The sequence below is a fragment of the Galleria mellonella genome, unplaced genomic scaffold (assembly GCF_026898425.1).
Source record: "Galleria mellonella isolate WM207_F2 unplaced genomic scaffold, CSIRO_AGI_GalMel_v1 utg6482, whole genome shotgun sequence".
NCBI lineage: Eukaryota > Metazoa > Arthropoda > Insecta > Lepidoptera > Pyralidae > Galleria > Galleria mellonella.
This window is the reverse complement of record NW_026442137.1, coordinates 617673-684221: the sequence shown is the minus strand read 5'-3', so window position 1 is coordinate 684221 and position 66549 is coordinate 617673. Positions and strand designations below refer to the sequence as shown.

General features: G+C 42.3%; 2 protein-coding genes across 3 annotated transcripts in view; one reads left to right on the top strand and one right to left on the bottom strand.

Annotated features, from left to right (window-relative positions):
* Nucleotides 1-14754: 14754 nt before the first annotated feature.
* On the top strand, nt 14755-18953 carry LOC113518682 (mitochondrial intermembrane space import and assembly protein 40). Of its 2 annotated transcripts, none has more exons than XM_026903648.3 (3): nt 14755-14894; nt 16172-16409; nt 17907-18953. In XM_026903648.3, exons 2-3 carry the CDS (start codon nt 16177-16179, stop codon nt 18064-18066), a joined length of 393 nt encoding a protein of 130 aa, XP_026759449.2. In that variant the 5' UTR covers nt 14755-14894; nt 16172-16176; the 3' UTR covers nt 18067-18953. The 2 variants fall into 2 exon arrangements, with proteins under 2 accessions (XP_026759449.2, XP_052756323.1); XM_052900363.1 differs by lacking the exon at nt 14755-14894 and adding an exon at nt 15207-15340.
* A 45135-nt stretch (nt 18954-64088) lies between these two features.
* Nucleotides 64089-66549, bottom strand: part of LOC128201932 (uncharacterized) — a 6906-nt gene continuing 4445 nt past the window's right edge. The window contains exons 2-3 of the mRNA XM_052900361.1: nt 66247-66549; nt 64089-65601 (exon numbers count right to left, since the gene is read on the bottom strand). The exon at nt 66247-66549 is cut by the window's right edge and continues 24 nt beyond it. Coding sequence (XP_052756321.1) covers nt 65549-65601; nt 66247-66549 — 356 coding nt within the window. The 3' untranslated portion in view covers nt 64089-65548. The remainder of the gene's footprint in view (nt 65602-66246) is intronic.

Here is a 66549-nt window from a genome sequence, read left to right as displayed (position 1 = left end):
CCGTTTCTGACTGGGGAAGAGAACCCCGGTCGCCGACTCTAGGGGGGTCGGGCACATCTGACGCCATTGTTCCAGCCTCTGGCAAGGTTTGCGTGGAGACCGCAGACGCAGACGACACCTTCTCAGTGGAGGGGAGGGCAGAGATCATCTCTTTCACCTCCTTCATAAGCGTCCCTACCATTTGGCGGACGATTCCGCCGACGTCCCTCATTATTTGAGCGCGGAACGCGCTCGCCTCACTCCCTACGACAGGGACAACATCCGCCGAGATACCGGCATTGGCCGCTGGCTTGGCAGCTGGCTTGGCAGCACGAGCCTCGGCCAACTGCCGACGCAGGTACTCGACTTCCTGCTCAAGTCTCAGGTTCTTTGAGACCAGTGGAGAGACCGACGTCGGAAATAGATCCCCCCTCCAAGGTGTCCACAACCTGTGTGATCCCGGCCAAACCCTCTTTCAGGGTCCTTATGGTGGTCCCTTTGAGGTTCCCTGCCTTCTTCACAACATCGGTGAGAGCATCCGCTTGCCGGTGGACGAGACACTTCGCCCTGCGGATTACCTCCTCGGCCACTTTATTCTTATTCTCGGCGGCGGCAGTGGCAGTGGCGCCAGACGCCGTCGGCCTATCCGACTCCGACTGTATATCCGACGCTTCATCCCCAGAGGAGAAGAAGTCACTCTCATGATAATCCAGGGCCGTCGCTGGAGGCAATCCAGACTTGGTAGCACCCGCCCCAGGGATCGCTCCGGTTATATCGTCCTCAAAGAATCGATAGCCGAACTGCCGCCGACATTCCTCCTTCGTCCTTGTGCGAGAACTTGCTCTCGACCCCACTCTAGGGCTGCCGGACCTTTTGCGGGCGGACTGGACATCGCCCTCATCCTCAACTATAGAGTCTGTGTCAGACTCAGCAATGTGTCTTTTACGCCAGGAGCGGAGACCAGACGTAGACGGCAACGGTTCCATTTCCATCTCCTCAGTTGGGGTTGCACACGAGCTCGACCGCGTAGACCCGCAGTCGATCTCGCCCGCAACCGCTCTCAACAGACTATGGCGAGTACGACGACGACCTAAGAGACCAACATCTTCGCCCAGTACTACCGAACACTCTTTCAGGAGTTCTAGCCCCGATTTCTTACTTTCTACGCCCTTCTCAGGCACCAACTTCTCTCCGCCCTTCTCAGGCACTACTTTCTCACCGTCCTTCTCGGACACGACATCAATTTTGGGTTTTGTTTTTGATATATCCATACTTGTTCCCACGAGTATGGGGGAAAGGTTTCACACGCAGGGGAGCCCCCTGCTTCTGCGTGCGGCCTACATACAACGGGGTGCGGCAGATACCCCGAGGTTGGTGCCCTTGCGGCCGATGATACTCCACCGACCCGCCCGCGGCACAGAACACGCTAACCGAACTTATGATGTCCGGTAGCGTGCACCGCACAACGAACTATGCATCGCCAGGCACCGAAGCTTACACAAGAGGATTTTTATAGAGGTTTACTCCTCGCGGCCCAGGCGATTAAGCCAAGGCCCCCGTCCCCTCACTCCGGTGCGAAACATGACCACACCTTCGCGAGGGATTACGGTTTTTCGGCGGTGGCACTGAAACCAGCCCGATTGCGAAACGAAGCACTCACCGGGCCCGCCGACCACTCCCACTACGAGAAGTCGCGGAACAAAACCCGCCCCCAACGAAAACACGACAAACCCCATAACTTGGGCTCGCCGCTCACCACCTCTGTCGGAATATTAGCCGTCGGTAAGTGAGATCTCTAAATAGCGAGAAGTCACTTACCGCCGTTGCCCAGGATGCACCAGGCCCCAGCCATTGTCAGCCACCGTTCCCGCCGGACGTATCCGCACCAGGACAAGTGACCGTACAATGAGCCAGGGCACTCTTGGAGGTTTTCCGACCCAGCACCCCAACCCAACCCAACCCAACCCAACCCAACCCAACCCAACCCAACCCAACCCAACCCAACCCAACCCAACCCAACCCAACCCAACCTAACCTAACCTTTTTTTTTTTTTTTTTTTTTTTTTTTTTTTTTTTTACGGGGGGAAAATCTTCAGAAAGAGAACCACCGCCAGCGGGATGACGGTGGATACTGTGGGATTCTTACCCACTAAAAAACCCCCCGGTATTCCTCTTGGCGCTTTCGCACCGGTGGTCTGGGTACGCTTTCGCAATCATCCACACCACCAGCAGCGCCGCCCCCTTTACAGGGCTTCTCTGAGTGATGCGCCGGGAATACGCAGCGCATGACTCTCGGATCTCCTACCACACAATGGGCTTCGGACGTCTCCCGCCATCCTCCGCCCTGGAGATCACTATCGGAGCCGATGGACTCCCCACGGCGTGTAAATTGCACCGCTAGGTATCCATCGCCTCGCCGCCTACACGGCTATCTCGCGCCGGAGCTCGAGCCTTCCGTGGACGGCACTTTGCTGTGCTGCCTACTCTGTGGTCGGATTTTCGACCTTCCGCGGCGCAGAAACCGCAAGCTGGCGACTGCGCAGTACACTGAGCGGATTTATGGCCCTTTTCCGCAGCGGAAGCACAACACGCCCCCGCTGGTGTCCACACTGGCGGTGCACCACTGCGCTACGTGCCCAGAGAGCAAGCAGCGGTAGCACCGCATGGGCCTCGGTTCTAATGTCTGAACCCGAGCCATTACCCAGCCCACTTTTACCCGGCCGGCTTTGGACAGGGCCTTGGCAGCACTTACTGGGCAGCGAACCCATATGGAGCCGACTCCCGAGGGAGCGCGACGGATCTCCCCCGTCTTGATGAGGGCCTCGTCGCAACCACCTTCCCGCGCAACCGCGGCAATGACCTCGGCAGGTGTAGCCGAGTCGTCAAGATTCCTTATTCGCAGTTCAGCCGACTTGATCGGCCTGGAAATCTTGACGGCCCCTCCGGCAGGATCTCTGCCAGCTTATTGGCCAGCAGGTCTGCTTTGACGCCTGAATCGGCGCCTGGCACCTCCAGTATACGCGACCCTGTGGCGCCTAATCTGAACCTGGCATCGGTGATTCCGAGTTCGGTCGGTGAGAGCTTGCTGTGGGCCTCTCGGAACACTGTCGCATAGGTTATACCCTTTTCTTCCGCGCCGGGCTGCAGAGTGATAACGACTGCCTGCGAGCGCGGAAGACGGAACCTCTTCCTCTTCTTCTTTGGCTTCGGCGCCGGTGCCGTGGCAGGCGCCGTCTTCCCGTGCCGCCTGACTGGCGGGGGCCTCTTCGCTGGGGTCTTCTTCCGACGCTTGCCGCGCCGAACACCGTCGTCCACTGCTCCGTTGTTGTACTAGCGGACGGCGGCGGGGCGCGACTCGTGCCCGGATCGCCAGCTGGAACCGGTTGAGATTGCCCGGTCCCTACTCTCCGGTTGGTGAACTCCGGTGCTCGCGGAGCGGTCGAGGCACTCCTCCGGCTTTCGCATCAGCGTGCCGGAACCTCTTGCCGGGTTGTGCGAGCCGTTCCTCAATTGCGGCAAGTCGGACATTAAACATGTCTCCGATCTGCCGTACAATTCTCTCGCCTCCAGGCTCTCATCTGGAGAAGCCGCGACCGGCTGTATAGGGGCCGGTGCAGCACATGTCTTGTCCTTGGTAGCCTCCAGGCGCACGCTGCGGCACTGACGAGGCTTGCAGCTCTTGTAGCTGGTTTTTAAGCTTTCGGAGCTCAACGCTCTGCTCCAGCAATCTCCTCTTCAGGTCTATGGTCTCGTCGACATATGACTGAACCTGACGCTCAAGGTTTTCCCTCTCGGCTCTAAGCTCGAGCACCTCTTTCGCGTTTGGGGCGTTAGCGACTCGCCTTGCAAGGGCCCTCATCTCGACGGCGCTTCTGACCGACTCCTCGCGGATGCCGGTCAACATAATTTGCCGCTCCTTCAATTCAGCCTCCAACCGGGCGTTGTCTTTGCGCAGATCAGCGCATTCGGCCGTTCGTCCGGTCAACGAACCACTCCGTGTTTCTGCGGATGGTCGTTATATTCTCTTTGATCGTCTTTATAATCGTACCCTTCAAGTGGCCAGATTTTTTGACGGCCTCCAAAACGTTTCTGGCACATTCATCCATTTCGGCTCCGACGACGTCTGCTCGCTTAATTTCCTCCACGGGGAATATGTTGTAATGGCGAGTCACTGGTTTCGAAGTGCCGGCAACGGCCTCTGCGGATCATCTTTCTCCATTTCTCTATCGACAATTCGGCAAGGTCCCCTCGCCTGCGACAGTCCTGCATATCGGCCCGTGGCCTTAGGTGAAATAGCGGGCGGAACGGTGTTTCCTCCTTCGTACAGAGCGACACGGAACTGCTCTGCGCTGCTGGGGGCTTTTGCCTTCCCAGCCTTTCCCTTCCTCTTAGCCGAGGTTTGTGAGTCGCTTTCGACAACTGACGACTCCTCACACTTCTCGAATGGCGCAGCGCCTGGAGAGGAGCTCCAAAAGTCCTCATCCTCACTGAATCACATCTCAGAAGTCGACCGCGAAAGTGAGCTGTCGATCTGGGGCAGGACAATTCATCGTCCATAATCGATCTCCATACTCCGGCGAGCTCTCCACCACTTTGGTCTCCAGTCCCACCTCCTTCACTATCTCTCCTCTCACAACAACATCTTCTCCTACTCCCCTCTGGCCTTCCGTTGCCCCCCCCAGATACACGGGGCTGACCACCCCCGGCTGAACCGGTGAACCCAACCCAACCCAACCCAACCCAACCCAACCCAACCCAACCCAACCCAACCCAACCCAACCCAACCCTTTTTTTTTTTTTTTTTTTTTTTTTTAACGAGGGGAAAATCTTCAGAAAGAGACCCATCCGCCAGCGGGATGACGATGTACTGTGGGATTCTTACCCACTAAAAACCCCCGGTATATCTCCGCGCCTTAGCACCGGTGGCCTGAGGAGCTTCCGCAATCATCCACACCACCAGCGGCGCTGCCCCATCGGGCCGTGTGGAGCGCCGGGAATCCAGCGCTTCCGGTCTCCTGTCCTTCTGGGCGCTGGATGATTCCCGCCATCCGCCGCCTGAGATCGTCCTCAGAACGAACTTTATGTGTCCATCGACTCACTGCCGCCGACCATCTCGTGCCGAAGCTCGAGCTTCCGCGGTTGGCTGCACTTGTCCACCCACCCTCTGGTCCGCCTGCCGGCCGCGGCGCATACGCCGCATCTGGACATGGCGCCTCACAATTTGCGGATCCTCACAGCGGATAGACGCCTCCGCCGTCGACTCAGCGGTGCACCGCTGTCTTTTACGCCAGGCAGCGGTAGCACCGCAAGGGGCGCGGATCCAGAGGTTGAACGGCGCCATCACCCAGCCAATTTTAATCCATCCCCTTGGCCAGTTTCTGGTTGCACCTACTGGGCTCGACCGCAGATAGACCCGAAGGACTGCGACGGATCTCCCCCGTACTGACAGAGGCCTCGCCACAACTATCCCGCGCAACCGTACGACCACATCCGCTGGAAGAGACGTCAAGATCTTCGATGCAGTTCCGCCGTCTTCATCGGCCTCGAGATCTTGACCCTCCTCCGGCAGACGGTTCTGTCAGCCCTTCTCGCCAACAGACTTCTCTCCGCCCTTCTCAAGATGCGCGCCTGTGTGACGCCCAGTCCTTCTCAGACCCGGAGATCCCATTTCTTGGGTTTTGTTTTGTGTTTTTGATACGTCCAGGTAAATCCTCTCTCCTCAGCCTCAGGCAGCAGGGTCAGGAATACTGCATGTGACTTAGGTTGACGGAATCGCCTCCGCCTTCCCTTCTTTTTCTTGCCGGCCAGTTGTTTGGCGGGCGCCGCATACAACGGGGTGCGGCAGATACCCCGAGGTCTGCTCCGCCCTTGCGGCCGCTTGCCCCGTCCACACCGTCGACCACCCCTCCGACACAGAACTTGTCGACGGTAAGGAGCAGCGTCTGCACCCGTCTCGGTGGCGTGCACCGCACAACGGGCTATGAATCCTCCTCGACACCCGATTTGTGGGTGGCTGTGAGAGAGATTTTTTTCCCAAGCGGCGGCTTGGGTCCTCGACCTGGCCCAGCCGTTCCTCGATGAGGCAAACCGGGCCCCTCACTCCGATGCGAAACATGACCACCCCTTCGCGAGGGATTACCGGGCTTAAAGGCCGGTGGCACTGAAACTCAGCCCGCGGCGCAACGCGCTGAGGGTCACTGGGCCCGCCGACAACTCCACTACGAGCCTCAGCGAACGAAGCTCGCCGGTCCCAACGAAAACTCCGCAAGCTCCGCATTTTCCTTGGGCTCGCCGCTCTAGTTCGCGCTGGAATATTAGGCCGAGGGTAAGTGAGATCGCTACCCGATGACGAAAGTCCATCCGCAACGTTCATCTCTTTGCGATCCACCACCTCCTCCAGCATGCCGTCCATTCTGACGCCGGACGCCATCTCCGTGGCCAGCCGAGCATTCTCCTTCCAAGTTCGACGTACTCGCTGAGGTGCCTCTCGAGCATCTTCTCGGTCACGATGCGGATCCCGGTCCGGAGGACTTGATCTCTTTAATTATGGTTCCTTTTTATGTTACCGCATTTCCGCACCGTTTCCGATATGTGGCTCGCCCCAGCCGTCCATCTCTGCCTCCAAGCCAACTGACCCCCTTGCTGAGGTTTCTTGAACCCAACCGAATGCACCGACATCCCAGGACCCAACGCCACTGCAGGGGCAACCTCACGTTCCAAATTCCATTTTTGGCGGCAGCGCCCACACCCAACCCTTCGCCAATCCGGTGCCACGACCTTTTCCACTGGACCCGAGAGAAGAGTCCTCCAGCTCGGACGTACGGGGGCACCAACCGCATAACCGCAGCATTGACCCCGATTTGCCTCTTAGCTGATTTTTTAGCCGCGCTCGCCTTTTGGCGGCCGACTGCGTGTCACATCCAGATCCTGTAGCCGACCCATCGTCGGTTTCGGCGTCTCTTGCGCCGCGCGCGCGCGCGCGCGCGCGCGCGCGCGCGCATCTCCACTGAAAAGACTTGCCATCGAGGTCGACCGCGATAACATGCTGTCGATCTCGCCGGCAAGACTGGCCAGTTCCTCATCCGTCGCCGGATCCACCTCAAGACTCCGACTGGCCCTGACTGCCACGACTGTGGTCGCCAGTCCCGCCTCCATTACTACCTCCTCCCATTATAACATCTCCTACCCCTCTGGCCTTCCGTTGCCCCCCAGATACACGGGCTGACCACCCCCGGCTGAACGGTGCGGTGGTGGCGGATTCTCCGTCTCCCGACGGTACCGCCCTGGGGAATTCAGTTTTGCGACTGGCCATTCTCATGTTTTCCTTTTTTTAACGGGGAAGGTCCCGTGAAAGGCGAAAGGAAATTGAAAATGAAAATGATAGAAAAAACAAAACGACAGAAAGAAAACAGAAGATAGAAAAGACGACAGTAAAGACTCAAAACAAAAATAAAACAAACAAAACAAAAACAAAAACGAAGAATAACAAAAGGAAGACGAAACAAAACGAAGAGCGAGTAAGTCCGCAACACAAATAGTATTCACGAACTCGTCCCTATTAAGATTAGCCGTCAGTAAGTGAGATCTCTAAATTAGCGAGAAGTCACTTACCGCCGTTGCCCAGGATGCACCAGGCCCCAGCCATTGTCAGCCACCGTTCCCGCCGGACGTTATCCGCACCAGGACAAGTGACCGTACAATGAGCCATTATTACTCTTGGAGGTTTTCCGACCCAGCACCCCAACCCAACCCAACCCAACCCAACCCAACCCAACCCAACCCAACCCAACCCAACCCAACCCAACCCAACCCAACCCAACCCAACCCAACCCAACCCAACCCAACCCAACCCAACCCAACCCAACCCAACCCAACCCAACCCAACCCAACCCAACCCAACCGAAGGTTTCGGAATGCAACGCGATTATTATATTTATTATCTCAGATTAAAACTTCATCGAATAGTAAATTTAAAGTAGCGACATCTAGTGTCCACGGTACTAAATGAACAATTATTAATTAGCTAGCTATCTAGGTAATTAATAATTGTTCATTTAGCATTTGCTTGCTTGCTTGCTTGCTGTCTTTCCTTCTTTCTTGCTTTCCTTCCTTCTTTCCTTCTTTCTTTCTTTCATTCCTTCTTTCGTTCCTTTCTTTCCTTCTTTCGTTCCTTTCTTTCCTTCTTTCGTTCCTTCTTTTTTTTTCTTACTTTCCTTCTTTCTTACTTTCTGTCCTTCTTTCTTTCTTTCTGTATTCGAACCGACTATCTATAGTGGTATCAGTGGACGCGAGCACGGAGGCACTAGGCGGCGTGGTGCTACAGGCAGAGCGGCTGGTCGAGTTCGCTTCTCTTACACTTACACAACGTCGTTATGCGCAAAAAAAAAAAAAAAAAAAAAAAAAAAAAAAAAAAAAAAAAAAAAAAAAAAAAAATATATATATATTTAAAGGTAATATATATATATATATATATATATATATTACCTTATATTAGTGGATTATTTTTCATATTATGTAGAAGTTAATAGATTAAATAAATTCAATTGAAGCTCATGTGTTATTTGTGCAATTGGATTGGTATGAATCAAGTGCACAAAATCGGAAGGAATCGAAAAAAAAAAAAAAAAAAAAAAAAAAAAAAAAAAAAAAACTTGCTAATTTAGTCAGTTTTTTATTTTCTAAGGACTTTCAGTTTGATCCTCGTATGTTGAATTAATTAATAAATTATTTATGCATCATTTATGTAAGTACGAATCTATATAATACATAATACAATTTTATCTTTGGCTGTTAAATTGATTACACAGGTTACACTCTAGGATTGTTGTACGCGTCCGTGTAGCCTAACTTCAGGCTGCAGCTGTGCTTTGCTGTTAAGTAAAATTATCACTGAGCTGTAACCTATTTGGGTCACTGCGACACACATGGCAAAGACATATTTTCGTATTTTATCGTTTTGTTTTATATTTAAAATATGTTTTAATAAATTAGTAAGTAAATAATTTGATTGTATAAACTCATTTGTTAATTTACGTGTGTCATAAATGGAGATACGTACATAGAGATAATATTGAGTATTAAGCAGACTGTAAGCGACGCGTTCTGTGCCTCAAAACTCACAAGCCACCACCTTCCCCCGTGAGTATCTCATTTTTCTTTCCCCTTGTCGCCTCACGACGCCCTCCGTCCCGTCTAGCCTTCCTTTTCCCCTAAATACCATCTACCCCGTCCATCTCCGCAGTCCACAACGCCACAACAATGTCCCAACGGGGCCGCCACCGCGGCGCCCCCGATAGACCTATCGTTAAGAGGGATCTATTAGATCCCTCTAAATCAGAGGTACTACCCGCGTCCGCCTTGGGGCTCGGTCCCCGCTCCGGCGGGCCAACCGCCGGGGGGTCGGCCGGGAGATCGGGCATCCCGCGGCGTGTGCCTGAGTGCACACCGCCGCGCGATACCCCCCTGTCCCCGTCCCCCTCCCCGGTGCCCGACTCGCCGAGCACGGACCGACCCCCCACGGCCGCCACCAAACGCGCTGCCCCTCTTTCCTCCTCTTATACGTCGTCGGAGTCATCAGTGGCTCACGACGACAAGAGAGCTTGCGTCGAGGACTCATCCCCCGCCTCCCTTCCCAGTCTTGCACCCAGTCCCGTTCCCGTTCCCGTCCCCGTTGCCGTGGGCACAGAGGAGCCCGAAATAATACCCACCCCCCGTTTCCGCGTGCTGGTGAGCGGCTCCCGACCTGCCACGGTGGGGCCGGCACCGGGAACGATAATAGACACCTCGCTAGACACCCACTCCACCTCCTCCCAATCCCAGCCGGAGCGTGCCGCGTCGCGGGGCCGACCCCCCGCGGCCGACACGTATCTAGGCTATTCCATCTGCCCACCCCCGCCTATTTTCGAGGACCGGATGGATTTCCACATGGATGACACGTCCTATGTGGGAATCCGTTCCGGCACCCCATCCCCCATCCCCCAAGCCCCCCTACACCCACCTCTTCCGCAGAGACCGGAGCAGCGCCGCACGTACGCCGGCGCGGCGGCGCGACCGGCGCCGTCTACGGCGCCTTCCGGCGCCGCGCCGCGCGTGGGAGCGACGCCCGCACCGGTCGAAGATGACAACCAAATGGGTAAATCCTACCCACCCATAGTGGCCGAGTGTCTGCCCAATTGGCAGAACCATTTCTGCCAATTGGAGCGGATACTGGGCCATATTCCTAACGCACGTCCGTACGGCACGGGAATCCGCTTCATTGCTAAAAGCGTGACGGAATTCCGTGCCGTGCAACGTTATTTAACTAATCTAGGTGACAGCGAGCCGGCCCTCAGCTGGTATTGCTACAGCCTGGCGGAGGAGCTGCCGGTGAAGGTGGCCATCAGAGGCCTACCCGCCGACACCCCGCCGGACGCTGTGGCCGCCAGCTTGAGGGCCCTAGGGTTCCAGGTGTCGCTGGTGAGGACCATACCGGCGCGTCGAGGGCGCCCAGGATGCTTGTTTCACGCGCAGTTGACGCGCATGAACAGGGACGACCTCGCCCGGCTCTACAGCACCAAGGTGCTGTTGAGAATGCCGGGCGTAACCATCGAGGCGTGGCGGTCCGCCAACAGGATGACTCAATGCCACCGCTGTCAGGCGTACGGCCACGCTTCCACTAATTGCCATCGTCCCATCAGGTGCGTACGCTGCGCGGGGGAGCACGCCGCGGGCGCCTGCGACCGCCCGAGGGACGCTCCGCCCACGTGCGCCAACTGCGCGAGGGCCCACACGGCCAACGACCGGCGCTGCCCGGTGTATAAAAGGGAGGCGCGCCGCCGAAACATCGCGCCGACTGCGCCGATGCCTCCCGCACCCGTGTTGGCGCCAGGAGAGTGGCAGACCGTCGGCAGGGGGCGCACGAGGGCGCCCCCCACCCATACGACCCGCCATACGGCGCCCGCAGTCGCACACAGTGCGACACAATTGCCCTCCGCCACCCAACCCGCGCCGGTGCGGCACGAGCCGGCCGGGCACGGAGGCGGAGCACCACCAGCGTCGGCGTCGGCAGGGGCGACACTCGCCACACCTGCCAACCCACCGACGGCCCGTGGCGCTCCAGTGGGCACCAAGAAGCGCCGCGGCCGCAGGCGACGCGGACGGCGCGCCGAGTCGACGCCTAACCAAAGCGTCGAAGCGGAACCCATAGAGATAAGAAATAATTTTATTAACCAAATAGTCAGTAGTAATAACCAGGACGTCGGATGTGTGCCCCCCTCGCTCCCCAGCCACGCAAGGCGTCCCCACGGATTCCTTCCGACGCCGGCCGCGAGCACGCCTGAGATGTCAGTTGCAGACCCATTACTTTTAGTATTGGGTTTGCTAACCGATTTCCTAAAGGCGCTCGCGACCGGGTCGGACATTAAGTCGGCCGCGCTCGGCGGATTGGCCTCGTTGGAAAGGCTACACGGGCGCGGTTGAACTTCGTATTGCCTATTGGAATCCCGGGGGAGTCGCCGACAAAGCAGGCGACCTCCGACTCTTCGCCCAGCAGCAGGACTTACATGTCATTCTGCTGGGTAAAACTAAGCTAGCCCCACATATCGATTTCAGTGTGCCTAATTATCACGTGTATAGGCGGGACGAGGTCTCTCCGGCGGGAGTGCGGTACCGTGGTACGGCGGTTCTTGTCCGGAGGGATGTCGTCCACACGGAGATTGGGCACACTGAATATCGTTCCCTGCGTTCCAACGGTGTAGCGTTGAACGCGGGGGGGGTAGAGGTCCGCCTGTTTGCAGGCTATCATCCGCCCGCCGCTCGCTTTTGCTCGAACGATATTCGAGCCATCATGGACAGCGACAAGCCGACCATTCTGGCGGCCGACCTCAACGCGAAACACACCGCGTGGGGGTCGTCCCGCGTAACGAGGGATGGTTTGTGGCTGTTTCATGATGCCGAGAGCGGCGGTTATGAAATCCTAGGCCCCTCCTCACCCACTCATGTCCCAACCAATCCCAGGTACACATCTGACGTCCTGGACATAGTGTTGGCTAAGAATGTCCCCTGTCCCATCAACCTGGAGGTGTTGTACGATTTGAATACGTCTCACCTCCCGGTATTGATCGCGCTTGACGTAGCAGCCACGTTCGTTCCAGCGTCGCGCCCCAGTAGGAGGATAGACTGGACGGCGTTACAACGCGAGGTCGACGGGTACTCCCTCAGCGGCGAGTTCGCCACTCCTGAGGCGATCGAGGACGCCTCCACGGCCATCACGGCCGCCATAGTGGCCGCCAAGGAGGCGGCAACGGTCGCCCATACCCCCTCGGGAGCGGCGGGCGCGTCTCGCCGCCGCGAGAAATTACCCGTCGACCTATACGAAATGCTCGCACAGAAGCGCCGTCTTCGTCGCCTATGGGCGCGCACGCGTTGTCCGCGCGTCAAGCGCGATCTCAACTACTTGGCTGCACAACTGTCGGAAGGGGTGCGGGTGTGGCGTGGGGCCGCCTGGGACAATTTGATCGAACAGGCGACCGATCACGACACCAACCTGCACCGGCTCTGCCGACAGTTGTCAACACGGCCACCACCCGTGTGTCCGTTGCTAGACGCGACGAGCACACGAAGGTACGCAGCCAAGGACAGGGCAGACATTCTAGCCAACCATCTACAGGGGCAATTCCAGCCCCATCCCCTTACCGTTCCCACAGATCCTATTGTCGTCGAGCACCACGAGCGAGTGACACGGCGCGTAGAGGAATTCCTATCGGGCGAGTCCCCGCCGCTCGCAGATGTCGAATTTATTTCACCTGCTGAGCTGCGGAGGACCGTGGAGCGCCTCCCCAGGAGGAAGGCGCCGGGCCCCGATGGAATTTCCAACGCCGAGTTAATGCAGCTGCCGCGAAGGTGCCTGGTGGCGCTCACCAGGCTCTTCAATGGAATCCTCCGCACAGGCCATTTTCCAGAGTCCTGGAAACTGGGTAGAGTGATCGTCCTCCCCAAACCAGGCAAGGATCGCCGTTTGCCAGGAAGCTACCGCCCCATCACGCTACTGGCGCACATAGCCAAACTGTTCGAGAGGTTGCTGCTCCGACGGATGGCCGAACATTTCACTCCTAGGAGCGAACAGTTCGGCTTTCGGTCGGGGCACTCGACCACTCTACAGCTGGCGCGCGTGCTGCACCACCTGGCCGCCGAGCGCAACCACGGTCGAGTGGTGGTCGGTGTCTTCTTAGACATCGAAAAGGCATTCGACCGTGTTTGGCACGACGGCCTAGTATATAAAGTATTACAATATACCAGCACGCCGCCCGCGTATGTGCGACTGGTGGCGTCGTTTCTCAGGGGCCGTAGCTTCTTCGTTTCGGTGGAGGACGCGCGCTCCGACACCCGCCCAGTGGCCGCCGGAATTCCACAAGGTAGCTGCATTTCCCCGGCGCTCTACGCGCTGTACACGAATGACATCCCTGTCCTGGACAGCCAGCCCTTTACACTGGCCCTGGAACGGGATGTCATGCTCGCTCTGTTTGCCGACGACACGGGATTTTTCACGTCGTCGTACTGGAAGACGAGAGCCGCCGCTCAAATGCAGCGGCAACTGGACCTGCTGCCGGAGTGGTTGGACAGGTGGCGCATGGCCGTCAATGTTGACAAAACGGTCGCGCTACTTGTCCGCCGCAGTCGCACAGCACCGCCGCCGCCCTTAAGGCTCCTTAATAAGGAAATCGCGTGGGAGAGCACCGTGCGATACCTAGGGGTCGACATCGACCGGTCGTTGAGAATGGTGCCGCAGGTGACGCGTGCCATAGCGCAGGCTCGCGCGGCGCGCGCCTTTCTCCGACCGGTGCTAACTTCCAGGTTGCCGTTACGGACGCGGGTCTCTATCTATAAGACCTACGTCCGTTCACGGTTAACATATGCCGCACCCGCTTGGTATGCACTGTGCTCTCCGACGCTTAGGCGCCGGCTGCAGGCCCAGCAGAACATCGCTCTCCGTTTGTGCACGGGAGCGGGCAGATACGTCCGTAACGACGTTATCGCCCGCGGCTTAGGGGTCCCAACGGTGGAGGAGATGCAGCCGGGGTAAAGGGGTTTACCCCGAGACCCCTACCTCACCCGCCTACACTACTAAAGGCGGGCAAGAAGACCCTGATTGATTGATTGAATTATTAATAAATTAGTTTGTCTATGTCATTGTCTCTGCGTGCGGTCGTTTTTAACTTATAATCGGCGCAACGGACGCCACGCCCTAGTCTGCACCTAGATGCGATCGACACCATACGTTTATTTATTAACTGTGATTAACGAAAATAAAATTTAATTGCAAAAGTCTTCGTTTTCTTGCCATCACCGTGACCTACCATATTCCATACCATACACAGACTATTGGATTAAATATTATAATTAATTATTAATGGTGGTTATTTTATTAATTATAATTATTAATAAAATAACCACCATTCTCAAGTACGATAAAAAAAAAACATGCTTGTATAAAGACAATGTTATACGATAGTATAACCCTACCAAATTTAGATACAATTTACTTGCATACTTTCTACGTTAACTGTGTTGAATATATAAATGTAATAGAAATGTAAAATTTGTCATTGGTAATAATTGACATATCAATCATTATAATTCTGTTCTTAGCTACGGGTTCAAAATTTTAAATAAATATTCGATAAAAATATATTTTAAGTATTACAACACTACGGTAAATGTCAAATTCATTTTAAATGTCAAAAAAGTATATATAACCTCAAAACTGAAACTAACCCGAATTCGGACTCGGTTGAAACTTGGAATAATATTTTTTATCGTTTAAGAGATATAAATTCAAAGTTACAAATAACATATTTACTGCTGTGGCATAATACAAGTTTAATAAATTGGCCTGCGTCGCCGATGAAATCCACTTATTTCTACCTGGACGTCGAGCTGTAAGTTGTATTTAATAATTCGTTCGATTTACTAGGAAAAAATATAGAAATAAGACTAGCCGCGGGCGAATAAACGAACCTGGAAACTTTCACCGGTTTCCGAAGTCTACATTCAGATTACGCGTCCACGGAGCGGAATACGGGCGGCGTACCTAATTATAAACGTGTAAGACTCACGGGTCGCCCCTGGCCCGCAGGGGCGAGGCGGGCGAGGCGGCCGAGAGCAGACTGAGCGCGCGGAGGTTGGTGGAGCGGAGCGCGCAGGCCGTGGCCGGGGAGCGCGGCGCGGCGGCGCCGGTGGACGTGCTGCGCGCCGGCGGCGGCCGCGCGCTGCTGCGCGTGCGCGGCGCCGAGCTGCGCGCCGTGCGCGCGGCGCTTCTGCCGGCGGCGCGCGTCGCTCGCCAGGCCTCGTCCCTGCAGGCGCTGCTGTAGGCTGACCGACCGCTGTGTGTACCGATCCTTTTATCGTTAAGTAGGCGCTCCCAGTGCAGTGTAAAAATTTAACATGTTAACTTGTCCTCCGAAGGTTATGGGCGCATGAGTACGAGTGAGCATTGTAATTTTCTGTTCTTCCACAATTTTGTTGTTGTAGATAAACAAACTCTATCATATATGGTACCGATGTCTATATCTTGAACAATAATTCATGTGCTTATTCGTTTCCAATGTATGCACATCAAAGGTGTTTAGAAATCAAGTAAATTTTTAACAATAAAAAAAAATATTATAATGTTGAGACATATATATATACATTGTACATATGTATTTGTGTGGTATTTGGTAATAAAAAAATAACATATACATTTTTAAAACCATTATATTCATTCTAGTGTATAATAAAGTACTCTACTAGTGTATAAATTATATTTTATGTAAATATGTTAAAATTGTTAATTATTTATTGTTAATTATTTATCTAAGAACTGTTTTGTAGCAAAATGATTAATAAGCACCTGACCCTTATAATTAATCCTATAAAGACATCTGGACAAAGGTCAAATATTATGTCACAGCAGTATTGTAGTACCACTGTATGTAGTAGAATATTCATTGAACAATGAGCAGACTGTGGACATGTGTGATATTGATTATACTCAAATTATTTTAAAGAAATGGCTGTTTTATTCTATATAGATCTGTGGAATCCCAAATTTAGTTTAAATATGTATGATTTATATAGGAATGAGTATACTTAATTTGCATTATACAATATAGATTTATTTTATGAATCTTTAGGTAAAGTTATATATACTTATGTGTTTTGTTTTCATTTCCAGCAAAAATGTCATCCCAGACGGTATTGAAGTCGGGCCCAGAAGGAAAAGACATAATCATTGTGGCAAACCGTGAGGAGCTGGCAACTCCCAGCAAGGTGGTGCTGCCGGAGCCGGAGCCGGCGCCCGGCCTCATCCTGGCCGACGGCTCCATCAACTGGGGCTGCCCGTGCCTCGGGGGCATGGCCACTGGACCCTGCGGGACACAGTTCCGAGACGCCTTCTCCTGTTTCCATTACAGGTGAATTGTTTTGTCTTCATCATACTTCATCATGTATTTTATTATTCATGTCAGTCTATTTGGAGTCATCTTTGAAAATAGATTTGATTACTGATAAGAGTTGTAATTAATTACATGGTCAGTATGACAAAATTATTATGGTATTTTGCCATTTGGATATGGAGCAGATCATTACAAAATGTAACATTCCTTTCATTCAGTGATTATGATTTACTGAACAATATAATTCATTTCAAGGAACTTTTGTGCCTCACATATTTTATTCACATTTGTATATAGCGAAACATTTTGATACATTACACTAGTGGATTATGGCTAACTGTTCATACATTTAGAGGTAACCACAGCATGCTTTGTGTTTAGAAAATATTAAAATAGAATTAAATTATTAAACAATTAAATGGCATTAAATTAATAAAAATAATAATTTACATTCACCAGATGACACCCAACAATTAAAATTGCTCAAATTAAATTAAAAATAAAAACACAACAACACAAAAACAAAACATAATTTTAATAATTATTATAGTTAATTATTATTACCAACATCATATCAACTGGTAACTGTTCACTGCTGCACTAACGGCCCTCCCCATACACTAGTTTTATATCATTTGAAACAGGAATGATCCTGAGCCACCTGCATCCACTGACTCCCTGCAATGCATTTGAGGTTAACACTATCATAGGGGGTCATCCTGCACTACGGTTGTCTGTATGTGGTCACCACTCAAGAACCTTTGTTCCTCATTATATTAATCCATATCATCTGTTTTTTTAGCTATGTGACCAGTACATTGCCACTTCAGCTTGCTGATTCTTTACGCTGTGTCGGTCACTTTTTTGATCACACAAACAAACTCCAAGCATAGTCCCCGCTATATTTTGTTAACTTATGGCCAACCATGTTTCGGTTCTATAGGTCATTATTGTAATACACACTGGTTATAGACCTTCGTCTTCAAACCAAGATATTTTGGATGAGATATATAGATGAGATAGTTTTCCCAATGTTGTCCAGCCAAATTGGATTCGTCATTTGACTTCTCAGTCGAAATTGTAATTATTATAGATGGTTACTTAAGACACCTAGGTGTTCCCATTTTCAGCAAACCGTAATTGATTTCTGTATATTATATATTCAGCCTTATAATCTTTTATTCATAAAAATTAAATTCTGTAAATTTAAACTTTATTTTTAAAACTTATGTTAATTTTTTTGTGTATATAGACATCTATTTTAACTATTGGAGTGTTTTATCATTCTCTTTGTAATTGGGCATGAGCAAAAAATAAGACAAAACAATATTTTAGATATTGTTTTGTTTTTTTTTTTTATGAAAGGTTTATGTGACATTTGGCGTTTTTATGAATAAGAGGGTTATTTTTTTTTAGGCGCAATGCAGATAATTGTGGAATGTGTATACAAAATGTCAAGTGATATGATCACTGTAACTATTGTGTGTATTTATTATCTATTTATTGTTATTGCAGCGAGGCGGACCCGAAAGGTAGCGACTGCTACGAGAAATTCAGTGTAATGCAAGATTGCATGGCGCAGTACCCGGAGCTGTACGGCAAGGACGACGACGACGAGCTCGCCTCCGCGCTCGAGTCCGCGCAGCCCGAGCCCGCGCCCGCCGCCCACAAGTAGCCGCCACGCTCGCCACGCTCATCACGCTCATCACGTTCGCCACACCTCACTATACTTTCCCATACTTTTCTTCATAGTCTGTTACATCCTACCATTATCTCATAAGTCTAGTGATAAATTTAACAAATATACTGATAATTATTTTTAAATATTCCTAAAATACATTAAATAGGCTTCATTTAATTACAATGTATGAGTATGAATTAGATGGGTATAGTAAGGTACCCTTGAAAGGTAGACATGTGCCATCGCGGTCTTTTTGTAGACCTGTAATAGAGAAACAATCCCACCATACATTGTTTTGTTATATCTCAAAAGGATTAGACAGTATTTTTGATGAAAGCTATTGATTTTTTCTGACATCTTAAACAATTATCGTCATATTTCAATTAATTTACACAAACCAATATCAAACTATATGTATAAACCTTTCTCTTGATTTACTTTGTCTATTGATTAATACTTTATTAAAATCCGTTGTGTAATACAAAAGAAGCGTACAGGCGGCGGGAAGCGATTTTGTTTTATACTATGTAGAGATATAATTATTGTTTTATATATAAACAATAAAATCGACAAACCTGTTTTAACTATTGCAAAATTTATCATTTTCTTTTAAATTTAGAACTTAATAAAAAGAAAAAAACGATACATTTAATATGCTTATTGTGTTTATGAAATAAGGCAGTTAGTGTATAAGTAAGTACCGAAGCGGTCACAAAGATACGGAGCGCTGGTCAGTCAGTCAGCAGCAGCACTGCGCGTGCAGCGTGCAACGTGCAACGCGTGCGATTACTAATAATATGTGGCAGTGGACTCCTGCAGGCAGTTTGTTTACAATAATATCTTTATATATTTAGTGTATAAATAAAAATTAGTTGAATTGATTGCAGTGTTATTTATATAACCGTGTTGTCTACCTTGTTTATAATAATACGAGTTTGCTAAACTAGTATCTGGTTACATTCTCTGTGACGTATTTGAGGGATAATTCATATTAATTTAATATGTTTACTCTCGATTTAGTCCGTATGACCTGCATAGGCCGGTACAAAATATCCCGGCCTATGTCTTTCTCCAGCGCCTGTAGTACGTGTATACCAAATTTCATAGTGATCGGTTAAGCCGTTTAGGTGCTTGAGATTCTATGAGGTAATAAATAAATAACATATATATTATATTAGTAAGGATACACAGTTAACTAAATATTTGTTATAAATACATTATTACACTGACAAGCTTTATTATTTTTACCACTTCTAATTTTGTGTCAAATACAGGAAATTATCATATCACCCTTTAACTATCGACTGCTGAACATAAGACTCCCCCGTGGGGGAATTTGCTGGTAATTGCCATGTTTGGCAAGCGAATTGGCAATCGTAGTTAGGCTTTGGAGATGTTTTAAGAGGTAAACTGCTGCCAGCCTTCGCCCTCCCTTAGTCGCCTCTTACGACACCCAAGGGAAAGGAAGGGATAACCTATTCTATGCCAGGAGCACACAGCTAATATAGAAAATAGGGGAGAAAGGGATTGTTAGTAATGGAGACTGAGAATCCCATTGCTAGCAATATACCCAACTAGGTCGACCTCCTCGCGGTTCTCCCTGGAAACTATCATGGTTAATTCCTGATGAATTCATTATGATGGGCTAACTGGCCTGTTTTCATTTTCACCTATCACCCTTCACTGGTGCTCCGCCAGCGTATCCCGTTAACGCAGGCGGGGTTACCATACCATTTTCACCCATAAAAAAAAAAAAAAAAATATATATATATATATAGAAAATATAATTACTTTATACCTTATAGATAAATGTTACGAAAAATAATGTAATACTGTACTGCGTCGTTCAAATGTCTTATAATTGTAATGAATTATTTATAATCAGTTACAACGCCATCTGCTGATTTCAATCTAAAAAATATATTGTGTTGAATCGCTCACCATCATTTATTAGCATAGCGGGACAAATAAATGTAATACTATATCAAGCTTATGCCACTAGATGGCACACCCAGTCCATTTGTCGGTAGGAAATTTATACAAAAAATACATACAAAATTATAATAAAAAGTTGTCAAGTGTGAGTTGAGTTCGTAGATCTCTGAGGTGACGCCCTGTGAAAAATATCTTCGAGTATTATCTCTCAAGTTAACTTTGCCTACTTTTGGATATTAATATGTATGTGGCTGTTAGAGATTATTTTAATTAATCATTGTGACAAATGGGTGGTTATTTAATCATTTTAAAGTATCTACTGATACCTGGGCATTGGGTCGTGTTAAGGCGAATCGCCGACTTTGACTCCCGGTTTTCATAAAATATATTAAAAAAAAAAGTTAAAAGTTAAACTGAAAAAAAAATAGGAAATTTTATGTAAAAAAAAATGGTAAATAAAATATAACACAGTAGAGGTATTTTATATGTATGTACGTATATGTAAATCAACACGTGACAAAGTATAATGCTGCGGTTTTTTTGCCGATAAACTTTATTATATATATATAACTAGTCTGCCCGTAAATACTGTTACATAAATACTTTTTTTTTCAACTATTTAATTATTTTGAATTTGGAACACATTTATTATTTTTAAAGCTTTCGATTTCGTCCCATTTCACTTATTATTGCTGTTCATTATCAAATCACAATATGGAATGAGGTATTAAAGAAAATAGGATTACAATGATCGTCTTGCACAAAGTGGGTATGGAGCCGTCGGTCTTATTCCAGACACTTTAAAAGCTTGGTATCAGCTGTATGTACGTATATTGTACTATCAACGGATACAACAACACTTCCTCTGTCGAAGACCAGAAAAGATCGGTCGGGGCGGCCGCGTACTGTTATGGCTGGACTGAGTATATATACGAGTATGGTATATATCGAGTATGCAACAGCAACGGAGGAATAGCAGGTCTGCGGCTTACGTTTAAAAAACAAAAGGAATATGCTCTCGTCTTGAAGGTATATATATATATATATATATATATATATATATATATATATATATATATATATATATATATCATGCAAAAAGTAAATTTATTTTAGTCGTGTGGTCCCGGCATAGAATGAGCCACCCCTTCCTTTCCTGTGGGTGTCGTAAGAGGAGGCTAAGGTAATTTAATAGTCGAGGAATGGGCAGTAGCGTCTCTCTTAAAACACCACCAAAGCCTAATTGCGGTTGCTAGCCCGCTTGTCAAACGTGGCAACTACTGCTCTCTAATAGGAGGCGGCCTATGTTCAGCAGTGAACGATTAACGGCTGATATGATGATGATGATGATAATAATTTAATAACATAGTTATATTAAAGTTAAAATAAATAATATTCGTGTGTTCATAGTTTTGTCTAGGGGGGAATCATATTCGGCGACAGGGAGCTAACAGAGGAAAGTCTATCAAATAAATTATTATAAAATTTACTAACTGAATTTTTTTTTCTTTTTTTTTATACAACTTAGAATGGCAAACAAGCTGACGGCCCACCTGATGGAAAGTGGTAATCGTCGCCTATAGACATGAGCAGTACCATGGACATAACAGAGCATACTGTTTCGCCCATGATACCCCCCATGCGTTGCCATTCCTGAGGACTCAGGTGTTATTCCTCTGTACCCAGTAAATTCACGCCATATCCCACCCTTCAAACCGAAACACAGCCATGCAAACACAACTGCTTCACGGTTGAAACACGAATGGGATAGACATACCTTGTGTTTATTAAGTTATGTTATTAAAATAAAGAAGTGCCAACAAAAACCTATAGAATCAACAATATGTTATTATTCATCAGCTGCAGGACGACAATGCTGGTAAGTGCCTAGTAATGAGCGACTGTCTTTTCGTCTTCTGGCATGTTACTCCGGTGGGTTTTTTTAATGCATGGTAATGGAATGTTAATCCCGCCCGCGCTATCGATATACGCTAGCGGGGCACGTGTGAGGGGTAATATGTGAGGATGAAAACGAGTCAGTCGGCCCATCGGCACGAATACATCAACAATCCTTGGTCGGATTTAAATTATTGAGGAAAAGTCCCTTTGTGCCCCTACCTTTCTCAAAACACAACCCGCCTCAACCAGAGAGAATATGATATTATACTAGTGGCACAACTAATAACACAGCGCCACCGACTCTGAGGTGCCATTTCTTTAAACGTATCTCTTAAACTTTAATTTGATAATGTTGTAAAATTACTATTTTACAGACCATCATAAAAAAAATTATCATAATTTTGACTTAAATCTATTAAAAAAAATCTCGTATTGAGCCTTACAGTAAAGATTCTGCTGTGGTGACAAATTGGAATTTTAATTTTACAGATAGGTTTAGGAAAATAGCGCTACAGAATTGAGCGCAGTATACATAATAATAATGATAGTATATTAAGCAAACATTGTTACACTTACAAAGAACGTTCATACAAAGTGACATAACATAGGTGATGCTTGTCAAAATGCTTACTGTTGTGTTGCTCCGCGTTTCGGGTAGAACTTAAAGTCCGGCCGCTCAGAGATTCCGTTTCTGACACCTGTCAATTCGTCATGACTAGTGATGTACCATAGATAATATTAACAATATAGTAATGTTATTTATTGCATTCATTATACATATTTATTCAATTTAATATATATTTTGTTATTTGTTTTTATAGGAATTATATTTCAAACAATAAAATTGTTGATGAATGAATTAAATTGAATCGTAATTTCTGAATGTAACGAAGGAAAAGAAAATAAAAATGCTGTTTTTATTGGAAAATGTACATATGGAATACATAGTTTTAAACGCTTAATAATGAAGACTACGTCGCATTAAATTTATTCCGACTCCAATTCGCTTGAGGACTCGCTGTCATCTTCACTAACATGTGTTATTATATGATTGTCAATCATAGTATCTATACGGGTATCGCGGTCAAAGTCATCAAATATAATCTTATTAGTTTTTTCAACCACCTTCATCCAGTCATCTCTTGTGACGTTTTCACATGCTTCTTTTAAAAGCGTCTTCACCTTTTTTACCTATATGTGCAAAGATTACACTAATATGTATCTTGCTAATGTAGGGTACGTCTCGCCACGTAGGCAAAGTTTGCCAAGTTGCAAATAACTTGAAACTTGCCTCGAGTCGAGCCGTGGCTCGGGTGACCTGAGAGAGGGCGGCGCGGCCCCGGGCTTCAGTGAACACCCGACGTTGCCGATGTGGTGCTTAGTTACACTAAAAATACTTTACCGTAGTTACAGATACGTGGACGCATTACTCCACGCTGCAGGCAAGCACTACCTACTAGTACTAGTATCACTGCGCCCTATATTTCTTATTCTACTAGGGATTTTTATTTCACTGCAATTTGGCAGTCATCTGAGATGTTTATTTTAGTAGGTGATATTAGAATGGTAACTCCACCTGCGCTATTGGTATACGCTGGCGGAGCACCAGTGAGGGATGATAGGTGACGATGAAAGCAGGCCAATTGCTCACCGTGACGAATTCCACTAGAATTAACCATGATGGTTTCCAGTGGAACCACGTGGAGGTCGACCTGGCAATGAGTCAATTAGACCCCACTACTAACAATCCCGTACCCTCCCCCAACTGGGATGTTATACATTTATAGGGTGTTCGGAAAAGAGAAGACGAGTGGTAAACGAATCAATCGATAGATATATTTTCGCTGCCGCGTGCATAAATGGAATGGGACAGACAGCAGCGTTTTGCGAGTTGAGCTTTTTCTTGCGTAAATGCATAAATCTCCTGACAGATTCATTTCAGCGATTGCTATTTGTTATATTACGTGTCGACGGTTGTTTATAAAGGTGTAGTCGTATACTATACATTCATCTAGGTAGTTATTGGATCGATATCTTGTAAATTAGATCATCGGTAAACAGGTAGACATTTAAGTATTTAATTTCAACTATGTGTGTAGTCTGTTACTGTCGCATACAATGTCATTAAACTTTACTCCTTAAAGGCCATTCGAATAATGTGAATGAAAGTCGACACGACGTGGAAGTAGCGTTGGTAATGCCATCAAAGGGCGTGGTACATTGGGGGGCACCGCGTCTACAGCATGGAGAGTAAAAACCGTAAGAAACAGCTCAGAATATAAATAATAGTTTCTAAACTAAATACAATGGTGCCATTACCCTTTTGTAGTTTTATTATTTTCAACGCGCCATTGTTTGCAATCGGACGCACTTTGGATTTCAGTGCGTGAAAAATTGCCTAGATAACATTACCGCCTATTGAATTATGACCGATGACGGGGGCGAAAATAAAGTAGGTTGTGTACAGTGTCTGCCACTAAGAACGTCTCATCACCGGTCGTGCTTGGAGACGACTGGTGTAGCGGGTCACGACTCTATTTCATAGCACAAGTGTTTTGCTTTCTTTTTCTATTCCATTACGACGGCATGACCTTAGGGCAGTGTAAACTCCGGACACCGGAACTGGACTCTATATGTACCTAACATATAGAGTTTAGTGCAGTAATTTAATTTAGCCATACCACAGCCATACAATTGTTACACATATAGGATATTCGCAGAAGTACCAAAGTGACCGACGTAGCCCGAAAAATAATTCAGCTGAAGTAGCAATGGGCTGGCTACATAGCGCTCATTTACTAACATAGGTTAAGTCAATTTGTAACTAACAAAATGGGCCTTATGTAGTCTAATTAAATAAATATTATTATTATTATTTTATTATAGCTTAAGAACTGACAAACGACGGGGAAGAAAGGTTCTTGAGGGATGACCACGTTCAGACCAACGCAGTGTAGGACGGACACCAACTAGATGGAGCGACGATCTTAAATGCATTGTAGGGAATCAATGGATGCAGGTGGCTCGGGAGCGATCCTTATGGCAGTCTATGGAGGAGGCCTAACATTGGATAGTCGACGGCTGAAGTGATAATGTAAGTAATGTGAGGTCGACTTCCATCCATACATAATAAAGCAGGCGAGATTTTCATTCGATTAAAAAAAAGAAAACATGCGAGGTTCAATCCGAGGTTCTTCGATTTTTCTGAGATATATTTATTTGTACAGGCAGGTACGTAATAGCATAATATTAGTCTGGTACAAGTTTATTACCTTAACAGCTCATTAACGTCTCACTGCTGTGAACGAGTTTCTCTCCATAAGAGGAAGATATGGGTATTATGGAGGCTGCTTGGTAAATATAGGGTTTCAAGATGTTCTTGTATTGCGCATAGTGAAAGGAATTTTCGCCTTTCTCTTTGATGGTAAATGAGAAATAAAAATATTAAGACACATAATAATAATGTTTAATAAATTACCTATTCTAGTTTTCAACAGAGCCATATGGATTCTCTACTTTTTAGATACAACATATTGGCTACAGCGTGATGACAGACGAGAGTGGATGCGGTGCGACGATGGTCGGCGTGAAGCGCGGGTCAGGTGTCAGGTCGCGTGGAGCTGGTTGACCTCAATCGTTTATAACTCACTCAAATGTCACCTGTGCTGGAATAAAAAGCTAATCACGGAATATCGCGCTGTCGAATACGTTCAATGTTAAATATTATATACGAGTATATCTTCTAATAGAAGGTGCTTGATAGCAGAAAAAGAAATATTTCTAAAATAAAAGATGTGTCCTGTACGGACCGAATTCTGAAATCACTTTCAATCTTTGTCATGTCGTAGTCACTTACTTGGGTGACAACATAATATTTCTAATTAGAATACATAGAAATTGAAACTATAATTCACAATAATTTTTTATAGTGATTTATTTAGATAGGTTATCAGTTAAACTTCTTGTGTACCTATTTTTGATCAAAATTGGCATTGACATCGCTCTAAATGTGTTTTATGTCGCAGAGCGCAGATACAACCAACCACGAGCTGCCATTAGAAATCTCATAACATGGATTCTTGTTATTGATAACGTTCCTCGGAGTCCGCAAGCAACGTCAGCCGGAACCGAACCTCGTCTGATCTATTGCCAAGTACAGTAAAGTGGGTTTGAGGCGGTGTGCACGGGTCGAGCCAATCTATAGCTTGTAACGTCGCCATTAGAGCGAGCCCGACCTCCTCGCCCGAGCTGCGGGGCACGTATGTGGCTACGAGGCGCGGTCCACACTGGTACAAAGTACGCCAATGTTGTGCAGCAGTAAATTGCATTCCTTGGCAGACGCATGGGAAAACTATCGCAACACGTCAAAGTGATAGCGCACTTATCGGCAAGTCGCATCGCATCCGCGGCCCAACTCGAGCTTCCACTACAACGCGTCGCCGGCGCAGCACGGTTCGTAACGTCGCGTTGCATTGGAACCGCCAACTTCTCTGACCGTTTTCAATCCTTTTATTTTCGTTGTGTTATTCTTAATCTTTGGATGCAAGGATTCGGTAAATTCTGCTAGAAAACTGTTTACCTGTCACATTTCTAGACACATTAGACATAAATGACCTATACTGATAAAATGATACTTCGATTGCCTAGTCGTCAAGCTAGGGTATCCGGTGTTATGAGAAATCAGGTAATGATTATCTAGGTATAGAATACGTAGACGTAATGAATGAAGCGACAATGCGGTAAAATCTATGTTTTGTAAAATAATATATATAAATATATACTGTACGAGAAACCTAAAGTTAGATTTTGGAGTACCTAATAGCTGTAGAAATGCCCATGTGGGTAATAAAATAACTGAATAATGAAAAATATCTGGGTGGGCGCATGGCTTTAGAGATAGCGTCGCTTTTATAGAGTTGGTTAGAAGAATGGTGTGGGCAAAGAAGGTCTAGTTGCATCGAATAATTGTAATAACATAAGAAAAGTCTTTGTTCTTATGTTAATAATACCCGATACAGTAAGTTGTAGGCATTTGTAAAAAAAAACGAGGTATACCTGTACCTGAATAACATGAAACATTTGTATGGCAACGTGGAAGAGAGGCAGGTTTCTAGACACGTGCCGTAGCTACATATATACGTGGGGTTGTGATGTTGGGCGTGCTACAATCCTACGCATATGGCACTAGCACGTACCTTTCAATTGAAATAGTTGGAAGAAGTTATATAAAAACAGTTATGTGTTATGGACTGTTTTTTGGGTAGCAAGTTGCAATTTTATAAAAGATTAATAACCATATTCATCATAATTGTCTGCATGTGGCGTGTGTAAGGCTTATAAAACTATTAATAGTTTAATTTCATAATCCACCACTCTTCAGAGTGTAACACGTGTCTCGTTCACTGGCGGGGGTGTGTAATGCCCTGTCGTGCTGTCGTGCTGTACCTACTGGTAGCTCTGGCTGTGGCTGTGTATTGTACTCGTATGTGCCACAATCACAGTGTATGCGTGCACTGTGCACGGCATTAATGAACTATTGAATACATTCAATGGCCGCGCTCGCGACTCATGTGGGATTCAATTGATGTATACAGGCTCGATCAACATATTTATGAAGTCGGCCTGTTGTTTGCCTGCCCTCTATTTCAGTGGTGATGTAAGTAAATCACTTATTGAATAATTCGACGAATATAAATTGTTATTGTGCACGCACAACGAGGCCGGCCCTCGTCTCACGCTACTGTTTTTGTTATATTTGTTGTTGAAAAAAAATTTAACACATGAAAATAGCTTGAAGGTGATATTTTTATTAGTATTCTATCAAGAAGTTCAGTCTAAATTAATAGTCCTTGTTAGTGAAAGTGGAATTAATTCTAGCAATTAATAATACCTTCTGTATAATATGGAAAATCGAAAAATGGCTACTACGGTGGATTCAAAATTGAATATGAGGAGTATATATAATATTGTTGTGCTTAACTATGATACTGGCAGGTTGGCTAGCTACTATTTTATAATACCATACTGTTTATGATACGCGTGTTATTATAAATCCTTGTTAACTCGATGCAGAGTGTCGTGACTACATGAAATCGTTACATTCTGCGTTGTCGCGTTTCCAGGCCGTACAGTCTTCGGTCATCCCCGTACATTACAGCAACCGACAAGGGGTGTCGTACGAGCATTTCCGACTCAAAAGAAACACTTCGCACCCTTTTTAGGAGTCTTTTGATGTTGTGATCATGACCAGTGTTCAGTATATTCAAGTAGGTAGTAACTATGCTAGAGACATAATAATTATTTTTACGTATTTAGTGTAGGTATGAGTACGTACACTTATATGCGTGGCGCGCCACTCCGCTCTGCTCCGCCCTAATCGCGTTCCGCTGTTTTTGCTGCGGAGCGCGGCGAGCACATGATGTATGAGACGGCAGGCGGGCGGCCGGCAGCCAGCCGTCCAGCCGCGTCTGATTACCATAATGAAAACCAACGATATCGCAACATCGCTCCCGATGACACTATTCCCAATCATTAACTCTGCTCATTATAAAGGTGTTCGTTCGAATGTCTACTAAAGTCGATATTAGACTGTTTCATAAGTATTTTTGACTGGAGGAGTGATTTTATTTGAATCAGTGTCTTTCATAGGTTCTAATTAGGTATACCTAACCTAGTACAGTATTATATTATCTGTGACTTAACACTTAGTCACATTTCATTCAATTGGTGTCCTATGTACCTTTAACGTATATTTTGAAAATTTCTTCATTATCAGTTCTGCGTTTATTTCAGTTTTTACGTGAAACGGTTATACGTAAATTGACAAACTTAAACCAACACAAGCTGTCACTGTTTTGATTTCGTTACGATTATATTAAGAGTAAAGATATTGTTATATACATATTTATTAAGCTCGAAAGCGGCCCTGTTGTCTGTCTACATTTGGATCACTTTATATTTTTATGAAAAAAATTGTTGACAAGCTACAAACAAGGGCTCAAGATAGTTTTCAATAAAATAATAACAAGTGGTTTATTTTTGTGTGTTATCTCTATACATCCACAACTTTTGCGGGTACATCTACCTCGATAAACTTACGAGGTGTGTCCAAAGTTATATCATTGTTTTGTTATCCATTACAGTATCTTTCGAGTACTCGTATTGTTTGGTCCACACAGGTACATCGGGGTCTTCCTATCTACCGAAAAATGAGGGAGATGTCGACTGGAAATAAAAAGCGTTACAATCGTATGCTCTATGAGATGGACAATTACTATCTGATCCAGAACGACTCTCATCCACGTAGGACAAGGGTCGTTCTGGAACCGCAGCCGCCAGAGACAGTAGAAACGTGAACTCTCCATTTTCAGGTTCAGCGGCGTATGAACATTGTGATTTTTTGGTAGTGTTTGTTTCCTTACATATACTCGTATTAAAGCAAATTGTTTCAAGAAGAGGCCACACATAGGACGCGCACCGCGCGCTTCTATCCGCCGCCGCCCGCCGGGACGACGTCGCCGGCATGCGGCACCCAGCTTTGGAATAATTTTATCTTAACTGACGTCGATCCGGCTTACGCTCAACTCGAATGGTTGGTTTTTATCACATTTTTATTACATTTTGTAGTTATTTGTGAGAGTAATGCGTGCATTAAGCCGCCGAGAGCTGCCCACGTGTACGGACTCGGAAGCATGTCGCTGTGCCGTAGCTAGTTCGTATCGCTACACGACATACGCTGCACCATTAGCATGCTGCATGCTACACGTACCCACTGTGGACGAGCGCGGTTCACGTTTACATGATTATTACAAAATCTAAGATTTCTCATTCGATATACTAGCTGTATTATGTGGTTATGTCTGCGGGAATTAAAATAAAAAAAAAAAAAACGTGTCCCATATTTTAATTTAAAGTATAGCCATTAGCGTAATTTTTATTGGCTCGGTTCCGTAAAACACGTGTTTTCACTGATATATCTTTGCGATGTTTTGTTCATATCATAGGGTGGGCACCAGAGGATTTTAGGGTGGGTACGGTCCACGCGGCTCGTTCTCCAAGACGTATACATGTACATGTCTTTGAGTATATGTTTTAAAATAAACTATATTTTTATTTATAAAATAAGTAAGAGCAGACTCTACTTTTTATTTATTTTAAAAGGTACATCAACAGTGTAAATACAGATATTAAGTTTAATTGATATACAGGGCTTGCATCTTGCATTTACACCAATTACTTCTTAAGTCGTCAATTACATATTAACAAAACTGACACCAACAAAACAATAAAAAAAAATATACAGGTGACATAAGAATACTTAAAATATATAATTATTAGAAAAGTGCACACAGAATTAAAATTATTAGTTGTTCAAAAATTATGGTAGTATTACGAGAGAACTGATTTAAAATAAATATATTTATATTACTATTTAAAAGAAATTTAGTTATTCATCAAGTGTTTGCTTATTTACCTTTAAGTTAATAAAAGTTGTTTTGTGTTTATAGAATTAAACAATATGTTTTCCTCGATATACAGCGTAAGTACAATAGTAAGTAGTATAGGAAAATTTCCTCGAATCGAAATAATACAATGAACATTATTTTTATAAGGGAAATAATAATACAATAACGCGAGTTATTCCAGTGCTACGAGTATGTATGTGAGGCATTACGGCAACAAAGCCGTTGCGTGCCGTAATTGAATCCCATTACCGGCATTACTGAACAGCGACGCCTGGTCCGTGAGCCACACATGATGTTGTGAGTACGGACGCACTGTGCTACCTATGTACGTACCATGTACGTGGCTGTGGGTGTCTACTAGCTACAGTTGTCACGAAATCAAACACTACTTAATTTTAAAATAAAAAAAAATCGTTTATATTAAATGTAAGCTTTATCTTTAATCAAAATTATCATTCTAATTATGGAAAAACCTAGATTATGACGAGCTCTATGACGTGGGTCGTTGTTATGAGCGAAATGCGAACGGTCTCTATGGTCGCCAGTCGATACTAGTGTACTGCATGTTTTGTACAATTTATTAGAGAGCGCGTAATAGGACTGTCGTTCATAAGAACGGGGACGAAACACAAGTGGAGTGTTATTTAAAATTGAGTTTCAGCCGCTGCGAAATTACTAAACCGCAGCACCGGCCGCTGCTACCGAGCACGCGCCACCGGCAGAAGGAAACTAGGATATTGACCCTATTTGAAGATGACAGATTTTTAAATGACTTTCAAAAGGAGGTGGCGTCTATATGCTACTTTTATTTATTTACACAATAAGCGCCATTTATAAAAAATAGTAAATACAAAATTTAAATGAGAAGTTTTGTTTCACTTCTCATTTATAGGCGGTTTTATCGTTATCTCTTCCAAATCACCTTTAGGTAGAAGGCATTGAGAAAAAAAACAAAGGATAGGAAAGGATACTTATATATATATATATATATATATATATATGTATAATTTTGTTGCGATTGATATAGTCGTTTTTTTCTGCATATCAACATCTTAACTGCAAAAGTATAGAATCTAAATATATTTATTATTAGTCTCTTTACCCGCGATTTCGTCGTTCGCATGGGTAAAAAACTAACGAGTGCTAAACGTCTCTCTTTAAAATGACTTGTAATTAACCGTTTGAAATCGGTTTTAGGAATCAATAAAATAAGCATTAGAATGGGGAGAGAGTGGACCAGCCACTTGTGCCGTGGTACGGGGCGCGTACGTGTTCGAGAGTAGCACTTGCATTGCTGCAGCTCTCCTGGCGACGAGGCGCGATGTAGCGATGTAGGCTCGCGTTGTTTCAACAAAATCAGCACAACTTTGGGCACCAGTTCCACAATCGATTAAGTTTTTGGCAAATAACGAGCGTTGTACACTTGCCATGTTGGTCGGCTGCTAAATAGCTTTGCGATGTAGCCAGAAAGTGTTGTTTGTTGACTGCAACGCCTCGAGATAGATGCCTACATTTGTGCTTACACATACAGATTGGTATTATATATGTTTATTATCGTATTCCTATCAACGACATAGTGCATTACATAATGGTAAAATTAATATGGAATCAAAAAATATATAAATAAATCGTAGTAATTACAGTAAGATCATATTCAGTAAGTAAGTACCTAAGCATTAACGAAGATGTCGCGATATAGGTAATAAGTATAAAAAAGTTAAATAATATTATGAATAATTGAATGTTCAGTTAATACCATAGATAATACTATGATCATGTTGTTAGTCATTATCCGTCCACTGCTGAACATAGGCCTCTCCCATAGACTGCCATAAGGAACGGTAGAGGTCGACCTACTGGAAACTATCTTGGTACTACTACCTACTACTAATAATCTCTTTTCACCTTTGAAACTGGTTAGGGACTGGTTACTCGTAGCCCCAGATAACGACGTACACGTAGGTATAGATTGAATTTTTATTTAATTAAATTAGATAAGGCATTTTGATAATGAGGGTGAAGAAACGAGGGACAGTTGTAACTTTGAGCTTTTGAGCTTGTGCATCGGCTACGAATAAAGTTGAACGAAACGAATATAAGATAGTATTAATAATTACCAACATTTTGTTAAAAAGTTAGCTAAAACTAACAATTAATCGATTAAATATTTATCAAAATACAGCTAAATTAGTTAATTAATATTAATTAAACTGTTATATAATTTTATTACTATATGGTCATAATCGACTAAAACAAATGTAAGTGTATTGCATAGCTGTTATAATGAGAGTACAATGTATTCTGTGTATATCCAGCACATGACTGGCTCATCCGTCACACTCGTGAATGGGTAAAACTTGTAGTTCCGGATCAGTTCAAGAATACTGCGAATGATGAAGTCTTTATAAATATGCTATTTATATCCAACAATTTTTTTTTATAACTTGTTAAATATCAAATATTTTATTTAAAAATAACTATTGTTAAGTTTTTTGTTTTTTTTTTCTCAGCTTAATTTGGACTTTCAATTGTTAGTAGAATGGTTTTTTTTATACAACTTAGAATGGCAAACAAGCTGACGGCCCACCTGATGGAAAGTAGTAACCGTCGCCTATAGACATAAGCAGTACCATGGATATAACAGAGTATACTGTTTCGCCCATGATACCCCCATGCGTTGCCACTCCTGAGGACTTAGGTATTATTCCTCTGTATCCAGTAAATTCACGCCATATCCCACCCTTCAAACCGAAATACAGCCATGCAACAACAACACATAACACATACACAACTGCTTCACGGTTGAAACACGAATGGGACAGAGGTACCCAAGCAATCGGCTTTTGTACAAAGTCTCCCTCTGGTATAAAATATAACTATCGAATAATCTTTATAATCGAATTTATTTCAATAAAAAATAACTGTATTTATTAATGGTTGTGAATTAGTTCATTATAGACACGGATATAAACGGAAAAATGTCCATGAGGACAATGCACGACTAAGTACAGTGCAGAAAGCGGCGTGCACCGCAATGTAGACCATGCTCGGGTTGCTGTACGATTTATACGGGCATTTCTACTAATTAGGTAAAGATAGATAGATAGATATTTGCATGACTTACAGCACACAAACAGCAATAGACATAAATGCACAATGAAGAAAGATATAAACATTTGTGAAATAAACTCTAGGGCGATGTAAAGTCAGTTAGGAGTCAAATATGGAACATTGCACATCTCCTGTGCACTGTCCGCAGCACTGGCCGATGCGGCGGCTGGCTGAGCCGGTAATATCGCCTCATTAATTACGATGAACGTTATACGAATAAATTATTTTCAATTAATATTCGTTTGTGTTTGTTTGCGCAGATCATTATTTATTCGAGAGCTTACTCGGGGCCGGCGTACAAATTGAATTAAGCTAACATTTCATTTCCACTCGCAGCCGAAATGTTGTATTTGTATTTTGCAGCGGCCGTCTGGTACTGGGGTGTATCGAGCATCGAATCAAAGCATGTGAAGTGCAGCGCACGTCGTGCACCGCGGATTTGGTTTATTGCAGTGATTAGACAGTTTGTGTGAGTGATCGGCGGCGTGGCGGTGGCGGCGGGCTGGAGAGAAGCGTGCTTTACATTTTAATTGCATTGTTAGTTGTAACGAGGTGGGTTATCTCGAGCGTGAGGGAGTAATGGCGGCGATAACGTAACGCGATTAGTTACGTCCTGCTTTCCGCGCCCTTCGCAACGCCGCGATGGTGGCCCGCGCCGCGCCGCCGTCGCAGGCCGCAGCTGCCCGTCGCCGCTCCTATGTTTACTTTTTATTCTACGTCGTATCAGAAATATATTTCGTTATCCGAATCTCTATTGTCAACTACGCTTCGTTTAATTTAAATCTTTTTGTTGACTCCCGGGATTTCGCTACCCAAAAGCGAAATATATTTTTGTAACTAGGTACCTACTTACCTATGTATGTACTAAAACAAAACCGTCGGGCGTTATAGGAAACGTTTCACGATATTTTTTGTCATAAAACTTACATAAGACTAAACTGACTGAGATTTATACACTTTAAAAATTACACTTTTTCACAGTATCTGTAAATAGTGGAAGAAGGAAGGAACGATATAGACAACATTCACAGAGAGTGTTGCCAACATTTTGATTGTCTATACCACACATAATGTTAGTTATCGTATTACATTGCATAAATAATTAAATAATATTCAACAAGTAAAACGGAGAAAATTTACGTATAATATACAGTATAAATATATTTGTTTCATAATAATGGGTATGTACACCTTGTAGGTACTGTGGAATGCAGTTGGTACAGATATAGATTGCTCGTTTTGTTCGAGAATAATAATTTGTTTATTTTTTAGTTTTTGTAATATAAAGATTTATTAGGGAGAAAATATTTATCCTGAGGCTCTAAGTATACTAGTTTTAAGGAATGGATTACATATTTATTTATTTATTACGTTAATGAACATCCTGAATAGAATATAATCTAAGATAATATATAGATATTATATAATTACAAATGTCCAAATAACAATGAAACAACTTGTAAGCTGATTTATTTATACCTAACGTCTCTCACAGTTATTACCTGCCACTTGTTGCCAGCGGCTGTGCTCGCGTAAACTGATAGAATGTACTCGTTATATTTTAACCTAAGATTCATCTTTATACTAACTTTCATTCAAATCAATGAAAGCGTGATAAAGTAACAAACATCGAAATATACTATATCCAAATATCTTTACAAACTTTTACATTTGTAATTATTAGAACACTAGCAGAATGGATAATAAAAGGACAGGACGAATGCAAAATGACGGTAGATGATAACAATTTAACAAAATTTTGGAACGGAACAAATTGGAAGTGAGACGGGGAACTCCCTGTCTCAGTTCCAACGGGAAGCCTAAAGAACAAATTAATAAATCATTCTTAAATATTAAAATTTCAAGCGGACGAAATTACTGAAAATGAAACTTTATGGAACCAAGGATAAAGGGCGGTGTGCGGCGGTGGACTGCGCGAATGTTGAGCCGCGCCGTGCACTCGCCACTCGCTGCGCGGCGCGCGCCGCTGAGAATTCTTTTGAGCGCGCGCCGCGGCCGCCGCAGCAGAATCCTGGCCTCGAATGTTTATTTATTTCCTAGATATTGTAACCAAGACAAAGCGTTCCTCGCCAGTAATTTATTGTCACCGGCGTCTAACGGACACGCTCGTCATGTGCTCCAAATATCTGGGCTCGCTTTTAAAATACCGATTTCTAAATCAAAAAGTTGTGGCTAAGAAAATAAAGGAACATTTTCAATGTGGTGATTAATTAGATCCAAGTTTCCCAGCAGGAAAGCAAATCGCTCACGTGATCACGCGACTGCAATGTTTGCATGAAAAATGTAAAAATACCTATGTAAATATTTTAACTTATGTTATATTTTAACCTCTGTTCCTTGTTTTCTTAAATTATGCATCTAAATACAATCTGTCCAGTCTTAAATTAAAATTCATCTCAAAACACTACATCCAAAGTATACGTTTTCAGACGCAGACAAACTGAGAAGTGGACGGTGCACGAACGTTTTTGGTATTGTCTCCACTTTGCAACTATATCTTTATTAAATATAGTGATTTAACACGGTTCCAGACACTGAATGGTTATTAGTTTACACAATCCTAATTTTTACTGCTATATATTAAGAGTATATATGTAGGGGATAGAGCTCTTTGGTACTCGAATCCCGTTATATTATTTTATGACTCTAGTGTAGGTTCGGAATGTTATCTACATTCCGAAACTACACTAGAGTCATAAAATTTAAAGTCTGCTCAGAAGAAACTACAAGGAACTGAGCAGTTACTTTTACAAAATCAATGTCACATAGTGTTAATGTTATACAATATACCACAATATTATTTTGTTACTTATTACTATAAGTAATTATGAATATTAATTATTTTAACATAGTAACAGTAATTAGTTTATAGTATAGAAATACACATTACCTTACGGTTCGACGGATCACACAACACTGACATAACACTGTTCTTAATATATGCAATACTCGCTCTTGTATCATATTCAACAACAATCAAATTAATACTTATTAACAGTACTTACGTAGTGAAACTAATGTCATAAATTGATATACGTCACTCACACGTCTTAAATAATATATTTAGACTAATTTACAATAAATACAGGTCATTACGTTAATAACAATATTTCAATATTATTAATTCTGTTGTAAACAACAATCAAATCACCTTTATAATATTATCATTAAATTAAAATATTAATATTGTGTTATAATATCATATTTATATGCGATATTTCATTATAATCGTAATTTAAATTATTTATCTGGACAAATAACACCTTAATTGAACTTATAAATAAGGCCATATATTGACTGCACTGGGTCAATATACATATTTACTATAATATACCCATGCTATCCATGCGCTTGTACTGCATGAACTAGATAAGAATATGAGCACAATGCATGCAGCATTCCTCGCAACGCATCTTTGGAATTGAATGTCTGTTAGTGGCATGTAGATACATTTCCTTTGTTTAAGTATAAAATGGGTTTTACATCTATAAATAAGATTGATAATATCGACATTTTACGTCGTTATCACAGAAATCGGTAGAGGTTTCCTTGTGTAGGCTGTGGAAACACACAGATTGCTCTATAGATATAGTTTCTGACTGAGAAATGTGGTAATTTGTTACCACGGCGTTACTGGAACATAGCTTTGGACTGTACGTTTTTTAGTTGCGTGATCTTTTCAGGATATAAAAAAATATTTGCACTTATATCTAAAGTTTATGTACCTATGTGAGTGTGTATATGTTAATTTATTATACTGTTCATGTCTATAGGCGACAATTGAGTTTTCGCTGTAATGCATCCGTGTTAGTATTTTATATATGAATTACATACTGTTATTAACTCATTGTTGTTTTGGGGGAAGGGGATTGTTAATAATGGGACCTAACTGACCCACTGCCAGCAATAAACTCCATCAGGTCGACCTCCACGTGGTTTCCCCTGGAAACCATCGTGGTTAATTCTAGTGGAATTCATCACGACGAGCTAACTGGCCTGCTGTCATCATTACCTATCATCCCTCACTGGTGCCCCGTCAGCGTACACCGACAGAGCAGGCGGGGTTAACATTCCATTATTGTTTATGTTATCGTGGTTCGGGGTCCTTTCTAATGGCAGTCTATGTCCAGTAGTTGACATTTAACGACTGAGATGATCATTCATCGTCATCACCATATCAGCCTTTAACTGTCCACTGCTGAATATAAACCATCTTCTTGGGGAGTTTAGCCACCCTCCCAGACATACCGATCGCCGTCCCTCGACGGGGGTCGAAGTGCGGTGGCCTAAGCCGAGGCCGAGCCACTCTGGCGCCCTTAGGCGCACACACACACCGCAGTCCATAAGAAAGAGTCGACACCTCTGTCGCTCCCCTCACGCGGGCTTGGAGTGCCATCAGCACTCGCCCTTGCATTCGCGTCTGGTGAAGCTGTAAAGGCCACTCACGGCCAACAGCAAACACATTCAGAAAAAAAAGGGGAGTTTAGCCAGTAGTTACCACGTTCCCTATAAGGAGTGTTTTGTCATTAGTTGCCAAGCTTGGCAGGCGGATTGGCAAGCGCAGTTAGGCTTTGACTCGCCCTCCCTCAGTCGCCTCTTACGACACTTACAGGAAAGGAAGGGGTGGCCTATTCTATGCCGGGACCACACGGCAAGAGATTACTAATATGACGAATGAATTGCATGTTTGAGGGAATTATTATTAAGTATTAATTTATAATAAATTACCATCATATATAAAGAATGAATATACATTTTGTAAATATGTTAGATTATTAAAAACGCTTTTACTAAATAAGGCCTATTATAATGTAAAAGATTTTCTCAGTGATAAGAACCTCTAGTCCTCTCCTAATAGGATGTCTCTCACTCCTCGCTCCCACTGCAATGCCTAAAAGGTACATATGTGTCAATTTGTTCTATATTTGACTATGTAGTATGAATCCATATGACAGTAATGTAATAAATAAATAATTTATTGTTGTTTTAATAACACCTCATTTATTAAAAATTATTAAGTCGTTTCATAAGAATATATGTATATATAAAAGTCATTTGCTTGGGCACCTCTGTCCCCTTCCTGTTACACCGTGAAGCAGTTGTGTTTGCATGGCTGTGTTTCGGTTTGAAAGGTGGAATATGGCAGTAAATTTACACAGTACAGGGTACAGCGGAATAATACCTGAGTCCTCAGGAATGGCAATGCATGAGGGGGTATCGTGGGCGAAATAGTATACTCTGTTATGTCCATGGTACTGCTCATATACATAGGCGACGGTTACCACTTTTCATCAGGTGGGCCGTCAGCTTGTTTGCCATTCTAAGTTGCATAAAAAAAAGAGTTAAAATCTCCATGCGAGAATCTCCAAATAATACGAGTACAGCGGCAAATGGGCAGCTTGTAATCACAACGTACCCTCGCAACGTCGACTGCCGATTGCTATCCTCATTACGTTTATTGCAGCTCGTAGCGCTGCTGGTACGTAGCTATCTAAATGTAATTTTTAAAAGGCTTTCTGCGTAAATGCAGGATGAAATCGTCCGCCCGCCACCCGTACCCACTAACATGACGCGTCCATCCGTTAAATCAATATGGGAGGCGCAAAATATTTTGATACACGGTTCTTTAAAAAAAAAAAAAATCAATTTCGCTAATGGAATACTTCGCTAAAAACACAAATTACTTCACTCTGCACTTGTGAGCATTTATAAAATCCGGAAGCATCTGATGCTACATTATATATCTAGACAGGACAGGATAGGATAGGATATTCAACAATTCACTGTTAAAAATAAACCTTCCGTCTCTAGACATAAGGAACGGCTCTGAAGGATCACCATCCGCGTCACTTCATCTACCCGATATGAGCTGATAACTGTTGCCAAGAAATATATGACTGACTAAAATCATACAATCGATACAAATGTGTATTAATATTTTTAAACCTAAACTACAAAAAACATCTCATTCGATCCTCACTCGTGGCCTCAGGGCATTACCACGAGTATTCATGGGTTCCTTTGTCGAGATAACTTTTTGTATACACTTTATCCTTCTGTAGAATCTCAGTTATCTTGCAATATCGCGTTGCACTATTACATTTCTTCTTATTTTATCGTTTTGTGTACATTCTTTACTGATACTTTTATAAATGTATACTTTTTGTTAATGTCTTAGTATTTTGTCAAAAATTGAGCACATTTTAACTTCCAATATGAGGGGGTTCTCAATTATTTTTTTTTTGTTTTCGACTGCGTTTGTTACACAATTATATTCACCATTCTAAACTGATTGTCACAGGTAACAAACTGTTGCAATCAATATTTTAAAATTGATCTAAATTGTTCTTGGCTTAGCAAACCTTGCTTGCTATCTAAACCAATATTGTTTATTTATGGTACAAATTTAAAGTGTGATATTACAAAATACATAATAGTAATTCTTAAGTTTTAGTAGAAGCACGTGGTCGCTCTCTTGTGGCACTACTGAGAGGCTGCAGCGTACAGTCCAATTATTAACTATAGGTGCCGCATATGATCATCTCCCCAGCGTAGAGAGATCTGCCTTAAGACAGAAACAGCCTCTGATGTCAGGTCCTTTTAGAGTGGAGCGCTGTGGGCATCCAAGTAACATAAAAGCTTCTTAGAAGGAGTTCTCGCTCATTGCGCGCGATTCGTTCAGGCGACGCATGCCGCGACGGAGCGGCCGAGCGGTGGAGCTCGGCTTACGACCACTACAGCGAGGCCTCAATTCTTGTAATTGTCGTTTTTTATGAAAGCCGCAGTTATTACACGCGTCGGCTGCGCTCGGGACGCGCATTCAGCGAGTAGGGTTCCGTGCGTGCGTCCGGCGGCCTCACTCGCTGTCTGATAATGTACATCGTACTGATATTAGCTCATTTCTCTTCATCAGTTCCCTACGATGTTTTCGCAACGAAAGAAGATAAAGTGTAACAATACAATAACGGTAATAACATTCTTACATAACTTTTTTTTTGTATCATTCATTAAGAGAGGTTTAACCTCGCAGACGGGCTGGCAACCGCAGTTGGGTTTCTAAGAGGGACGCTGCTCCATCCCTCGAACATTAAACTCCCTTGGTTGCCTCTTACGATACTCATGTGATAATAAAAGGTACCTTATTCTATGCCGGAAGTTCTTACAAAAATAAAGTTAGATGTAGTAGAAGTCATCAAATGGCCTATATTTTTATTTTGGATTGACTGTGTTTAATCTTTTCTTCTCATATTCAATATTATCAAGTTGTTTGTCATCAAGTTAATAAATTAATATCAAGTACTAAGCTCTCTTTTTTTATTAAATTCAATTTGAAATGAATATAGGACAACACAACTGAACCTTGATTGGTAAACCATACGTTTACTAACAGCGACTAGCGACTAGCGACTAGCGACGCAGCGACGCCTGAACGAATTATTGTTAACACTGAACGAAATATTGTACTGTGTGACATTAAGGCGAATTTGCTCAGACATAAAGATAGACGTGTTTATAATAGACTCGTAATAAACAGACTTTTAAGTTCGAAATTACTCATGATAAGGATTTTTTTAACAATTTACGGAATAAGTTTTTATCGTTTATGTATACACGTCACAGAAAATTCGTATATTTTATCTCAGTGCCTACTTATATTATATAGATATAGGTTAGTATGATATTAATATACATACATACATACATATCTGTCACGCCTTTCTCCCATTAGGGTAGGCAGAAACAATGGAACGCCAAATGCTTCGATTCAAACAGACCTCCTTATGCATCAATCTTTTTATACACGCTCGCCGGTTACGGGTACTTTAAAGTTGGCCCTTCTTCAGTACGTCGCCTATTTGGTCGACATACATCCGTCTAGGGCGACCCCTACCGACATCTCCATTCATTATTGTTCGGTAAATCTCTTTTGTAATTCTTCTTTCGTCCATCCTCTCCAAATGGCCAAACCAACGCATCATTCCTTTCTCGATTTTTGTCACTACATAGTCTATTACATATTAATATATACGTTATAGATACATTACAGCTATTTTATAGCAGTTTTCCGAGTTATTCAGCCTATTCACATAAACATGTTTTCTAATGTGATACCTATTTACATTTGTTTGACCTTATATTTGTCTTTTGCAGTACCGTTATAACTGGGTGTATTATTTAAATCAATATGCCAATATAAATTCACAAACGCAAATAGTAAAAACGTAAACAAACGTAAAGGGTAAACGTGGCGAATGTTTAAAAATTAATACATACATGTATCATTTATTTAACAAGCTAGTAATGTAGATTATAATATCATGAAATCACTTTTTGTTTTTTGATTTTATTCTTTCCCCAAGACCATGTGATGATAATTTTTTGATGGATGATAATGGAATGATAACCCCACCTGCTATACGCTGGCGGGGCATCAGTGAGGGATGTTAGGTGAGGATGAAAAGGCAGGTCAGGTAGCCCATCGTGATGAATACACTTGGAATTCAGCATGACGGTTTCCAAGGGGGACCACAGGGAAGTCGACTTGTTAGCGTATAGCGTATGTTGTTGTAATCCGTATTACTAACAATCCCTTCTCCCCCCCCCCCCCCTGTGATGATCACTTGACAGTAGGCTCTTACGCTATAGGTGCAACGTTAGCAGTCGTCAATCTAGTGTTACAGTATCATGTTCTGAACGATCATATCCGTGCAGGAATGTCACCGGGCGGCGGGCGTAGGCCGGTGTGTGTCAGACCGCAGCGGATAGTGTGACAACGTCACGGCTGGCCGTGTACACGCATGCACGCTAGCACCCCCGGTGTCGCCTTACCGACGCGACAGTTTCTCAAGCGGTTGGCTGAACTGGCAGTGAAGTAATCTTCTTATACAATTTGGAATGGTGAACAAATTAACGGTGTACCTGATGGAAAGTGGTAACCGTTGCTTAAAGACATGAGGAGTAGTTGCCTAAAGACATGGAGGTTACAGAAAAAATATACATCAGGCTGGTGGCATCCCACATACATGTCATACCTGAGGAACAATATAATAACTGCCGTGCCCCATTCTTCAAACCGAATCATAGTCATGCAGGCACAATTGATTGACTGAAGAATGGGTTTTTGTGTTTTTAACAAAACAAAAGGTGTATCTGGGTAACGTTGCGAAAAACAGTCTTTCAAGTTCAATTTTAATGTACAATAAAGGCATGAAAAGATTACATAATTTAATATTTTTTCCAAGAAACAATATTTTCAATTTTGACCAAATAGACACTGAATCTATAGTAGTAAACTCAATCGAATGCTAATACAATGATGAAAACCGATTTAGAGTTGGCGCACTAACAAGGCAAGTGAGTTTAAAGTCCCTAATTAAATAGGAGAATATAAATTATAAATATTTGAGAATTTTGATAAACACATTTGCTTTTGTATTTTCATATACGAGTAAATACGTACAGAACCCTGCTTACCACACAGTTTGCGCCTGACGGTAAGTGTTTTCACTGCAATTTGGCATGGTGCGGGGTCGCGGTGGGGTCGTGTGGAGAGCGAAGGGTGGGGCGTTGCGAGCGGCTGGCCCACGACTCACGAGGGTCTGTGGTTCGAGCCCTGCTGGCGGCACCGCGCACACCGCAACAATGAAATGCTGTTCAGAACAAATTGTCTGCAATACACACACACACACACACACACACACACACACATACATACACGTTACACATCCTATTAGAATAAATTGCAAAAAGAACTTCGTCAGATGTTAAATATCTTTTTATAAATTCTGAATGATTCTATTCACTACTTCCATTGCCACTGTGGTAGACTGGCTGGAACAGATCTCTTTTAGAGATAAGTTCACCTTTGCTCACATTGTTTCTAATTGTTACTATTACTGCATGTTTAAGTGTAATAAAGATTCATTGTCTGTTTAGACAGGCAGGTGTTCGAGCTCCGATTTTCTGATTTGAAAAGACAAAGCTAAATTCAACACAAGACCAATGTTTTATTTTGTACGGGAATTGAACCCGTAACCACTAGTAATGACGGCAGTGTGGTAAACCTGTATACCATCGAGGCCGTCAAAATAAAGAGTGAAAGGAGTTAGTTACAATTGTGTAATGGACGCGTTTACGATTTAATGACTGAGTTTATTTAATTAACTGGTTCATTCGCCTGAGTTTCGTTTAAAATCACGTTGGGTCCGATAATTTAATTGAGTGGATCTCGTTATTTAAGATCGTGTCCGAGATAAGCGTGGCCGGTGTCCGCGCGGCTGATTTCAATTAAAAATGTGGATAGAGTTGCATTTCAATATGGGCTGACAAGCACAGCTAGCTCTTCACTCCATACGAGCTATGCCCGCGACCTCGCTTGTGTGCTATAATAATCGTTATGAGGCTTTTAGACTTGTATTTTTCGCTTTGTGTTATTTAATATTTAGATTGGAATAGGCAATTTAAAATTAATAATAATAAAAAAGAATACTTATTCAAAAGTCTTCAATATACCTACTTCCGTCTTAAGAATATCAACGCTTGAGGGATACCATACCATCATAGGCATTATAAGGTATTTTAAGATGCTTTTCTTGTCTACAACATCAATTTTTTTTTGGAAAATATATAGTATCCTTGTTTTTCTGTTTTTGAATAAATACTCTCGTTCATGTACGCCTGAAGTGGTATCATTAAAGTGCGATATCATTAGACAGGGAGCTCTCACTGCGCGAGACTGCTGACTCGTATTAACTTCACAAGAAACACCGCCGTTCTGAAGCACTAAAGGATATAATGTTACTAAAGTATCCTATGTGTAGTTTTAGTTGTACTCGATATATTATAATGACATATTTCAAGAAGTGTAGACATCTGTAGACGGGAAGTGGTTCGAATCAAGCATGGACATTTAGTGACTTGTGAAATTTACTTTTATTTTATTTTATTTTGGATGAAAAAGGAATGGTAACCCTACCTGCGTTATCGGTATACGCTGGCAGGGTACCAGTGATTGGTGACAGGTGAGGATGAAGGCAGGACAGTTGGCCCATAGTGATCAATTGAACAGGAATTAATCACTATGGTTTCCAGGGGAACTGCGTGGAGGTCGACCTGATAGGGTAGTTTGCTAGCAATGGGGTCGTTAAATGTCATTATTAACAATATCTTTCCCCTCTATGAAATTTACTTGATCAAGTCCTTTGATTTGCACGTCAAGTCACACTTTCTTCAAATGTTATAAGAAGTGGTTCTGTTATTGTTTAAAGAATAAAACTGTCTGTGAACATTATTATTTTGTATTAAGCGCGTGAAAAACATATATTTGTATATTAAATTTTAATAGTTGATTCAAGTATAGATTAAACACTAAAATCAATTACGTCTGTTTATGCTAAAATATACGTGCTTTATTCAAGCCGCTTCATCGTTTACGGAACTTTTACAAGAAACGTAACCGAGGTTTATTATCGTCGTACATAAAATAAGTTTCTCCTTAGATTGCGAGTTGGCGGCGGTCAATATTGAGCCTGAAGGAGACGAGGGCGTGAGGAAGGCGATAAAACGTGATCAGATCAGCCCCCGCCCGCGCTCCACGCTCCGTGCCTGCGAGTTCGTTGGTCCCCAATATTATCCCTATTCAAGGAAGTTATAGTCGGCTTTGATTGATTAAGTTACAGGCTGAGTTCGCGGTGTAGACACCGCCAACTAGCGCCTCCACAACGCTTCTCAGACGTGTTTCTAGTTCTCGTTAGTAATATGAAGAGAGCTCTTTACTCTGCGCTAATATTATGTCAGTGTGTTTCTCTGTCAGTTCACCTATTACTCTATAATAATATGCTGTTTTTTTTTTTTATAATACTTAGAATGGCAAACAAGCTGACGGCCCACCTGATGTAAAGTGGTAAACGTCGCCTATAGACATGAGCAGTACCATGGACATAACAGAATATACTGTTACGCCCATTATACCTCCCATGCGTTGCCATTTTTGAGGACTCAGATATTATTTCTCTGTACCCTATAAATTCACGCCATATCCCACCCTTCAAACCGAAACACAGCCATGCAAACACAACTGCTTTACGGTTGAAACACGACCATTCGTGTTTCAACCGTAACAGAGGTACCCAAGCAATCGACTTTTGTACAAAGTCTCCCTCTGTAATAGCACAGTTTTTTTAGTTTTCCCCATAAGGGGAGTTTTGCCAGTAGTTGCCACGCTTGGCAGGCGGGTCGGCAACTGCAGTTAGATTTTTAGAGATGTTATAAGAGGGACGCTACTGCCCATCCCTCGCTCTAATAGCACAGTGCGACTAAATAATTAAGGATAAACATCCTGTCTGAATAGGTTCTCATTATGAGTACATATTGTCTATACAGTTGAGGCGGTGTGCACACTCGGCTATCATAAAAATTAAAAATTAATCGATTGTGAGACGAGACGACTCAGAGACGAAATATTTTATGAGAAATTTAATTTTTTTTAATATTTAGAAAAAATAAGCTAATGATCCCGTGATAGTAAAAGAAAGGTCTTTACAGAATATGCAGATGGGCCAACTGACTGGACTGGTAAGTCGTAAACATAACGAGTACAATTATATTAATAGTGTGTTTAAAAAAAATATTGCATTTTTATATAGCCGCAACCAATAGACAAATGAACAGAAAAGCAGACAGATACTGAAGCAACCCACGTACTAAATATACTGCACTACAGCTCAGTAGCTCAGTATTTAAGTGAATGAAGGAAACTTGGTCCGCAGGGATCCATTCGCCGCAAGTAAAACATGGAGCAGCATATTGCGGCTTATACTTGAATTAATTGGCAACGTTATGCTATTTAAGTGTGAGAAGTGTTTTATCTAAACACATTACACTTCCCATTCGTGTCTCTACCGTGAAGTAGTTGTGTTTGCATGGCTATGTTTCCATCTGAAGGGTGGGATATGGTTGTGAATTTACAGGGTACAGAGGAATAACACCCGAGTCTACAGAAATGGCAACGCATGGGGGGTATCATGGGCGACACAGTATACTCTGATATGTCCATGGTACTGCTCATGTCTATAGGCGACGGTTACCACTTTCCATCGGGTGGGCCGTCAGCTTGTTTACCATTCTAAGTAGCATAAAAAAACAGAAAAGGTATCCAAAGTGTTACCAAGTCGAAATCCGAAGCATTCATAAAACGGAACATTATTCTTCAAGGATCCCGGCGTGAACTAGGGATCACCTTTTTAAAGCGCTCGATCTTTCCACCGATACATACTTAAGACACCCGACTGCTATTTATATGCATACGAGCTGACCCGGCAAACTTTGTTTTGCTCCCAACCGCCACCTATGTTTTTTTGTTATCGGTATAAAAGTTACCTTATCTAGTTGGAGCATACAATACACAGTTACAAAAATAGCGGCTGATTGGTTTCGGAGATTAGCGCGAGTGAATATCGTGACAGACGATTATAAGATTATTCATTATATAAACATTTGTAAAGGTTTTTATGTAATAAATTAGATGCTCAGGCATGTTTAAACGGTTGAACAAACTATGACATTTGGTACAAACAAATATGCCAAATGATACACACAGGGCATTTGTTACCCTAAACCGCGCTGGGTGGGCGCATCGTACGAGTATATATAGATTAAGTGTTAGGTGGGTAATACGATGATATTGGATTACTATTTGTTCTTCTATTGCAGTTGTTTAATCTAATTGTTTTATATAGTAATATTTTATGTACTTATTTATGTATGTATATATTTATTTATTTAATATATCAGGTGTATGTTTATATTAGTCTGTTTATATGTTTATATTATATGAATATATCAAGTATTGCTTTATTTTTCCTCTGTTCAATAATGCACCGCCTAAGTATTTCGCGGTTTGCCCAGTGGTTAACTGGTAGAAAACACCGTCCGGTGTTAAGCTCGCCAAATGTACATAGAATTTTACTGTGCATTAAAGTTTAAATAAATAAATAAAATGAATATTAGTATGATAGTAATATGATCAAAGTAACCGACATAGTCCGAAGGATAAGCAAGCTGAAGTGGTAATGGGCTGGTCACATAGCTCGTAGAATCGACAACCGATGGGGAAGAAAAGTTCTTAAATGGCGACCCCGTACGAGCAAACGCAGCGTAGGACGACTCCGCACTAGACGGAGTGACGACCTCAAATACATTGCAGGGAGTCAGTGGATGTAGGTGACTCAGGACCGTTCTTTACGGCAGTCTATGAGGGAGGTCTATGTTGTATGTATGTAGCAGTGGATTGGTAATGACTGCAATGATGATGATGAATATCATCATTTCAGCCATTTTATTTATATATTTATATATATAAATAATGTGAAATCACTATTGTAGTGATATAACATTACAATAATAGTAGTGATAACGCCATAAATCACATCTGGCACCGTGATATGTGCCACAGCTCGACCCGACCATACTATACACGTTGCATGCGAAGTCTGTCACCACCGTGGATCGATATAGCGCATCGTATTTACGAGTATTGTACGTCCTTACAGTAGTACTGGCGTGTGTGCGCAGTGTGTACTCTACATTGCATTATACATGGCCGCATTTGTTAGGCATACGGCGCGGCGGCGCGGCGACGCGGTGGTGCGGCGTGGCCGCGTCGCTCGCAGATGATCTACAAACATGTATTCATACTGTGACCCCTGCGGCCTGGGGCCCCGCTACGATACCGCACAATGTGCGCTCGTGGATCCTGTACAAAGCGGCACTGCTGTTACACAGACCGAGTGAATCCTATTCCTTTTACCAGCTTTATTTAAAAATGAATTTCTATTCGTTAATATTCCTATCTAGATGAAACTAAAAATGTCGGACAACTATAGAGGAAAGTCGCTAAAAAAGTTTTATTAGCTTCAGATCTAGTAGACAACAGGCTAACTTAGTAACACTGCGCCTTAGCACCAGTCTCGTGTTTGCAGCAAAAAGTATGTGAATAATGCTATTTATTTATTTATTTACTTGTATGTTTCTTGTACTGACAGATTCAATTATGTTTCGAATGTCTTTTGAAATTGTATGTTAGGCGATTTTTTTCATCATTTCTCTAGCGATTATAATTAATTTGTTTATCAAAAGAAGAAAGGGTTGATGTGAAACAAATTTAGTCGTTATTGAAATAGGTTGTATTGTGGAAGAAAATTTGAAATAATTCGTAATTTCAAAGCCCTCGATGGAAATCAGCACTTCAGGAAAATCCCCGCAGTAATTTTCCTCAAACCATACAAAGTTGACGATAAAGTAAAATGTATGAAGCCTTAATGTGTTGTATTTCATCAAACTGTTTTTACGCAACGAACTGACATTATACGTCATAAATATTATAATCGGAGCTGCTCTTTGGATAATGTTATCGCCTAGTGCGACAACAATGGCCTTCCATTATACAGGTTGCAAATTACAACTGAAATTTGTATATTTTACAAATTTTATTTTCCAGTGCGTCGTAGCTTGTAGGGTGACTCTTGGACACCAAACGTCTTTAGTCGATACTAAAACTTTCACGTGTCATGTGTGTCAATTTAAATTTCTTATCAGTAATGAAAAATACCATTGTCAGATCAATTTCTTCGCCTTTTAGTTCCTGTATAGAATGGACCACCACTATGTGCGACTAAAGGAATGTAATGCTCAATGGAATAAGCAGCAACGTCCCTCTTTAAACATCACTAAAGGTTAACTGCGGTTGCTAGTCTGCCTCCCAAGTGTGGCAACTATTGGCATAGCCCTCCTTTATGGGGCAGGCCTGTGTTCAGCAGTGGACAGTTAACGGCTCATATGATGATGAAACCAACTTTTCAATGTTACTTTTTATCCGTGTTTATACAGCGTGATCGGGATTAATTTATTGACCGAGATAAAAATATTCTAGTATGTCCTTCTACATAAACATTACTTTTAAGAGGTAAGAAAGAAACACATTTTTATGTACATAATGTTAGTAAGGACGAGTACGGATTTTCTGTGTTCTGGAACATCTCAATAAAAAGTACTATTCATTTAAATTTTATAGTGAACAACTGAAAATAGCTGCCCGTGTCAAGGTCTTAGATGCGGGGCAATTACGGCCAAAGCTAACAATTCATAGGCTACCAATTGAACGAGCCAGCGGAGTCCAAAGGCCAACAAGCAGTTAGATTTACTACGCCAATTACGTACTGGGCAGCGGGCTGCGGGCTGCGGGCACGCACTGGGAGATAGGCGGCTGGGTCCCCCCTGGCAGTGTTGCCAGATGTGATTTTCCTTTTCCCCTAGACTTCAAGATTTTTTCTAATTGATATGTTTTTTACCACATTTACTCCTGTCAGTTTTCACTGTGTTTCATCAAGTGACCACACAATAGGAAAACCCTTTCCCTCCACTAACCTCCTAATGTCATTTTACTATCTTCAATTGTATATTAAGATTTAAAGTTTAAATAAATTATTCAAAATTAACACCGCTTTTATTTTTCTCTTCAACAATTCCATTTGAAATCTTCTTCAAAATTTCTCTAATATACAAATTTTTATCTAAAATTATGAAAAACATTCGCAATCTGGCAATGTGATCTCCGGGCTCCAGGCTCACTCGATGACCACTCAGTCGCTCAGCACTCACGCAGTTACACTCAATAGGTAGCTAACATACTTATACCTAGCTCGATAGGTACTTTTCGTTGGCCGACTGCGATTTGAGACGATTAATGCCGATGAGGCTGTGATCCGTCGTCGGTGATTGACGTTTACTTATTAGGTACAAGCGAACGTCAATTGCATTACATCTTTGGTAAAATAAAAAGCTATAACTGAACTCTTACATGAATGCATTTTATGAAAACAACTGTTTTAATTTAGTTCAGTTATTTTAATTATATTCAGTACCTCTATAAAGCTGTAATAAAAATGTAACTATTTTTGCATCGAATTTAATATGTGGTCTGTATATGGTATAATTAAGGTTCCTACATCATTAATAACTACTTATCAAATACTCAAAATCCTTACTAAATTATAAAATGAGTTTGCATGTTTCTCTCTCACACCTTTTCAAAAAAAGACTTTTAGACAATATTTTTAGACAATACTTTAAATGGTTGTTTTAATTTTAACTTTAAATGTATTTGATCATGAAATATTTTTTTTATTTTATTAAGTGATTATCAATCCATCTATTAATTTTTAAGCTATGTGCTGTCGATCGACCCTCTCTCTCTCTCGTCACGAGTGCAGCTGTCAACCTCTCAAACATAAAAAATGCATCCAAATATAATTAATTGTTGAATAAAATGTGACAGTGAACGAGATTTAATTAGCAACGAATGTAAAGCGCGAGTCACACTGATAGCTAAGCTAAGCGAACCTGATTTCTTTTCTTTTCGTACTTCATTTTACACTGCGAGTTAGAAAGTGAAACTAAGCGAATTAGCTGAACAGTATAAGCTAGGTAAGCCAATAGTTGCCGTTTCCGGCATAGAATAGGCTATCTCTTCCTTTCCCGTGGGTGTCATAAGAGGCGACTAAAGGAGAACGTGGGATCGGCAGCAGCGTTCCTCGTAAAATTCTCCAAAGCCTAACTGCGGTTGCTAACATGTTTGCCAAGTGGCAAGCCTAGGCTAGCAACTACTGGCAACTCTCATCCCCCTTCCCAAGGGGGCTTAGTTAAAAGACGTTTTAGTGCCTTGGGTTGAAGATAAGATACCCCTTGTAATACTTGTTACTGTATCTTTAGTTAATTATGGATTTTTGTGGGAACCCAGTGACTTTGAATAATTTCACTCAGCTTGCATAAAATGTAAAAGTAAAAATAAAATGTTGTTGTAAATGTAAAAGTAAAATGTAAACTAAACAAAGCTTCGGTAAGCTTAGCTCTCAGTGTAGTTTGCCTTTAACACCGGTCGGCGTTGCGTCAGCACGGGGGGGACAGCTGATATGTCGAGCAGTGATTGTTGTCGGTGGGATGCACTGCGTCCAAACTAATAAAAAGGCTCGTTAAAAAAATATAAATAATTTCATAACTTTATTATTTTTATAATTTTTTTTTAATGGATGATAATGGAATGGTGACCCCGCCTGCGCTAACGGCATACGCTGGCGGGGCACCAGTGAGGGATAATAGGTGAGAAAGAAAAAGCAGGTCAGTTAGCCCATCGTGATGAATACATCTGGAATTCAGCACGATTGTTTCTAGGAGTAGGGAGTTCTGATAGGATATATTGATAGCAATGGGGACTAACCGCCATTACTAACAATTCCTTCCCCCCATCATCGTCATATTAGACGTTATTGTCCAGTGTTGAATATAAGCCTCCTCCATAGTATGCCATAAGGAATGATTCCGAGCCACCTGCATCCACGGGCTCCCTGAAACTTTATTATATTTCAAGCCAATTCCAATAAAGAGAAGGTTCTCTCTTCCTTTGTGTTTTTTTTATCTTTGTCCATTCTGATGCGATTTTGATGATTATTTTTGCAATTTAATATATTCCTTAACAACATTGCTGGGAACAGGTCTGTCCATATAAAATAAAGATAAACATATGGCGTACTATTACCATGCTGTCACATATTTCATTAAATTAGTATTAAGTATGCAATAAAAATTGCCCGTGTGGTTCCGGCATAGTCCATCCCTTCTTTTCCCGTGGGTGTCGTAAGAGGCGACTAAGGGAGGGCGAGGGATAGGCAGCAGCATCTTTTTTTTTTTTTTTTTTTTTTTTTTTTTTTTTTTTTTTTTTTTTTATGCTACTTAGAATGACAAACAAGCTGATGGCCCACCTGATAGAAAGTGGTAACCGTCGCCTATAGACATGAGCAGTACCATGGACATAACAGAGTATACTGTTTCGCCCATGATACCCCCCATGCGTTGCCATTCCTGAGGACTCAGATGTTATTCCTCTGTACCCTATAAATTCACGCCATATCCCACCCTTCAAACCGAAACACAGCCATGCAAACACAACTGCTTCACACACGCTTGAAACACGAATGGAAAAGAGGTACCCAAGCAATCGACTTTTGTACAAAGTCTCCCTCTGGTAAATCTTCCAAGTAGCGATTATGTTTTAAAGAGAATGATGGCTTCGATTACTAAAAATAAAATATTATGATCAACACGAGATACATACACGTAATAATAGAAAGAGACTGCACAAAAGTCGTTTACTTGGCTACCTCTGTCTCGTTTGTGTTTCAACCGTGAAGCAGTTGTGTTTGCATGGCTGTGTTTCGGTTTGAATGGTGGCATATGGCAGTGAATTTACAAGTCACAAGAGAAATTATTAATCATGGGCGACATAGTATAGTATAGCGACGGTTAGCATTTTCCATCAGGTGCACCGTCAGCTTGTTTGCCGTTCTAAGTTGCATAAAAAAGGGGGTAAAAAACATATACATATCTTAAAAATACAAACGTATAAGAACCTTCTAGAAGGTTCTTATACATTACTTATCTAGATAAGTATTTGTTAAATCGTTCTGACATCAAGCGTTGAACACTCATAACTGGGATTATCAAGTCGTTTAAAACTAAGTATTATTATGTTATGGAAGCGCGATGTTTAAGTTGAACAGATCCTTCCCTTTCGAGTTGCTTAAATAGTTGTCCATATTCGTCCTATAAACGGACAGACAGATATGTTCCTATTTGGAAGGTCCACGATAAAAGAAAGCTCGTGACGACAGTTTCGTCCATTACGACCCTTCACCACTTGAACGAGTGTGGCGACGACGCCGCGACGTCCGCCAATCGAACTTCCTCTTGCAATAAATATAAACTGTGTCACCGCGCCGTGCCGTCACCGTATTCATTTAGGGTATCCCGACAAACAGGTCAACACACAAATACGGATAAAATGCACTCGGCTCACAAATACAGCACTAAGTGGCACTGTCGCGTCGCGTCGGCAATCGGGTGAATACGAACCTGCCTTACGATTATAGTTATCTTTTTTATGCAATATAGAATGGCAAACAAGCTGACGGCCCACCTGATGGAAAGTGGTAACCGTCGCCTATAGACATGAGCAGTACCATGGACATAAAAGAGTATGCTGTTTCGCCCATGATACCCCCCATGCGTTGCCGTTCCTTAGGACTCAGATGTTATGCCTCTGTACCTTGTAATTTGATTGCTAAAACCAACGTTTTAAACCGAAACACAGTTACGAGTATAACTATACAAACACAACTGCTTCACGGCAGAAACACGAATGGAATAGAGGCACCGAGCAAACGACTATGTACAAAGTCTCCCTGTAGTATTAAATGTTATTGTTATATCCCTCTTTGATATTTCTATCAAAGTAAGAAGTGAAAATAAAACTACTTATTCAGTGAAGTGATTTTCGTTTCGTCCCCTGTAATCGCACATTAACTACGAGTACATTAAATATCTTCGTGTTTGTGTTTACTAAATAAATTCGCATTTGAATATCTCGATCTATAGGTTTTTACAGTTCGATGCACTACGTTGTTAATATAATTTAAAAGGATTAAAAAAAAGGGAAAAGACAATTCTTACTAACATTGTAACCGTAAAAGTGAGTTTATTTGTTTGTTATCTCTTAGCTCATTAACGGCTGAACCAATCAGTATGAAATTTAGTATATTTGTACTATTAGCTATTGCAATATTGCCACACGGCAACCGGGACCACACGGTCCCGGCATAGAATAGGTCACCCCTTCCTTTTCCGTGGATGTTGTAAGAGGTAACTAAGGGAACTTGATGGTCGAGGCATGAGTAGCAGCATCCCTTTTAAAGCATCATCAAAGCCTATCAGCAGTTGCCAAGTATTGGCTAAATCTTCCCTTATAGGGGGCTTATGTTAAACAGTGGACAGTTATCGGCTGATATGGTATGGTACTATGGGGATAGAAAAGGACATAAGCTACTTTCTGCCGCCAGCGTATACCGTTAGCGCAGGAGGGTTACCATTCCATTATCATTCATTAAAAAAAATCTACTTTCTGACCTTGTTAATTAACATATCCCGGTATCGCGGGTATAATAATTGTATAATAATATTTAGGTATATATATTTATTTATTTATGTGTATATGAAGAGACTCGCTGAAAATCGTAGTGAGTGGCAAGAGCTCCACCGACAAGAGCGCAGCTCTTAAATGGATAGATAGATAGATGTGTATATGTGATGCTGTCACAGATATTTATTATTTTATATTATTTTTATAAATCTATTTTTTTAACGCGCCACCTACCTATTTATGCTTTAATTCTTTCTACCCAATAGTTATCTGGAAGAGATTGCTTAGCAATAAGACCGCCTTTTGTACTACACTATACTCGTCGAAAATTGTTCAACAAATCTTATAATGATGGTGCAATAAAGTGTTAAATAAATAAAAAAAATAAATAAATAATCTAGTTATAATATACAGAGTGATATCAAAATTAAGGCACTCTGATAATAAGTTGATAGCTGTAAGCGCTATATATTTTTTTATGGATGATAATCGAATGGTAACTCTGAATGTATCGCATGCCCGCTATCGGTACACGCTGGCGAGGCACCATTAAGAGATCACAGGTGAGGATGAAGCAGCTCAGTTAGGCCGTCGTGACAAATTCAACAAGTCAATCATGATGCTTTTCAGGGGGGACCGCGTGAAGGTAGACTTGGTAGAGTTTATTGCTAACCATAGGGTTGTTAATCCACATTACTAACAATCTCTTCTCCCCCCTGGAGAGCGCTATATTGGTTACGTAATTTACGAGGCTCAACATTTTTTTTAGTTTTTTTTGCTAATGATTCTTTAGGAGAATGTTTAGTGTCACTGGTAGACAAAGGAAGTTAACAATCTCGATTCCATTCTTTACATCGACGACAGTAAGTAGAGTATATAGTGCCGCATGTAGCGATCAAACTACGACCGAATCACAACCGAATGGGTGGCGTGCTGAAAAAGGGTCCAGTAAAAACTATCTACTCGTAACCGGCGAAATTGTATAAATACATTGATGAATGGAGGAGGCTGGAGGCGAAAGAGGTCTGTTTGAATCAGAACATTTGCTATCTATTATTATATTGTTTTTGCCTACCCTTATGGGAGACGAGCGCGATACGTTATATAAAATCCATTTCCCACATGCGTTTGTGTCCTAGGCGTGGGTAATATCTGTATCGCTTCAATATCTATATATCGACTTCCTCTGGAGATTGATGACGGAAAATAGGTTATAACCCATTTCTATGTCGCCAATGTGTCCGGTGGTCGGAAATCTATATTAATTTCAATGGTGTTCTTCATTTCGATATTATATATTGGGTAACTGACATTTAATGTATCCATTATTGGGCCATTATATGGATACTGTAACTGAAATATTTAGATATCCTTTTATATTACCCACCGCTATTGCGCAATTTAAAATTGAATATTGTTATGCTCACTTGTACTCAACTATTTATTGGTATTTGCACATATATAATGGCCGATGGAAGGTAATTATGAAATGTAATGCAATTACCTTTATACGGTTGTGCCAAAAAATGCTGTTTGTCTGTGCAAATACAGTGGAAAGTAGGCGTCGATGTACATGTCGCAACACCTGCCCATATTTCGGCGTTTCATCGTTTAGCGAACCATTAGAGAACAAGGCGAGTACCAAATAAGTACCTACTAATATAACATTTCTGAGTATTTACACGCTTATATTTAGACAAGAACGAGTAATTTGAGTTAAACATAACTTTGGAATGTGCATTATAATTAAGGAGTTTCAACTTTTGTATTATAAGGAAGGCAAAGATCTATCTACATTCACGCGATTACCTTAAGAAAGCAAAGGAAGAACCGAATGCCCGTGACTTGCTCAGGCTAATATTATTCTAATAATACATTATGTGCTTCATCGGCATTAATCAAGTTAAAAAGAATTTTATTAAAATCTGCATAGCTGTTTGTAATAATAAATATTTAAATATTTTTGTTAATGTCAGTGAACTTTTCAATGGAATGGTATAAGTATTAACGCTACGCTATGCCGGACATTGCCACGCCACTATTCCCCGATATCACATTATCATATTATAGCATGATATGCCTTGTCCGTGAGACTCGAACATAATGCCGCTAGCCTTAATCCTCAGTCAGAAGAGCGCAGCTAGTAGTTAATCTCTGGCGGTGAGATAACGTCACGTTTATTACGAGACGAGCCGATAGGGACCCTCATACGAGGACGTGATCGGAAGCGAGCCGCGATATCGACAGCCTCGAGCCGAACCGACTAAATCGATATGACACGCGTGCCGCTTTTAGATGATAAAAAATTAATCACCTCGAACCTCGCCCTCGCCCTTTCCCGCTACATTTGAACAGCTCTCCGAGGGTATCCATCAATCGCCCCCAATTTGCCTGCTCATGGCAGCTTTCCGCGAGAACGCCTCCAAAAACATCAAACAATAATAAATTTTTGATCATCATTTCTTCAGCGAAATCAGAAACTCGAGACATTAAACACGCCTATGCAAAATTAGCAACTCTTTCCCAATTAAGGAAGCCATTAACACTTAAATTCTCGGCTGGTGTTCTGTTTACTGGATTAGTTTAGTGAATTCAATTTATACACTAGGCACGTAGTCGCACGGCAGTGCAGCGGCGGACCCCATAGATATGGGAAGACGGCCCCCGGGCGCGGCTGCCGGCGACTTAATTCCAGCGTGCCTGTCGCATACCACGGCCCGTGCTCACTGTACCGTTGTAGACCATCTGTCGGCGGTATACGGTCGGTAATCCGGCGAAGGTTGCTTTCAGAGAGATTGTCGTCGTTCAAGGTAAAAGAAGCCTTAAAACTATCGTAATTAGATCGTAGTTTTATTAGAGCAGCAGTAGGAGTAATTCGCAATTATGAAGGCTAAGAGCCCCTCATAGATCTCCGGCGTCCGGGCGCATAGCGGCGACTGCGAGTGATCTGTCCCGAGGCGGCGAGCGGCGAAGGACCGCCGCCGGAATTAGGAGCGCGTCTGTAATGCGGCTTCAAAAAGCTTACGTTTAATGACGAGGGACGAGAGAGAGCCTACCTTCTAGGCTCGACTACAAAGGGCAACAGTTCTCTGAACTTTTGAATGCTCCACGTGAATTAAATGAATGTCGATAGACGACTATTCATAAAAATCAATAAATTGAACCGATCACCGGAAACGCTTGTAAATAGTAATTAGTAATGTAGCTAATAAATAATCTTATCTGCTATAAAATCAGCAATATTCCAGCTATTTAGGACTTATTGTTAATGTAACAAAGAGAATTGTATCTTATTAATTCATTGGATTGGATTAACCGTATACCAGTTCAGGTAGTGCCCTGAGGAGCCCAATAACAGTCTTCAGAACCGGCGTGTACGCTATAAGACAAGTTATGAAACTGCAAGACATGTGTGTAAGTATACCTTTGGCATTTGAGTATCTCTCCCTACATGTAAATTCATATTATAATATACGGGTGATTTCAGCCAAACACTTCACTATTTCCAAGTCGCGTGATGGAAACTATTCGCCGAATTGCACTATTAATGCAATTACCTCGTCAGATGAAGTCTGTCGGACGGCACGTTATTATTCATAAGATTGCCTGTAATTTGCATCTTTGAATGCTTGATTTGTATCGTTTAACTCGCATATAATTTTAGTATCGTTAATTCACTAACCAGTTCCGCAGTTCTGGCAAACGGTGTTCGGGAAAACATATAAGGTATAAGTGATGCGTTACAAAAATCAGACAGCGAATACGGTACAAGGATGTAGGTAAGGGACATTGACGAGGTGACGTCGTGCGGCTTCTGTAATGCTGTTACCGGAGCTGGGAGCCCGGAGCCGCTTACGGTAAACAGATCATGAGATAGTGTTCCGAGGTTGTGTCGCATCGTGTTACGCGTCCATCACGCCGCACCACACCGCACACACGTTGTTCATATAAAGATTGGTTTACTAACTGACAGACTAGAAAATTGAAATTTCGAATATATGCATCCTTTATGATATTAAAAAGATTCCTAGAAATTTCACACGAGTGGATTTTTCAGCGTCAGCAAATTTGTAGTAAGCGGCTAGTTGTGACATGTTTAATAATACCCAGATTATGTATTTGTTCTAGGTACTTACCACTGTTATGACTTACTGTATGGTACGGTACTTATGTATGGTAATTATTATGGTACTTACGACTGTTTGTTACGTTTGTATGGCTGAACAAATTAGCTGCGAAGTAGAAACATGATTGGCACGTATAGACAGAAAAAAGTACTAGTGCTGTAACATGAGCCTGGTGCCATCAAATTCGGATATCATTCTACATAATGATACGTTCAGTACGATCTATGTAATTAATGCGCGTCCACGAGTATCTAGATTTTTTATATCAGTTTAGTATTTTTGGTAAGAAAAATTATTATTCCGTGATGCCCGTAGTGCTTTTTAAAGTTATCGGCGACCGTTACCACATTCCTTTAAGTGAATTGACAGCTTATTTACTATTTCTCAGTTATATAAAAAAATGTTATTTAGCTACTTTAGTTTCCGTACTTATACAATGTTTGATGTTATGAGATAGGATTGCTAGTAATGCAGACTACCGATCCCGCTGCTAACAATATACCGAATATATCGACTTCTCTGTGATCCCCCTAGAAACCATCGTGCCGAATTCCAGGTATATTCATCACGACGAGTTAACTGATCCGCGTTTTCATTCTCATCTATTATTCCTCATTGGCGTCCCGCTAGCATATGACGTTAGTACAAGCGGGGTTACTATTCCATTATCATCAATTAAAAAAAATATTACAACTGTTCTTTAAAGACAAACTGTTGCTTCGTAATTGGACATCTGATCTCGTAGATACTTCCAACAAACAAATAATAGTTTTTGAACAAATAATAATTTATACATATAAGACTTTCTTTGCGTTAGTACATACGCCTGGATATTTTGAATATGCCAGATAATCAATATTGCCATTTTGGGCTGGCGAGGGTTAATAGGTGCGAATGAAATCAGGTCAGTGTGCCCATTGTGACTAATTCACCAGAAATTAACACGATCGCTTCTATGTGGCTGCTAGTTCCTATTATTAAAAATTCGCAACCCCTTTTTCTTGTAGGGTTTTTTTATTGGGTGATAATGGAATGGATACTTCGCCTGCGCTATCGATGGCGGGGCACCAGTGAGAGATGATAGGTGAGGATGAAACAGGTCAGTTGGCACATAGTGATGAATTCATCAATTAATCAAGATGGTTTACAGGAGGAGCAGTATGGAGGTTGACTTGATATATATACTTGGTATATTGCTATCAATGGGGCTGTTAGATCCCTATTATTAACAATCCCTGTCCCCCTCTAGTAGGGCTATAATGAAATTGATGGAGTCTGCATTTCGCACATTAATGCCAGGTTGAATAGCTTCATAATAATTGTGAGAGGCGGACAATTTACGAGCGGCCGCACTCGTAGCGCCTTTAATGGCTTCGGATCGCAGGCCACAGACTACGGACTAGGTGCGGACCACGGCTCAGTCGGCCGACACTGCCACGAGCGCTATGCAAAGTAGAGGAGAAACCTGCCTTAGGCGCATATCGCACTGTACAACATATAGCTCATAGGTATATTTTTTAAAGACGAAAATTTATCACTCTAAGTCATCATTATTATTATCATAGCAGCCGTTTACTAATCACCGCTAATTTTAGGCTTCCTATTGGGGGTGGTTTACCAGTAGTTGTCACGCTTAGCAGACAAATTGGCAAACACAGGTTTTGATCATGTTTAAAAAGAGATGCTGTTGCCCGTTCCTCGGCCATTAAGTTTCCTTAGTCGCCTCATTTGACCCTCACGGGAAAGGAAGGAGTGACCCATACTACGCCGGGACCATATGGCAAGTCTCACTAGTTTCTCTTCCTCCTCCTTCTTATATATTCAAAACATGGTTGAAATGTGCTTTAAATTCTATTGAACGTGGTTTGGCTAAGTTACAAATATTAAGTCATCTATATACAAACTTTTACATATGAATAAGATATCATGATAATGTTAAATATGCATTTTACTTACTAATAGTATAAATGGAAAAGTTTCTAAAGATCTTACCATATATGTCTTAATTATACTTAAATACGTAGTTGGATTTTAAATAAGATTTCGTACACGTGCATCGTATTTTGGATTAATAAATATATATATATATTGAACACGTAATTATAATATTAATTAACATGGTCAAAGCCGGGGATTACAGATCATCATAAACAGCTACACTGATCTAGCTATGACTTCACATATTTGACAGTGCAATATGGCCCTTATTATGAGGACGGACGATACATAATTATTACTGGCTCGTCCGCAGTGAAGCTCATATTAAATCGAAATAGACAGACACTGATGGACAGTGAGATCCCCGATTATCACAATAAAATGTGAAGTCACGACAACCTGTCAGCCAGAGTGGTTATTAATTGATTAGGTATATATTTTATAAGTAAATGTAATGCTCACTTAACGTATCTTTGTTGAAGCTGGCGATTGTTGACATTTGATGGAATTTAGAATGGATTTCTATGGAGGGAGAAAGCTTGTCCTTTTCCACACATGTATTTTATAATTTTATTAACTTTACCCGCGTAAGTTAGGATGACTAATGTGCTATGTTTTTTAGCTGTTGTTAATTATATCTGTTTAAAACGTATATCAGTGTTGTTTATATAAATTCCAGTAGTTTTTTTGAAAACGATGAAATACCATATCATCATCATCACATCAGCCTTTAACTGTCCACTGCTGAACATAAGCCTCCCCCTAAGGGGGTTTTGCCAGCAGTTGCCACGATTGGCAGGCGGATTGGCAACCGCAATTAGACTTTGGAGATGTTTTAAGAGGGGCCCTTCTTAGTCGCCTCTTACGACACCCGCGGGAAAGGAAGGGCGACCACACGGGTAGTACCATATAATATTATAGTATCTGTGGTAATACCAAATTTGTTACAAAAATTTTTTATAAAAATGTAAACAAACGAATAATGGACCCGACCATGGCACAATCTGCTGATGTTCAATAGTAGTACGAATAAAAAATCGAATTAATGATTGAATTTTTCTATTTATACAGTTAGAAATTGTTTTTATTTCGTTTACAGAGTGTTTATATGATAATTTCAACAAAACTTGGTTATCTTTTCATTAAGTTCCACTAAAACATATTATACCCACTCTTATAGGTGAACAATACACAGTGCATTGTAAACGCGGATGAAATGAATGCTCGATGCAGCGATAGAGTGCACTGGGGTTATACAATGAGTGCTAGCAACTGCAATAATACCTCGTCATAGAATCGTGGTGCGGTGAGTGGCGGCCGCCTGGGAACATGGCGCGTGTTGGCTTGCATCAAATATTTAGTTCCCAGCAGAGATTAATATCATATCTGATGACACGCCAGTATCGGTTTGTAATAATTACCAGGTGTCCGACATTAATATCAGTCCAATGGCTCTCCAACGAGTAAGTAATAAAGTTGAAACGAAATGTCTAATCTTTGAAATTAATGCAAAATGGTAACTTTCGATGAATTCAATACGTAGGAAGAGATTATTTGTATAATAATTTCTATTTAAATATTATACAGAAGGTAACAGTTGGTATTTTATTCTGGCCAAACAGTGCATTGCTTTAAAACAACGCAGCCACAGCACACACAGCGATACAGAAAGCATGGGTTTCCATTTTTTTTCTCTTTATTTAGATGCTCTCTATATAAGGCTAGGCTAGGCTAGATGCTATAAGGATATGTTAGCCCTATCATACCCTAACCTTAATAAATTACTTCACATATTTAATACATAATTAATACATAAGTAATAAATAATACTTTAGTAGTCTATTTTAATTAAGGGAATCATTGATACAAAAATACAGCAATTAAAAATTTTGTCACTTTGGAGTGTGGATCTGCGAGTATATTTAAAAATAATACAATATCTTGTCTATTGAGACTATATTTCTGTATCAAAGCTTCTCTTTCTGTTTTTTTTTTTTTTTTTTTTTTTTGCATTCGGATATCATATGTTGAACATCATCCAATCTGTTACAAACATCACAATAATTTTCTTCATAAGATATGCATTGGATTGGATTTTGCATTTGGACAATGTCTTGCGTAATCTGTGTTGTGACAAGGAAATTTCTGTTTTCTTTTATGTTTATGAACTACTACTTACTACTACGACTTACTGGGATTGGATTGTTTTATACCAAATTCTTTTTTCTTTACTCCTTTTGTCAAAATATTTCCTGAATATATTGTAACAATACTTTTTAAATTTAAACAAAATTTCCATATATGTTGGTAATATATTAATTCCCGAACCCTGCGTTACAGCTAATTTCGCCAAGCGGTGAGCCTCCTCGTTTCCCGATAATCCTATATGCGATGTAATCCGGATTTCAGTCAATATCTACAATAACAATAAACATTAAAATGTGATTCGGTGAACTCAAAACAATGGCTATAAATTAACAGTTTTGTTTAGCAGAATATAAAGTTATTTATTTGTAAAACTGCGTAAATTATTACTTGAGTTGTCATAATTTACGATTGGCCACGTTCGTAATGATGAATTGTGTACAACAACATACAATTACAATATTTATGATATTTATGACAAGCATTAATCCGCTTCGGGCCGCAGACACGGGCTCAGAGCAGATTAAACACTAGCCGGGCCGGGCCGGGCCGGGCCGGGCGGTCCCCACTCAAACACGATATTCCAGTTTACCTGCGACATCGTATTGTATTGATTCTGATTAGAACTACAATGGAAATAATCTTCGAGGGAGAAAAACGAACGTAAACTCTCCCAGGCTTAAGGTCGGCACACATTATCAAAGTATACGGTTATTTTAGTGCTCCAAGTGGGGTGAAGAGCATAAAAGAGTTGCAAGGGCTGATTGTCGTCGCTCGGATAAGATAAGTAGGCGGCCGGGTGAAAGAAATGTCTTGAGAGTGATTATTAAATCTGATACGACATCAAAGAGATGTAATGGAGCGGGTGCGGGCGCGGGGCGAACGCCGCGTCGCCGCCGGTCGTCGGTCGTCGGTCGTCGGTCGTGATCGGCGCGGCGCGGTGCGGTGCGGTGCGGTGCGGTGCGGAGCGGTGCGGCGCGGCGAATAATGCGGGGCCATTAGTAATTACGTTGTCATATCGGCTGGTTAACTGCCATAGTTTCACTATAATTGCTGTACAATAATCGAGCTTGTCGTTATTAATGCATCAGTTGGTGGGCAGTGTGGAACTGATTTAGTTTATTGCAAGTCAGAGCCATTGGATGAACATTTTGTATTTAGGTGATAATCTACCGAAGATTGTTCAGTAAATGTACTTATTTGTTTAAATTTATGCATAGAGCACGAAGTATATACAAAAGATCTTGTTTATATGTAGTATTGCATTGCGCATACACATAATTTGAATAAGTAATTGCTCTTAAATAACATTTCAGCTCTCCAGCTACAAGTGAAACGAATTGGGGTTGGTCACTTAATTGCTATGGCTCTTAATCATAGATACTGACTTGATTTGTTTATCTTAAATGTATCTGTAAATAAAAATAAAAAGTTCATAGAGATTTTTACCATCTATACTAGGTAAAAAAATATTGCTGTTACCTAACAATGTATGTACTATCGAGGTCATCTGTGTCGAGGGTTAGAGAGCATTTTTATGATGTTACAATAGAGATTACAAGAAAATTCTAATACATGCTTGACAACCCTATTCAAGTGTTAAGCAATGAATAACAACAACAATCGCTAAATTTAAGCCTTGTCACACGGAGACAGACGGGTTGACACTGACGTAGTGGGGCGGATGAGTGCGTGGCCCAGAAACCAGACCGTCGCGGCTTCGGCCGGGTTGGGCCCCGATCGCGACGGTACATTAACGTGACACGTCGCCGAGCGGCTGATGGGATGATGGGCCACTACACCACTAATTGTAGGCAACAACACAGCAGTCAAACACCAACCTCTTCCCAATAGTAATAGCGACTGATTTCGTGTAGCCGGATCAGAACTATTCCTTTGTGTCTGAGCATTATCGGAAGGGCGCCTCTCGCTGCATTAATCACTTTGTTCGAGGTTGGAGTCGAGTATACAGATCCCGTAGACGCCAGCTCGTCTTACAATGCGTTATCTAGACGACACAGTGTGAGATCGGTTCAAAGCTGTTGAGTTCCCAATTTGTTTCTAAAATAAACTATTGAATAAAAAGCTTTCGGTAGTGAAGTGGTGCCGGCGAGGGACGCGGCGCGTCGACGCTGGAATGACGGTACGTAATGGTTAAACTAACATTGAGAATGGTGCAGTCTATATTTTCACATGGCCGTCCTAAATAAATAACACAGTCGAATGACTGTGCTGTTGAGCTAATTTATGTAAAATACGGTAGGTAACGAGCAGCGCGGTCAAGTTACTGCCGAAATCGACGTTTAAACTAATGAAAATTTGTCCGTTCGAGGGTGAATCATTTATTCATTACGACTCATCCATTGTCCACTTCTGAACATAGCTCTGCTTCATAAAGTATGGTTCTGAGTCACTCGCACCCACTTCTGAGGGATATTGGTTGAGGATAAATTCAGGTTAGTTGATTCAAAGTGGTCCATCGTGGCGAATTTAGCAGGAATTCACAATGCTTTCTTGGATTAGTGTGTGAAAGTCGATCTGGCAGGGTATATTACTGGCAAAGGGAATGCTAGTCTGTTACTAACAATCCTCTCCCTCGCCTCCGTATATATTAGACATAGTATTAAGAATGAACGATACCTCGTGGAGTTGGCTAGTGCTCGCATGTGGTAGCCCTATCATTTAGTCAGAGTGGGTTAACACGTGTGTACATAATAATGTATGCAGATTGTTCGACGCGCAATGTGGCCAGGTGATGCGCGGTATGTAGTTGCTAGCTGCTAGCTACCTACACGGATGTCGCCGTCTACTTACCTCCGCCGCCTACTGCACAGTCCAAGGAGCACATCTGCGACCAAGGAATCTGAAATGTATTTCTGATATCATTATGTTACGAAGGTATATGCTGTATTCAAAATTCTTAATCAATAAACAATATTTTAAAATGTAAACAGTAATATCAATAGAAAAGAATTTTTATAGAAGTTCCAATTTCAGAGTAATACTACTATGTATACTATAACTATATTATTTCATACTATTCACTGTTAACTCGTTCAAAGGAGGTTATCGTTGTTGGGGTGTCGTCTGATTCTACCTATTTTTCCGATGGTGAAATTGGAAACGCTCTATGTCCGGATAGCTGAGAGGCGGGTTCGAATCCATCCATTAGAGTTGTTGGAAGGTACATTTTTTCAATTTACTAGATTGTAATGAATTAATCCTGTATTTGGATTGCATTCAAAAACTATTTTCGAATGTTATTAAATGAGCATTACTGACAAAGATTCTCGAGTGACATTCCCATAATAATATGAAACCTGTAACGCTGGAGATACCGCACGAGATAGAGTGATGACCTCTGAAATTTTACATAGTCGATAAATGCAGCTAGTTCAGGAGTTCAGTATTTTGTAATGAAATATGTGAGAGACCTATGTTCAGTAGTGCGCGACGAGCGGGGTGTAGTGTTATACCTGCCTATAACCAAAACGAGATATTCACTGACCGTTTTTTAATACATCCGACGAATGCACAATCATGTGCAAATGTTGACAATTTAATAGAAATCTGATTAGTAATGTGCACACAGCTCTCTTCAGCAACGTGAGAGCACGCGGAGCGGCCTGTGTCGTAGCGGCGGCGGCGGCAGCGGCGGCGGCGGCGGCGGATGTGGTGCGAATTCGCACGCTGGTGACGTCACACGACATGTGCGCGGCAGATGGCGCGCCCGCGGCCTCGTGGGAGACGCTGTGACGCCGCGCTGCCGCGCCGCCGCGCCGCCGCCGCATCGCCCACGTTCCGCCTCCGT

Coding starts and splice junctions, on each gene's coding strand:
- LOC113518682 (XM_026903648.3), top strand. CDS start 16,177: ATGTCATCCCAGACGGTATTGAAGTCGGGCCCAGAAGGAAAAGACATA. Junction 16,410..17,906: donor TTCTCCTGTTTCCATTACAG/GTGAATTGTTTT, acceptor TTGTTATTGCAG/CGAGGCGGACCCGAAAGGTA.